Source organism: Bufo gargarizans, chromosome 3 (assembly GCF_014858855.1).
Source record: "Bufo gargarizans isolate SCDJY-AF-19 chromosome 3, ASM1485885v1, whole genome shotgun sequence".
Taxonomy (NCBI): domain Eukaryota; kingdom Metazoa; phylum Chordata; class Amphibia; order Anura; family Bufonidae; genus Bufo; species Bufo gargarizans.
Genome location: NC_058082.1, coordinates 37,018,225 through 37,090,313, shown reverse-complemented (window position 1 = coordinate 37,090,313; position 72,089 = coordinate 37,018,225). Strand labels below are relative to the sequence as shown.

The 72,089-nt window shown below is 45.2% G+C and overlaps 2 protein-coding genes across 2 annotated transcripts; one reads left to right on the top strand and one right to left on the bottom strand.

Annotated features, from left to right (window-relative positions):
- Positions 1 to 19,520: 19,520 nt before the first annotated feature.
- TMEM126A (transmembrane protein 126A) lies at positions 19,521 to 33,522 on the top strand. Its single transcript, XM_044287744.1, has 5 exons — positions 19,521 to 20,028; positions 22,019 to 22,118; positions 27,460 to 27,653; positions 29,442 to 29,556; positions 31,763 to 33,522. The coding sequence occupies exons 2-5, from the start codon at positions 22,039 to 22,041 to the stop codon at positions 31,956 to 31,958; spliced, it is 585 nt and encodes a 194-aa protein (XP_044143679.1). The 5' UTR covers positions 19,521 to 20,028; positions 22,019 to 22,038; the 3' UTR covers positions 31,959 to 33,522.
- Positions 33,523 to 43,879: 10,357 nt separating this feature from the next.
- CREBZF (CREB/ATF bZIP transcription factor) lies at positions 43,880 to 50,171 on the bottom strand. The gene is made up of 3 exons (XM_044285950.1): positions 49,241 to 50,171; positions 48,737 to 48,810; positions 43,880 to 45,549 (listed from the first exon to the last, which is right to left on the bottom strand). The coding sequence occupies exons 1-2, from the start codon at positions 50,095 to 50,097 to the stop codon at positions 48,795 to 48,797; spliced, it is 873 nt and encodes a 290-aa protein (XP_044141885.1). The 5' UTR covers positions 50,098 to 50,171; the 3' UTR covers positions 43,880 to 45,549; positions 48,737 to 48,794.
- Between the last annotated feature and the right edge of the window lie 21,918 nt (positions 50,172 to 72,089).

The following is a 72,089-nucleotide window of genomic DNA, read 5'->3' as shown; positions in this document are numbered from 1 at the left end:
AAGTTTACTCAAGTAAAGCTGTTGAACTTTATAAAGGTCAGGACTCGATTTATTCAACATCTCCACCATTACTCATCCCTTTTATTGCTTCGGAGCCAAGCCCTGGGGAGCATTGGTATACAGGTAGGAGCACCGTGACACATAGAGACTATTAAGGCCGCACCACATCACTCGGCATTCCGATAAACCTGGGACACAATCGACCAGGGGGGCGGCATGTTGCATTACGTCCACTTACCTAGAACCTACGTCTCATTACAGACAATGCACGCTTCATTTATCAAAACGGATTGTTCACTTACCTATTAAAGCTTGGAAGAGGTTACTTCTGAACATGCGGACGACCTTCTCGATGGCCTGCCTCAGCTGCCTCTCTTCTGGTTTCTGCAGCTTGTTGCAGTACTCTTCCAGAAGTGACAGCGCTCGCTCAGTATCTGCAAGGGAAATCCGGAAAACTCAATGACCAAGGTTCTGGAGATCCTGAGGCTACGCTACAGAGCCAACAAATCATATACACTGAGTTCTGTCTAGTGCCGGACCTGAAGGGGCGGGCCATGACACAGGGATTCTCTCTTTAGCGTTCTTTGTATCCCTGTGTCATGCTCCGCCCCGTCAGGCCCTGCACTAGGGATGGCACATTATCAGCTGTGTAAACTTGTTCAAACATGCATGTTATTTTAAGAGTACAGTACCTGTTGCCATACTTGCCAACATTTAAAAAGTAAAAACCTGAACATTTAAGCCCCGCCCCTTAGACAACCCAAAATGGCCCAGACCACTCCTTTTGGGGACTGGTTCAGTTCACGGACTGCAACTATGTGTAATAAAATGTCCTTTTGCTATACTTTCTACCCCTTTATAATACAATTATTTAGCAGCTTCCTCTAGAAGCTGACAGCTGATTGGCTTTTCCCATGTGACTTTTTAATCACTTCTGTGCAATAGTCAATATGATTGGTCAAAGACTTGTTATATGCTGTTTATGCTGACACCCTTTAAACTCATTCAGAAACAGACACACCCCTTAGACTCATTCAGAGGTAGACACACCCCATTAGTCTCATTCAGAAGAAGACACACCCCTTAGACTCATTCAGAGGTAGACACACCCCTTAGACTCATTCAGAGGTAGACACACCCCATTAGTCTCATTCAGAAGCAGACACGCCCCTTAGACTAATTCAGAGGTAGACACACCCCTTAGACTCATTCAGAGGTAGACACACCCCATTAGTCTCATTCAGAAGCAGACACGCCCCTTAGACTAATTCAGAGGTAGACACACCCCTTAGACTCATTCAGAGGTAGACACACCCCTTAGACTCATTCAGAAGCAGACACGCCCCTTAGACTCAGAGGTAGACACACCCCTTAAACCCATTCCTAAATAGACACACCCTTTAGACTCATTCAGAGGTAGACACACCCCATTAGTCTCATTCAGAAGCAGACACGCTCCTTAGACTAATTCAGAGGTAGACACACCCCTTAGACTCATTCAGAGGTAGACACACCCCTTAGACTCAATTAGAGGTAGACACACCCCTTAGACTCATTCAGAGGTAGACACACCCCTTAGACTCATTCAGAGGTAGACACACCCCTTAGACTCAGAGGTAGACACACCCCTTAAACCCATTCCTAAATAGACACACCCTTTAGACTCATTCAGATATACACACAATCCTTAGCCCTTTCAGTCCCGGGCAATATTCCATTTTTGTATATCTTTTTTTCCCCCAGCCTTCCAAGAGCCAAAACCTTTTTATTTTTCCATTCACATAACCATATAAGGGCTTGTTTTTTGAAGGATAAGCTGTACTTTCTAATGTCACTATTTAATATTGGATACGATGTAGTGGGAAGCTGGAAGGAAGCAGTAAATGCGATGCTCCCCGTGCGGGCTCTGTACTCACCACTTCCTGGTCTTGCTCGGCCGCACACTGTGCTGTGACCTACGCGCAGTGTGAGGACTTCGGTGCACTCTGTGAGCTGTTCGGCGTCGGGTCACAGTGCAACGTGGCAGGAAGACCAGGAAGAGTTCTGGATCTTAGGAACAATGGCGGCGTTAGGAACAGGAGAGGTGAGTTAATTTTTTTTTGTCTACTCTAAGGTCTAGATAATGTGGGGGTCTGATCTGAGGTCTGATTAACGTGGGGGTCTGATCTGAGGTCTGATTAACATGGGGGTCTGATCTGAGGTCTAAGTAACGTGGGGGTCTGATCTGAGGTCTAAGTAACGTGGGGGTCCGATCTGAGGTCTAATTAATGTGGGGTCTGATCTGAGGTCTGAACAACGTGGTGGTATGATCTGAGGTCTGATTAACATGGGGGCCTGATCTGAAATCTAATTAACATGGGGGTCTGATCTGAGGTCTGATTAACGTGGGAGTCTGATCTGGGGTCTGATCTGAGGTCTGATTGGGGGTCATATTCACATTGGGGCTCTAAGCTGAAGTCTGATAAACATTGGGGGTCTGATTAGTGGTCTGATCTGAGGTCTAATGAAAACTTTAGGTCTAAAACCTATCTTATGGGCAGCAGGGGTTTAAAGGGCGAAAAATATGTCAATCAGCTAAACATCCCAGTCCAGCTAACAGGGAAGGGGCTGATTTTGCCGGGAGAAGACATGGGCAGCCAGGCACATCTTTTGCAATGGAAACCACTGTGACAGGTCTAGTTTGCCAGAGCAGAGCGGGTTACAGAATGGTTCCTCAGTCCGGCTCATAGACTATGGGATTGCAAATGTCCATATACCCTCCTAGTGGTTACAGACAGGGATTGTCTTCATGAGGAAACACCTTTAAACAAACGGCATAGAATTTACCAATATTAGAATTAGTGAATAATCACAAAGAGTGCGAAAGGAGATCCAGACAGATAGAGAATCAGATAGGTACGGGAGGAAGCAATCATTGTAAGAAAACACTAAAATATCCGAGGCAGCAGCGTGATCGTTGTCAGAGGCTGCAGCGCGATCGTTGTCAGAGGCAGCAGCGCGATCGTTGTCAGAGGCAGCAGCGCGATCGTTGTCAGAGGCAGCAGCGCGATCGTTGTCAGAGGCAGCAGCGCGATCGTTGTCAGAGGCAGCAGCGCGATCGTTGTCAGAGGCAGCAGCGCGATCGTTGTCAGAGGCAGCAGCGCGATCGTTGTCAGAGGCAGCAGCGCGATCGTTGTCAGAGGCAGCAGCGCGATCGTTGTCAGAGGCAGCAGCGCGATCGTTGTCAGAGGCTGCAGCGCGATCGTTGTCAGAGGCAGCAGCGCGATCGTTGTCAGAGGCAGCAGCGCGATCGTTGTCAGAGGCAGCAGCGCGATCGTTGTCAGAGGCAGCAGCGCGATCGTTGTCAGAGGCAGCAGCGCGATCGTTGTCAGAGGCAGCAGCGTGATCGTTGTCAGAGGCTGCAGCGCGATCGTTGTCAGAGGCTGCAGCGTGATCGTTGTCAGAGGCTGCAGCGTGATCGTTGTCAGAGGCAGCAGCGTGATCGTTGTCAGAGGCTGCAGCGTGATCGTTGTCAGAGGCTGCAGCGTGATCGTTGTCAGAGGCTGCAGCGTGATCGTTGTCAGAGGCTGCAGCGTGATCGTTGTCAGAGGCTGCAGCGTGATCGTTGTCAGAGGCTGCAGCGTGATCGTTGTCAGAGGCAGCAGCGTGATCGTTGTCAGAGGCAGCAGCGTGATCGTTGTCAGAGGCAGCAGCGTGATCGTTGTCAGAGGCTGCAGCGTGATCGTTGTCAGAGGCAGCAGCGTGATCGTTGTCAGAGGCAGCAGCGTGATCGTTGTCAGAGGCAGCAGCGTAATGGTGGTCAGAGGCAGCAGTGTAATCGTTGTCAGAGGCAGCAGCGTGATCGTTGTCAGAGGCAGCAGTGTGATAGTTGCCAGAGGCAGCAGGGTGATCGTTGTCAGAGGCAGCAGTGTGATCGTTGTCAGAGGCAGCAGCGTGATGGTGGTCAGAGGCAGCAGTGTGATGGTTGTCAGAGGCAGCAGCGTGATGGTTGTCAGAGGCAGCAGCGTGATCGTTGTCAGAGGCTGCAGCGTGATGGTTGTCAGAGGCAGCAGCGTGATCGTTGTCAGAGGCTGCAGCGTGATCGTTGTCAGAGGCAGCAGCGTGATCGTTGTCAGAGGCAGCAGCGTGATCGTTGTCAGAGGCAGCAGCGTGATCGTTGTCAGAGGCAGCAGCGTGATCGTTGTCAGAGGCTGCAGCGTGATCGTTGTCAGAGGCAGCAGCGTGATCGTTGTCAGAGGCAGCAGCGTGATCGTTGTCAGAGGCAGCAGCGTAATGGTGGTCAGAGGCAGCAGTGTAATCGTTGTCAGAGGCAGCAGCGTGATCGTTGTCAGAGGCAGCAGTGTGATAGTTGCCAGAGGCAGCAGGGTGATCGTTGTCAGAGGCAGCAGTGTGATCGTTGTCAGAGGCAGCAGCGTGATGGTGGTCAGAGGCAGCAGCGTGATGGTTGTCAGAGGCAGCAGCGTGATGGTTGTCAGAGGCAGCAGCGTGATCGTTGTCAGAGGCTGCAGCGTGATGGTTGTCAGAGGCAGCAGCGTGATCGTTGTCAGAGGCTGCAGCGTGATGGTTGTCAGAGGCAGCAGCGTGATCGTTGTCAGAGGCAGCAGCGTGATCGTTGTCAGAGGCTGCAGCGTGATCGTTGTCAGAGGCAGCAGCGTGATGGTTGTCAGAGGCAGCAGCGTGATGGTTGTCAGAGGCAGCAGCGTGATGGTTGTCAGAGGCAGCAGTGTGATCGTTGTCAGAGGCTGCAGACACACTGATCTCAGGGCTCCGCTAATCCTGTGCTGTCCTCTTCATGGCTGTCACTACTTTTTCTATTCGTTTCATTTAGATTCATGTTCCAGATAACGTTACCTAATGAACAAGATTACTGACCGGACACAGGGCAGGAATTTACTGCCTAAATGTGGATTCCATTAGCCAGATTATCTACCATGATGGCAATAAAAGTCTACTCCCTCAGTTAACAGATAAGTGTCTACAGATAAGAACAGAGGAGGGAATGCAGAAAATTCTACAGTGCAGATATGAGATAGATAGAATATGATTGATAGATAGATAAATAAATAGATAGATAAATAGATATATAGATAGATATGAAATAGATAGATAGATGCAGGGGCTTCCAACATAAAGCACTTCCCAAAAGAAAAAGAAAATTACGGTTGTCCACAGAGATTGAATTTGTTTTATAAGGAGTCAAATGGGTAATAACAAAAAACATTACCCTAACTAAACTGATTTCCCCTAAGGGTATTATCCTGACAGTCACCTTTAACCCTATACAGGGATCTGGACTTAGCTGCAGGGGAACCACCAGGCTGCAGTCTCCTAGAGCAGTTTCTATGCAAAACTGTCTAAGGTCATGTCAGGCAGAGAACGGTCAAACTGTTTCATTCTCTGCAGTTTTGCCTGTGCATAACCTTCAGCATGACAGACAGATGCGCATTAAGGAATACAATGTATGGCTTGGTGAATAGTGTCTGAACCAAGGGTTTGGCTTTGTGTCTCATGTTAGCTCTCGTTGGAATGGAAAAGAACTGTACAAGAAAAATGGTTTGCATCTTTCTCTCAAGGGAATGAATCTCCTCAGTGAACAGTACAAAGTATTTACTAAGGAGCATTTAAACTAGGAAAGAGGGCCAAATGAGTGATAATCCAGCAGTCCGACTGCCCCCCGGAACAATGACAGAAGATGCCAGTAGCACATAGGTTAAGAAGTTACAAGCTCAGAGTCTTGTCTACAAATGCTCGCAGTTTAGGGAATAAGATCAATGAACTTGAGTCTATAATGGCATCTGAGAATATAGATTTAGTGGCTGTTACTGAGATATGGTTCAATGGGAGTAATGACTGGGATATAACAATACCAGGGTTCTCTCTATAAAGAAAAGACAGAGAAGGCAAAAAAAAGGGGGAGGGGTGGCCCTGTAAGTGAAAGATAGCATAAAATCTAATTTAATACAAGTTAGCGAGACCAATTTAGAGTCAGTTTGGGTTACATTGCAGCTTGATAATCATAAGGTAACTCGTGTAGGTGTGATATATAGACCACCTAGCCAAGTCAAAGAATTAGATGATCTACTACTTGAGGAAATAGCTAAAATGACATTGAAAGGGGAGGTTATCATTATAGGAGACTTTAATCTTCCTGATGTAAACTGGAAAACCAAAATAGCTAGTTCTGCCAGGAGTACAGATATTCTAAATTTCCCTAATGGGATTATCTCTACAGCAAGTAGTTGAGGAGCCAACCCGTAAGGCGGCCATTTTAGATTTTGTATTCACAAATGGGAATTTGGTATCTGATATTACTGTAGGGGAAAGCTTGGGATCTAGTGATCACCAGTCAGTGTGGTTTACTATAAGTACAGTGACTGAGTCACACCACACAAAAACAAAAGTTTTAGATTTTAGAAAAACTGACTTTTCTAAAATTAGATTACAGGTATACGAGTCCCTATCAGACTGGAACAGTTTCAATGGAGTCCAGAAGAAATGGGACTACTTAAAAATGGCACTATTGAAGGCAACAGATAATTGCATTAGGCTTGTCAGTAAAAGCAAAAAAAGGAAGAGACTACTGTGGTACTCAGCAGAAGTGGCCAAAATCATTAAAAACAAAAAGATAGCATTTAGGAATTATAAAAAACAAAACAAAACGAGGATGACAGGGAAATTTATAAGATTAGGCAGAGAGAGGCCAAACAAGTTATAAGAGCTTCTAAAGCACAGGCAGAAGAGAAATTAGCTCAGTCAGGGAAAAAAGGCGATAAGGCATTCTTCAGATACATAAATGAAAAAAGGAAACTAAAACAAGGAATTACCAAATTAAAAACAAAAGAAGGAAGGTATATGGAAGAAGATAAAGAACTAGCTGACTGCCTCAATGAATACTTCTGTTCAGTTTTTACAAAGGAAAATAAAGGAGAAGGACCTCAGTTAGGAAGGAAGACTAATGAATCTTTTGATGCATGTGTCTTTACAGAGGAAGAGGTTCTAAGTCAGCTGTCTAAAATTAATACAAATAAGTCACAGGGGCCTGATGGGATACACCCAAAGCCATTAAAAGAGCTCAGCGGTGAACTAGCAAAACCATTAACAGATTTATTTAACCTGTCACTGGTAACAGGAGTCGTCCCAGAAGATTGAAAATTAGCAAATGTGCCCATTCACAAGAAAGGTAGTAGGGAGGAATCGGGTAACTATAGGCCAGTAAGCCTGACATCAATAGTAGGGATCGACCGATTATCGGTTTTACCGATATTATCGGCCGATATTGAGGATTTTGACTGTTATCGGTATCGGCATTTATTTTGCCGATATTCCGATAACCTATTGGGAACACAGATCGCGCTGCTGACAGCGCTCTCAGTGTTCCCTCTGCAGCACAGGGGAGAAGGAAGCAGTGTCTCCCTCCCCCTGTGCTGCTGCTGCTGCCACCAATGGGAGGACAGGGGACAAGAGGAGGGGAGGAGCTATGGCCACTGCGCCACCAATGAAGATAAGTCTCTCATTCATTCATATACAGGAGGCGGGAGCTGGCTGCAGAATGACATAGCCGGCTCCCGACCTCTATGAGCAATAGCTGCGATCTGCGGTAGTTAACCCCTCAGGTGCCGCGGATCGCAGCTAACGCTCATGGAGGTCGGGAGCCGACTATGTCATTCTGCAGCCAGCTCCCGCCTCCTGTATATGAATAAATGAGAGATTAGTGCGCCCCCCCAAGCCCCCCAGTATTAATCATTGGTGGCGCAGTGCGCCCCCCCCCCCCAAGCCCCCCAGTATTAACAACATTGGTGGTGCAGTGCGCCCCCCCCCAGTATTAATCATTGATGGCAGTGGCCACAGGGTCCCCTCTCCCCTCCTCCTCCGATCGGAGCCCCAGCAGTGTAAGCCTGGAGCTCCGATCGGTTACCATGGCAGCCAGGACGCTATTGAAGCTCTGGCTGTCATGATAAGCTCCATGCTGCTGTGTGCACAAAGCACAGGGCAGCAGGCACAGTGTGAGATCCTATTCACCCTGATAGAGCTCTATCAGGGTGAATAGGACAAGGGTTCTAGTCCCTAAGGGGGCTAAAAGTTAGTAAAAAAAAAATATATATACGTAAAAAAACTAAAAAAAACACCAAAATATTATTAAGTATAAATGAAAAAGAAAGATTTTTTTTTAAAAACCTACACGTTAACAATAAACATTCATTTTCAGCAGGAATTTTTTATTTTTTTCAAAAATGAAAATTCACATAATATCGGTATAAATTATCGGCTATCGGCCTAAAAGTTCACAAATTATCGGTATCGGTCCTAAAAAATCTATATCGGTCGATCCCTATCCAATAGTGGGGAAATTAATGGAAACTATACTTAAGGAGAGGATTGTGGAACTTCTAAAATCCCATGGATTGAAAGATGAAAAACAGCATGGGTTTACTTCAGGGAGATCATGTCAAATTAATCTTATAGATTTTTTTGATTGGGCGACTAAAATAATAGATGGCGGAGGTGCAGTAGACATCGCTTATCTAGACTTTAGTAAGGCTTTTGATACTGTCCCACATAGAAGGCTTATGAATAAATTGCAGTCTTTGTTCTTGGACTCCCATATTGTTGAATGGATTAGGCAGTGGCTGAGGGACAGGCAACAGAGGGTTGTAGTCAATGGAGTATATTCAGACCAGGGTGGATAGAAATCAAATGCTTTTTGGAGGAAAATATATTACCATCCAAAGGTTATTCCATCATGAAATAAAGATTAGTTTTTTAATTATGTAGAATAAGGGCTCATGCACACGAGAGTATTTTGCGTCCAGTATACTGGCCATTTTTTGAGTTGAGTATGCGGTACATATACTGAACCATTCAATTCAATGGTTCAGCAAAAAAAACTGAAATGTCTTATTGTGCATTCCGTTTCAGTATTTCCGTACCGTGAAGAGATAGAACATGTCCTATTCTTATCTGCAAATCACGGTGCTTGGCTTCATTCAAGTCAATGGGTCCGCAAAAAAAACGGAACACATACGGAAATGCATCCGTATCCGTTCTTGCTGAACCATCTATTGAAAATATTATGCCCAGCTCAATTTTTTCTATGTAATTACTGTATACTGTATATGGCATACGGAAATACAGTACGGAAAAACGGAAAGGAAACGGAAACACAACAGAAACAAAAAAACGGAACAACGGATCCGTAAAAAAAAGGACCGCAAAACACTGAAAAAGCCATACTGTCGTGTGCATGAGCCCTAAGGCTGTATATGTTTAATTTTTTGGGTAAATAAATTCCATTAATCCATTCACAATGCTCTTCCAGAGGTTTTTGTAAGATTATTGAGCAGTTTCTCTGCCTACAAGATATTATCACAGATGCTTGGTTTACTTTTGCAGTTCTCAAAACTGAATTTGACTCAGCAGAGATCACAGGCCTCTTCTTCACAGCAAAAATGTTATAACATGAACAGAGTTGAGAAAAATACCTTAATCCTAACTTCTACAAACCTATGAATGCAGAATCAACCTAATCAAACTAATATGAAAAGTTGTTATTCTAAAAATCTTCATCTACTTGCATATTATAAGTTATACCAGCAAGAATTAGTCTTTATGTAAAAAACTATTTAAATCAAGCCTTACTGACTAGTGATTTAAATCGTGATATGGTCTTGTTACCAGTGGGGTACCTCAGGGATCTGTTCTGGGACCCATATTGTTTAATATCTTTATCAGCGAAATTGCAGAAGGCCTCGATGGTAAGGTGTGTCTTTTTGCTGATGACACAAAGATTTGTAACAGGGTTGATGTTCCTGGAGGAATACACCAAATGGAAAAGGATTTAAGAAAACAAGAGGAATGTCACGAGGGTGTCAAGAGCCACGTCTGACTCCGTTATACCCGGGGTCAGGAAGTCGCAGCGGGTGGCTGCGCGCTCTATGTCTAAAGATCACGTTGTTTCTTAGTGATTGTTTTCTGTGTTTGCCTTGCAATCCTTTTTGTCTCACTCAGGGATGCGTAGCTTCTCCTCCTCAGCTGTTTCTTGTCTGCCACTCCCAACCTCCTTATATTCTCCTCTCACACTTCTCTAGTTGCCAGTTATAGAGCTTCCTGCCTGGACATCTATACTGACCCACTGGAGCTGTGAATCCTGGTTGTTGTTCCAGAGTGCTTCCCTCCGGATCCCTGTTGGGCTTTTTGTTGTCTCCTGTTGTCGCCCACCTGGAATTATATGTTTAGTCTGTATTGTCTGTCCTCCCCTTGGTGTTTTCCTTTAGAGCTAGTGGTGCGGACTAGTGTTCCCACCGCCCTGTTCACTATCTAGGGCTCATCTTAGGGAAAGCCAGGGTTTTAGGCACGTGATCGGCGTACGGGTGAGGAACCCGTCTAGGGACGTCAGGGCAGCCAGGTGCCAGCCGCGAGGTGAGTCAGGGGTCACCACCTTCCCTCTCACTTGGGCAGGGCCTTCCTCTTTCCCTCCCTCTGTGTCACGTATGTGATAGTCACGCCGATCGTGATAAGGAATGGTCAAAAATCTGGCAACTAAAATTTTATGTTGATAAGTGCAAGATAATGCACCTGGGATGTAAAAACCCAAGAGCAGAATATAAAATCAGTGATACAGTCCTAACCTCAGTATCTGAGGAAAGGGGTTTAGGGGTCATTTTTTCAGAAGACTTAAAGGTAGGCAGACCACGTCATAGAGCAGCAGGAAATGCTAGTAGAATGCTGGGGTGTATAGGGAGAGGCATTGCTAGTAGAAAGAGGGAGGCGCTCATGCCGCTCTACAGAGCACTAGTGAGACCTCATTTGGAGTATTGTGCCCAGTACTGGAGACCATATCTCCAGAAGGATATTGATACTTTGGAGAGAGTTCAGAGAAGAGCTACTAAACTGGTACATGGATTGCAGGATAAAACTTACCAGGAAAGATTAAAGGACCTTAACATGTATAGCTTGGAAGAAAGACGAGACAGAGGGGATATGATAGAAACTGCTAAATACATAAAGGGAATCAACAAGGCAAAAACCGTGTGTCCGGTTTTTGCTGTCCGTGTGTCATCCGTGTTTCACTGACCCTGCACAGCTGAAAAATATTTTTGAAAGCATCTCTTCCTAATGACCCGTGAAACACGAATGGCATCTGTGTTGTATCCGTGGTTTTCACGGACCCATAGATTATAATATATAATAGGCGTGATGGATCCGTAAACACAGACAAAATATAGCATGCATCCGTGCTAAAAACACAGAGCCACGGACCGTGGTAAAACACTGATGTCTGAATACACACATTAAAATGAATCGGTACGTGTGCTGTCCGCTGAGAACACGTACAACACACGTACGTGGAACACTGACATCTAGGGATGAGCGAACTTTGTGTTTTAAGTTTGGCGTACAAGGTTCAAGTTAACTAAGAGGTTTGTTATGGATTCCGCTACCGTGGACCATATAACTCATGGTCCGTGGTAGCAGAATCCATTAGGGAATTCTTAGATAACCAGAACCTTGTATGCCGAACTTGAAACACAAAGTTCGCTCAACCCTACTGACGTGTGTATGAGGCTTTATTAGAAGCCAAGTACAGAGTACGGCGCTGGCCAGGTTTTTAAAGATGGCGCCCACTCTGGAGCGGGCGCCATAGGTTCCTGCTGTTTCATACATCAGATACCCACGGCTCATGTCAGCGGCCAGCAATAATGCCGGTCGCGGACATTTAACACTTTGGATGCCGTGGTCAATCCTGACGACAGCATCCGAGCACACGCTTCCAGGTATGCTCCCGCAACCTCCAGCGGCGATCGGAGGAGCCGAAGCGTGTTTACAGCAGCCCCTGCCATTGAGAATGACAGGAGGCTGCTGCATAGTGTTAGGAAATCAGTACATTTCTCATAGACTCCAGTGCTAGTGCATTGGAGTCTATGAGGATATCAATCTAATGAATGCTTGCTATAGTTCCCTATGGGAACCATAAAAAAAAGTGTAAAAAAAATAATGTTTTTCAAAATATAAAAAATCACCCCCTTTCCCCAAAATGAAAAAAAATTCACATCATGGGTATCGCCATGTATGAAAATGTCCATATTATAAAATATTTTCCCCATACAGCAAATGGTGAAACGGTATAATGTCACAATGCCCAATTCGCCATTTTTGGTTGTTTCATTTCCAACAACAAATGTACACAGCCCAGAATGATATCAATGAAAAGTACAGATCACCCCGCAAAATATGAGCCCTCACACAGCTCCATACACATAACTACAAAAAAGTTATAGGGGTCAGAATATGGGAACGAAAAAATAAAACAGATTTTTTTTATTATTTTATCAGTATCAAAACGCAATGAAAAACTATACAAAACTGTGGCGGAATTGCTTTTTTTTTTTTTTATTTCACCCCATTTGGAATTTTTTCTCCTGCTTCCCACTACATCATATGAAATATTAAATGGTGGCATTGGAAAGTGCAACTTGTCCTGCCAAAAAAGGCCCTCATACGGCTAAATGAAAGAAAAAAGAAAAAAGTTATGGCTCTGGGAAGGCAAGGAGCGCAAAACGAAAACGCAAAAATGAAACAACCTCTGGGGTAGAAATGATTAAACCCCATTTTTTAACTTAGAGGGATACTATACTATATACACACCTGGGAAATACACTGAGACACAAAGACATAGAAGAGATATTACTCAATATCCTATGGAACAGGATCTTTCTCCCAATTTTCTTTATCATATGTAAGAGGAACGAGGCTCTCAGTTCTCATCGGCATCTAATGTATTTTTGAGGCAGCAGATTTCATATATAACATATTTAAAAGAAAACTAAATTTCTCAAAATCTAAAAAAATAAATATACTTATCGCAACCTATTTCTTTTAACCCAGATCTTAATTGAAAAAAATGTAACAACATGCTCTTTGGAAGATCATATTCCAGGGATATTAAATCAAAACATTTAACCTCTTCTTGGTTATAGAAGTGACTGAGCCGTGTAAACGCAAATCTTTTGTAGCTGGATAAAGCGCCAACTTCTCTCAGGCTCTTAAAACTCTCAATATTCCGCGATACATAACTAAACTTCATACATCATGTTTCCTGTAATAGTAACTTTTTTCCTTAAAGTAGAACTCCCACAAAAAAATGTATTTTCTGAGTTAGAACCTCCCTTCTGATCCTCAGCTGTGTCATGTGACCATCACTCTGACTTTCCAAATAAAGCACACCAGTCGTGTGAATTCCAGCAGGCTGTTCCAGCAGACCATTCCAAGAATTGGACAGATACAAACCACAGCGTGCAGCTATACCCTATGTATAGGATAGGGGATATTAGATCGGTGGGCTCCTACCACTGGGACCCCCACTGATTATGAGGACAGGGGCCCCGTACCCCTGCAACCCCCCTGAAAAGAACAGATTGGACAGTCACACATGCACGTGGACGCTCCATTCATTTCTATGGGAGTCCCGGAGATAGCCGAGTACAGCACTCCACTATCTACAGAATTCCTATAGAAATGAATGTAACCGGCCGCTGCATTCTTCTTAGGAGGGCTGGAGGGGGTACAGGGCAGGGGTGCACCACCAATGAGGCCAGGTGAGGCGATCTCCTCAGGCAGCACCAGGTAGGGGCAAGAGGGGGAAGAGGCTGAAGGGAAGGGGTTAGGTTAAGAAATTGGCATTGGGGAGGGAAGGGCGCCATTTCAGTTTTTTGCCTCAGGCAGCAGAAAGGCTGGTACAGGGGCCCCAGTTGTGATTGGTGGGGGCGCCAGCGGTAGGACCATCACCGATCTAATAGTTATTCCCTATCCTATGGATAGGTGATAACGTGTAACAACCGGAATACCCCTTTAAGGGGCATTCTGGGCACAACTGATCCATTGTTAAACCAAGTGCAAGGCCTGAGGAGGTGGCACAGGGAGGGTAAGAACACCAAAGAAAGCAACCTTGTGCCACGCTTCACCGCCCCAGCGCCTGCACCAACTATAACAGTGTCCTGATGGCTCCTCCAACACTGACAGACTAGGAAGAACAGAAACTATGAGTGACGCACCACACTACCATTAAAACGCCGTATGGTATGTTAACCCTAGAAGGAAAAGAGGAGGAAATACTGTAAGATGTGATGTAGATTATGCAGAATGTTTCACTTGCATATTCCAGAAATCCATGTTTTTTTTTTACAGCATGATGATTCATATGCATTAGATTTGAGACAGGTTTTGACGTGGATTCTGTGTCCAAATTCATGTTCAATCGAATGACAATCCACTTCCTGCGGATGTGCATGGGATTTCTGCAACCCAGTTCAAGTCACAGAAAATGTCTGCAGGAATAAATAGCACGCTGCTTAGGCTGGGTGCACATAAATCAGCTGTGTCCGGCCAGTTTGATCTATGTGTAGCGCACTATAGTGCACAGGTCCAACGTCTATAGACTGTGGCATGCAGCATTTTTCTATCACGACTGATGCGCTGGATGTATATGAAAGATCTCATAGTAAACGACGGCATCAGTTCTAGCTTCAGTTTCCCTCCGGTGTTTTCTGCACCATGCCAGAGGAAAACGGAAAAGGATTTCCTCAGATTCTGCAGAGAAAAGGCAGCGGATTAGCCCCGATAAATGAAGCTAATCCTTGTGCAGATCTACGGCACATCACACTGCAGATCCACAGCAGAAATCTGAGCGGAAGTCACCGGTCTTGTAGAATATATGTCAGGTTTGCAATATGGTGTTAGCGAATTGTGCTTTGGATCAGCGATCCGAAGTCGATTCAGTTAAACACTTTGATTTTAATACTGTTTTCTTACAGAATTAAAATGTATTGGCTCCGTGGAGCCAAAATTCGTTTCACCCGAATTCGCACAAGATTTAGGTAAATGGATTCTGCATCTTTAAAAACATTTAAAAATAGGAATCCGAAGGTGGGTTTGGTACAGGCTGGTACCTCGGTAGCAAACCCGACTTTGAATTCCTAATTTTAAATGTTTTTAAAGACGCAGAAATAAATACCGAATTCATTCACCTTGTATTACACGGTCGTCCATCCACTAGAATAGGCACCATTTAATGCTATATTTGTGAAGCCACGAGCACCTGATTACTAGGGGGTTCCAGTTCGGGACCTACGGCAATGAGGTCATCCCCTATATCCTCTATAGTATCCATACTAAATGAAGCATATCATTTTCTATTAAAATAACATAAATAAAAAATCGGGTTCTTGCCTGATACAGGGAAATAAGATTTTGAGATGGCACTGCAGACAGGGATTCATGTGAGGAAGTGTACCATGTGCCATGTATAGCGCTGTAGAATATGACAATATATAATAGATAAAGTATAGCGCTGTAGAATATGACAATATATAATAGATAAAGTAAAATCAATAAAAAATACACTTTATATAACAGGCCTCATTGAGCAAAACAAGAGAGCAGGCCTCGTTGCCCATAGCAACCAATCAGGGCTTAGCTTTCATTTCTGAAACTGCTCTGGGAAAATGAAAGCTGTGCTCCCATTGGTTGCTATGGGCAGCAAGGCCTGTTTTTTTTTCTGTTAAATTATGATGTGTTCACATGGCTTCTCCTTTTATATGATAGATCCTAAAGGCAACCAAAAGACATATAAGGGAGTCCATCAGAGTTACACTGAATAGTGCATCTTCACCAATAAAAAGTGATAAAAACCTCAACAGAGGCGTGTAGCTCACATGTGAACACAGCCTTAGGGCTTATGCACACGACAGTGTGCCGGCTGGGCCCGTGCTGTGGACCGCAAATTGACTTGAATGGGGCCCGCAATCCGCATCCGACTGTCCGCACTACAAAAAAGTAGTGCATTTTTTTTTCGATCTGTGCCTCTATTTCGCGCCGCATCTCCCAGATTGCGGACCCATTCAAGTGAATAGGTCCGCATCCGTGATGCGGGGTGAACACTGCCAGTGCCTGTGTATTGTGGACCCGCTGTTTGCAGGCTGCAATATGTCCACGGCCAGGCAATGGTCATGTGCATGAGCCCTTAACCTATGATGCTGTGCGCTCCCGTGCGCACGATGTATGCCGCTCCGGGACATATGGCCCGCTCACGGACCGTATGGCTCGGAGGGTATACGGTCGTGTGCATGAGCCCTAACACAGCATCTTATATGTGGACAGGAAGCCAGTTTCTCTATGTATTCCTGTGGGAGTCTCAATGTCAGTCTGATAGGAATGAATAGAGAAGTAACTGACTTTCTGCCCTGTGTCAGTTGGAGATCAGAGTGTTGGTCACATGACACAGCTGAGGATCAGAAGGGAGGAGATAACTCACAAATACAGTCACTGGTAGGAAGTTTACCTAACAGGTCAGAGACTTAAAGGGAGTCTTTCACCAAATATGACCATTACAGACCACTCAGATCAGGTTCTCCATCAGTGATGGCCAGTTCGCCGTGTTCGCCTGCGAACATATGCGGGCTGCCATCTTTTTTCACAAGTCTGGCGAGGCACAGGTAAGCCGGTCTGAAAACAAATGCGGTCACTGGGAGCAGGCAGTTCCGAGAACAGCCGCCGGGGGCCTTCATCGGGCTGTTCTCGGAACTGCCTGCTCCGGCTGACCGCACTTGTTTTCAGACCGGCTCGCGCACAGGCACAGGTAAGGGCTTACCTGTGCCTCGCTTGACTTGTGAAAAAAGATGGCAGCCCGCATATGTTCGCAGGCGAACAATGCGAACTGGCCATCACTGTTCTCCATTACTTTCCCCAGATTACTATGGTACCTTTCATATTGCCGTCCATCGACGATTTGCTCCAAAAAACTGTTTTATACCATATGGTAATTGGGTTATGAAGGTGCCCGGGGTGGCATTCATGCGGCCGGTGCCCAGGCCCCTCTGCGCTTTTCTTACCAAACTCCTCTTCTTTCACCCCTCTGGCCCGCCCTTGTTTAATCTGATTACCTCCTCCTCTCTGTCTGAAATCCTGTGTCTCTGCCAGCTGGATCGGGTTGCGCAGGCTGGCGCATGCCCATTGAAAGTCCCTGTTCTTCTGCCCATAATGGGCAATGCAGTGCGCACGCGCCGGGAATGTGTTGAGTGGCGAGGACACAGGATTTCAGACGGAGAGGAGGAGGTAATCAGATTAAACAAGGCGGGCCAGAGGGGTGAAAGAGTAGGAGTTTGGTAAGAAAAGCGCCGAGGGGCCTGGGCACCGGCCGCATAAACGCCGCCCCTGGCACCTTCAGAACCTAATTATCATATGGTATAAAAGTGTTTTTTAGAGCAAATCGGCGATGGACTGCAATATGAAAGGTACCATAGTAATCTGAGGAAAGTAATGGAGAACCTGATCTGAGTGGTCTGTAATGGTCATATTTGGTGAAATACTCCCTTTAAAGTTTTTGAGGGAGTGCTACTTTAAGGGCTGGATAAAGGGGGGGTCTAAGGTCTGTGGTTTTTAGGGGGCCTTGTCTGGTGTCTCCAAGTTTAGGGGCTCTGGGGAATCTGTATTTTTTATGGGATTTGAAGAGAGCCTGTATTTGTGGTCTGCATATGGGGGCCTGCTTTGGTGTCTATGTTTATATAACGGGCTACAGTTATATTGAGGGACTAAGGTGTGGTCTGATTTATGGTATGCATGTATTTATATATAGCGTCTGATCTGCGAACTGTATTAATTTATGGGGGTCTGGACGGTGGTCTATGTCAACTTAGGGGTCTGTATAAATGGCTGGTCTGGTATCTGTAGGTAGGTCTGGTTATGGGGTCTGTATAAAGGAAAGTCTAAGATCTGAGGTCTATTTTTGGGGGCCTCTAGTTATTTAGAAAGTTTTGTCTGGGGTCTCTATACGTTTATGGAATCTGTGGAAACTGTATTTATATAGGGGTCTGCATTTATTTATGAATTCTGTATTTTTTACGGGGTCTGATGAGTGGTCTGTATTTAAAGAGGGTCTGGTCTGTATTTATAGAGGGGTCTGGTCTGTATTTATAGAGGGGTCTGGTCTGTTTTTATAGAGGGGTCTGGTCTGTGGTCTGTATTTATAGAGGGGTCTGGTCTGTGGTCTGTATTTATAGAGGGGTCTGGTCTGTGGTCTGTATTTATAGAGGGGTCTGGTCTGTATTTATATAGGGGTCTGGTCTGTATTTATAGAGGGGTCTGGTCTGTATGTATAAAGGGGTCTGTATTTATAGAGGGGTCTGGTCTGTGGTGTGTATTTATAGAGGGGTCTGGTCTGTGGTCTGTATTTATCTAGGAAGAAATGTATTAGTTTATGGTGATCTGGTCTGTGGTTTGGATTCACTTTAGGATGTGCTGGATGGATCCGTATGTACTATCTGGGATTCGAATGCCATCGATGAGCGCGACATACGGGCAAAACATTTGCTTTGCTGTGTGTGTTCTTCTTCAGGATCTCCAAAGCTGGTTATTATGGACTCAATGGCAGACGCACACAACTGTACGGCACATCAGCCTGAATGTACCTCATACATATCTTCAATGTTACACTTCAGATGTGTACGCCGAACATATAACATACGTGCACTGTAGACATATATATGTATCCATAACATCACAGGACAGTATAACAATGGCAGTGGAGAGAGAAGGAGAATGGACATTTACTTACAACAAAAACATTATATATATATAAAAAATATGAATCAATAATTTATTATGAATCATTAGTTCACTAAACACTCCAGATAAAAAAAACAAAAAAATACAAACATATTTAAAGTGTCATGAAAAAACTCAATTTTCAAATATCCTTAAAATACACTATATATATATATATATATATTAAAATGACATGAAAATTAAAAAAAATTATTAATATATTTTATACTAAAATTCTAATAATTTTCATAATAATACAAATTTGTAGGTAATAATACAAACCGTGCACAACATAAATAATATTTCAAAGCGGACATTACAGAATTTGTAATTTAATTAAATACAATAATTATATATTTAATCATAGCTAAAAAATTTGTATATTGTTTACTAATTTATTAAAAAAATATTTTAGCATTAAGATAATTTTATTATAATATACAGTAATAAAAAATAAAATTTGTAAAAAAATAAATAATAAAAATTATGTAATTTGGATATTCCAGAATTTGTAATAAAATATACATACTAATAATAATAATCATTATCATCATTAGAAGAAAGTAAATGCCCACCTTTCTTCTTCACTGGCATTCTCCCTGGCTGTTATAAAGTGAAGTTGAATTGAAAATTATTGCAATTGTAAAATACATAAATTGGTTCCGGTGGTTCCTTCTTTAGGCAAAATACAACAAAAAAAACACCAAAAAAAATTTAAAAAAAGTCCCAGCCAGGAATACTTAATGAAATTTTGCTCAAAAATAAAAATGTGAATACATTTGAATAAAAAAAGTAAATAAAATGGAAAAAATAGAATAAAACATTAAATATCCGTCAGCTGACGAGCAGAGGAGTCTTTTTAAATTTTCATGGCTCAGAAAAAAATAATGCATTGAAAAAAATTGATAATGCCATATGGGAAGCTCCAAAAGTTTTTATTTTTCCTGTTTCAAAAAGAGCGCATGCTGTGAGAGGAGGGCAGTGAGGGTGCCCTGCCAGGAATGCCAGTTCCCAGGGGTGAAGGGTACAGCAGGCAGCCCCTTCTCCGTGCACTGAAGATGTGTATCCCAGAGGTGCCAGTCACCAGCTCATCCTCCCGCACTGTGTGCCAGCTGCTGAAGGGTGGGGGGAGTTGTCACAGGGGTCTGGGGCAGCCAGGCAGGGATTTCACAGGGCAGGGGAGCCCATCCCGGCTGCCAGGCCAGTAGGCAGGATCACACATGGCTGCAGGGGGCGCTGCCGGTCCCCCTCCTGTCATCGCACACACCTCGGGTCATGTCAGGTGCACTCACACAGTGCACAGGCTGCAGCTCAGGCTGGTCCAGGCGTCTGCGCGGTCACGTGACTCCCCCGCTTTACCCCACGTGACGGGCAAGATGGCTGCGCCCGCGAAGGCACGGGTCTGAAGGTGAAGCGCCCGCGATCGCTGGGGAGGTGAGGACCTGAGAGGTGGTGGTCTTGCTTTACGGCAGCATGGTGGTCCTTAGATGATACATATGGTCACTCTTCACACATTGTCTAACTGGGCCATTGGGACTCTTCTTCTATGATATCTGTGTAAAGAGATGACAGCATGTCACCTCATATATATGTGATGTTGGGGGGTAAATGATATTTTTGCAGTAGCAGTGATTGATTCTCAGCCCTGGTGCTGAGAACCTGCCACACTCCAGACAGCGACCATCAGCATCTAGCGGACATGTCATATACCCAGATACATGTCATATACCTGCGCCCTCTCCATACTGTACCGCTCCCCTCCCATCTGGGCACCCATGGGCACTGTACCCGACCGGTTGCCGTCTCCTCTTAGCTCTCCTGTTGGTTTTTATTTGGGGGCTGGGTGGTCGTGGATCCCTGCAGAAGCACCAACGAGGACTCGGAGCTGGACTCGAGAACGCCATCGTTAAATTGGTGAAACATTTTTTTTTTTTCAGGGGTTCCCTAGTGCTAAAAAGGTCGGGAACTACTGCTCTAGAGCCTCGTGGGACGGATACACTGCAGATTGTCCACCGGTGTAGAATCCACAGCGTTTACAGGAGCAGCAAAGTGGATGAGATCTGTGGGAAAATCCACGTGGAAACCACATTATATCAAGTCCCTCCCCAGACTTCACCTTTGCAAGATGTAGGATGAATTCCGCATAAAGGGGGTCATTTTGTAAGACCAGCGTTTTAGACACCAGTCTTAATGAAGCCCTTGCGCTGGTGGTGCATCGCCGAAGTTATGAAGAAGCTCCGGCCTCTTCATAACTCGAGCAGGATCCACCACCGCTTCTAAATGTACGATGGCTTCCTCGCTGTCTTACATTTAGACCTTTTTCTACGCCTAAAAGAGGTGTAGAAAATGGTAAATGAGACGGGCCTGCCGTACCCTTCCCCGCCCATGCCACGTCCACTTTTTTTTTAGACCTTGCGTGAGCGGGGATAAATCGCAGATTGCGGCGCAACCAACCATTGCACCACAATCTGTGCCTAAAATACACCTAATTTAGGCCGAATGCACATGGCCGTGTTCCCCGGCCGAGAGTGGTCCGTGGTATGCCGGGCTGGATTCCTGTTCAGAGCAAGAGCCGTGCGCTCCTGCTCTGAACAGGAATCCAGCCCGGCATACCACGGACCGCTCTCGGCCGCTGAACACGGCCATGTGCATTCGGCCTTAGGCATATTTCGGCTTCATAAATGACCCCCAAAATTCTGCATGTCACTTCTGCAGCAAATGTGCAACCAATATTTTTCGGTTGCAGTCTGGCGGACGTGACCTTATGACTGGCGTTATCAGAATATGCTGTTTATATCGGGCCGCCCTGCAGTTTGGCCTGAGATCTGCCGTGGATGGAGGTCTTAGGTTTCTGGGAAGGTGGGGGACGCTCACAACAAAAATCTCTATTTCTTACTGGTCCAGTATTGGGATTGGGAACTCTGTCTCTGGGAAAATATGTCTATGGCTACATTTGGGATATGTTCGCACGGCTAAAATGCACAGCAGAAAAATCAGCAGCTGAAAACAGGTGGCAGATTTGTAATTTGATGCTAAATGTATTTCGGGGGCCACATCCGGTCTGCGTTCTCTGCGGATCATGCACAGATCCGTTCATTTCTATGGTCCTCAGAAAATGCAGACAGCAGACGGATGTCCTCCATGTCGCTGTTCTGCAAATCATAGAACGTGTCCTATTCTTGTGCGTTTTGTGGGCAAGAATGGCCATTGTGGCACGCACACGGACGATAGCCACATTTTGGGGATTCATGTTTTGCAGACCGTAAAACGGATACGGTCGTGTGCATGATGCCTAAGACTTTTTCTTCCAGCTGTTGCAAAACTACAACTCCCATCGTGTGCTGTCAGGGCATCCCAGGATTGTAGTTTCACAGCAGCCAGAAATCCACCGCTTAGAGACAGTATTTCATGATGTATGTTTCAGGCTACAACACCACAGCTGTAATGGAACCCGAAGAGCGTCCGGAAAGTCAGTTTGCGAAGCTCTTACGAGAGAGATTCAATCAACTTCCTGCTATAGACCAGTGAGTAACACGTCATGGAGCTTACTACTTTAAAATGCCTCCCCATACGCCCAGGCCCCTCACACAGGTTGTACTTACCTCGCTCCCTGGCACCCGCACCGCTTCTGATGGCTGCCACTGCATCTTCCCGTCATGCGGATGAAAACATCTGGCTTCGGGGGGGTGGGGGGGGGGTTGTTTCTTACATTCGTATGTCAGTTCCAGTAAAGACAGAACATGTCCTATTCTGGTCTTTAAAATGAGGACCTCATATCCATAGAACTCAATGGGACTGCAAAAAATGCAGAACGCAAAATGGATACGGCCGTGTGCATAAGGGTTTAGATACTCAGCTCAGCAGGCAGGATCATACAAGACAGGATTAGATACACCGCACAGCAGGCAGCATCATACAAGACAGGATTAGATACACAGCTCAGCAGGCAGCCTCATACAAGATAGGATTAGATATACACTTCAGTAGGCTGTATCGCACACAACAGGATGTGTATCAGGCTCACATACAGGATAGGATTAGATACAGATGTGTTTGGATACGTTTGCTGATTCCAGCTGTTTATCACACTCTGGAGATGGTGAGGGAAGAGTCTGTGGAAGGTCAGTGATGGGATTAGATACACAGCTCAGCAGGCTGTATCGCACAGGATAGGATTAGATACACATGTCAGGGCAGAGGCTGTGGACGGTCAGTGATGGGATTAGATACACAGCTCAGCAGGCTGTATCGCACAGGATAGGATTAGATACACATGTGAGGGCAGAGGCTGTGGACGGTCAGTGATGGGATTTAGACACTGAGTGAGAAGTAGATTCCCGTCTGGGTGTAGAAAGATGGACACAGGAGTTGTAGTGGGTGGAGCTGCTGCAGGCAGAGCAGTGGGGGGCGTGGCCAGCCTGTGACTCGTCACTGTGCAGTGCAGCCAGGCTTGTGTATCAATAAAGTTATGTATTCGACAAAACAAGAAGGGGAGAAAGTAAACAGATCTGCCAGGATAATGTGATGTCTTCCAGAGGGGAAGGAAAGCTCAGACATGAAAAACAGGTATTTGGGGCATGTGTATGGGTGGTGAGGGGTGTTAGGAGCACATAAAAATAATTTTTATTTTGGGACCAGACAACCTCTTTAACCTTCTCAGGACCGCCGCACGCAGGATTGGGTCCTGGCGGCGGCCCTGTTGTTCCTCCTGGACGCGCCGGCGCGTCATCTCGCGAGAGTCGAGATTTCCTGTGAACGCGCGTTCACAGGATCGGACGGTAAACCAGTGGATCTACAGCCTGCCAGCGGCGATCATTCGCTGGCAGGCTGTAGATGCATTTTGGTTTTTTTAACCCTTGAAAGGTATATCAGACGCTGTTTTGTTAACAGCGTCTGATATACCTGGTCCTCTGGTGGTCCCTTTTGCTTGGATCGACCACCAGAGGACACAGGCAGCTCTGTAAGTAGCACCAAGCACCACACTACACCCCCCCCCCCCTGTCACTTATTAACCCCTTATCACCCCCCTGTCATTGATCACCCCCCTGTAAGGCTCCATTCAGACGTCCGTATGTGTTTTGCGGATCCGCAAAACACGGACACCGCGGATCTGCAAAACACGGACACCGGCAATGTGCTTTCTGCATTGCCAGAACTATATAGAACGTTGCCAGAACTATATAGAAAATGCCTTTTCTTGTCCGCAATTGCGGACAAGAATAGGACATGTTCTATAGGCTCTACAAAAAACGCAGTGTTCGCCCAATCAGGCCTGATCTTGTGCGCACACTTGCGTTCAGTCCGCCCCACCGCAGTGACAGAATTATATTTTTTCTGATCACTGCAAAAACACCGTAAAATCGCTGCGGCGCTATAAAGATCACTTTTGAGGGGCATGGCGGGTTCATAGAAGATTTTTTATTTTTTTTGGCACAAGTTAGCGGAAATTTTTATTTTATTTTTTCTTACAATATTCCACTAATTTGTGACAAAAAATAAAATCTCACATGAACTCACCATACCTCTCACAGAATCCAAATGCGTAAACATTTTTAGACATTTATATTCCAGACTTCTTCTCACGCTTTAGGGCCCCTAAAATGCCAGGGCAGTATAAATACCCCATAGGTGACCCCATTTTGGAAAGAAGACACCCCAAGGTATTCCGTGAGGGGCATGGAGAGTTCCTAGAATTTTTTATTTATTTTTTGGCACAAGTTAGCGGAAAATGTTTTGTTTTTTTCTCTTACAAAATCATTTGCCGCTAACTTGTGCCAAATAAAAATATATTCTAGGAACTCGTCATGCCCCTCACGGAATACCTTGGGGTGTTTTCTTTCCAAAATGGGGTCACATGTGGGGTATTTATACTGCCCTGGTATTTTAGGGGCCCTAAAGCGTGAGAAGAAGTCTGGAATCCAAATGCCTAAAAATGCCCTCCTAAAAGGTACTCATTGGAATTTGGGCCCCTTTGCGCACCTAGGCTGCAAAAAAGTGTCACACATGTGGTATCGCCGTACTCAGGAGAAGTAGGGCAATGTGTTTTGGGGTGTATTTTTACATATACCCATACTGTGTGTGAGAAATATCTCTGTAAATGACAACTTTTAAAAAATTTTATACAAAGTTGTCAATTTACAGAGATATTTCTCTCACCCAGCATGGGTATATGTAAAAATACACCCCAAAACACATTGCCCTACTTCTCCTGAGTACGGCGATACCACATGTGTGACACTTTTTTGCAGCCTAGGTGCGTAAAGGGGCCGAAAGTCCAACGAGTACCTTTAGGCTTTACAGGGTTGCTCACAATTTAGCCCCGCCCAAAATGCCAGAACAGTAAACACACCCCACAAATGACCCCATTTCGGAAAGTAGACACCCCAAGGTATTCGCTGAGGGGCATATTGAGTCCATGAAAGATTTAACTTTTTGTCCAAGTTAGCGGAAAGGGAGACTTTGTGAGAAAAAACTAAAAAAATAATTTCCGCTAACTTGTGCCAAAAAAAAAAAAACTTCTATGAACTCGCCATGCCCCTCACGGAATACCTTGGGGTGTCTTCTTTCCAAAATGGGGTCACATGGGGTATTTATACTGCCCTGGCATTTTAGGGGCCCTAAAGGGTGAGAATCCAAATGCCTAAAAATGCCCTCCTAAAAGATACTCATTGGAATTTGGGCCCCTTTGCGCACCTAGGCTGCAAAAAAGTGTCACACATGTGGTATCGCCGTACTCAGGAGAAGTAGGGCAATGTGTTTTGGGGTGTATTTTTACATATACCCATGCTGGGTGAGATAAATATCTCTGTAAAATGACAACTTTGTATAAAAAAAATGGAAAAGTTGTCTTTTACAGAGATATTTATCTCACCCAGCATGGGTATATGTAAAAATACACCCCAAAACATATTGCCCTACTTCTTCTGAGTACGGCGATACCACATGTGTGACACTTTTTTGCAGCCTAGGTGCGCAAAGGGGCCCAAATTGTAAAGAGCACCTTTAGGATTTCACAGGGCATTTTTACGCATTTGGATTCCAAACTACTTCTCACGCTTTAGGTCGCCTAAAATGTCAGGGCAGTATAAATACTCCACAAGTGACCCCATTTTGGAAAGAAGACACCCCAAGGTATTCCGTGAGGGGTATGGTGAGTTCATGTAAAATTGTATTTTTTGTCAAGTTAGTGGAATATGAGACTTTGTAAGGAGAAAAAAAGAAATAAAAAAATCATTTTCCGCTAACTTGTGACAAAAAATAAAAACTTCCATGAACTCACTATGCCCATCAGCGAATACCTTAGGGTGTCTACTTTCCGAAATGGGGTCATTTGTGGGGTGTTTCTACTGTCTGGGCATTGTAGAACCTCAGGAATCATGACAGGTGCTCAGAAAGTCAAAGTGGGTAAATTCACATTTTTTCACTATAGTTTGTAAACGCTATAACTTTTACCCAAACCAATAAATATACACTTATTGCATTTTTTTTTAAATCAAAGACATGTAGAACAATAAATTTAGAGAAAAATTTATATAGAAATGTAGTTTTCATTTAAAAATTTTACAGCAGAAAGTGAAAAATGTCGTTTTTTTGCAAAAATTTCTGTCAATTTCGATTAATATCCAAAAAAGTAAAAATGTCAGCAGCAATGAAATACCACCAAATGAAAGCTCTATTAGTGAGAAGAAAAGGAGGCAAAATTCATTTGGGTGGTAAGTTGTATGACCGAGCAATAAACCGTGAAAGTAGTGTAGTGCAGAAGTGTAAAAAGTGGTCTGGTCATAAGGGGGTTTAAGCTAGGGGGGCTGAGGTGGTTAAGTGACCAGGGTCGGAGCCTGTCCCCTCTGAGATCACTACAGCTGTCACTCAAAGTGGAGGGGAGGGGCTGTGAAGCAGCTCAATACATTGAGCACTCTGCATGAAGCTCCGCCTCCAGGGCACTTGCCACAGAATAAAAGTTCAGAGTCACATTACCCTTAATAATAAAAAGTCCACAAAGAGTATGTTTGTCCTTATCTCCCCAGCTCCTGGGTAGAGCTGTCAGCAGTTTAATATGGTAAGAACCGCTGACTACCTTTGATGGCCTATCCCAATAATCTGTCATCGATGTCAGATTGCTGTTGATCAGCTGTGTGAAAGGGCTGCAGTGCTGGGATACGCACTGCAGCATCTTCATAGTATACCCAGTAGAGCGCTGTATAGTGGCTGTGCTTGGTATTGCAGCTCAGTTCCATTGAACGAGACTGAGCTTTGGAAAGCCATGTTGCAAGCTCCTTCAAACTGGAAGTGGTGCCGGTAGTCAAACCCCCCCTACTGATTTACATATTGATGACCTATCCTGAGGATAGATCGATATGTCCTGCACAACCCCTTTAACTCTGTCTACGCAGAGAATCGTAGGCCTAATTTTATTGACAAGACAACACATGAATTCACTAGGGGGGGGGGGCATCAGGATTGTTTGGTCAGCAATGTCATTGGTTCCATGAAGAAAGGGATAACAAATGAGCTCTTAACGAGTTCGGCCTCTAATGCCACCAGATATAAGGCAGCTATCCTAGAAGTCAATGTCTCACCTTTTAAACAGGCCTTGGGGCATGACTTGGAAACTAAATAAGCCAGCGTCTCATCTGCAGACAGCTGTTTCGGGGTGATTGCCCCTCATCAGAGCAGAGGGTGAAGGGATGATTATTGGTTTTTGGCCCAAGGGTGGTAGTATTTCTGAAACTGTGCAGTGTGAACTGTTCTTTGCTGCTGCGGTGGAAAAAAAAAAAAAGGTTCCATGAGAGTTGCTCAGTGAATATGTATATAAGGGCCCTGCTCTCAGTCTGGTATTCTGACGTTTTATCCCTTTCTGTCCTATAGAAAATTTTTCCATTATGGAAGTCTGATAGTTGGTCTAAGTGCCTCGGCTTCTGGACTTCTGTCCAACAAGATATTCAGAGAAACCTTGAAGGTCAGACGGGGCTTCCTGTTGTCCTCTCTCGTCGTGACCAGCCTCCCACTGTTCCAGACCACCATCTTGTATCACACTGCTATACCCAATTCCATTATGGCTGGTAAGAATATATACATTGCATATGAGTGTATATTGTGGACTACAGTTGTTAAAGAGGTTGTGCCAAGTTTTTAACCAGCTGATTGCTGGGGGTCCGACCTCTGAGACCCCCACCGATCATGAGGGTCCTGTTCCCGCCCCCCCCCCCCATCCTGATGGGACGGCAGGTCACTTCATTCATTCTCTATGGGAGCGCCAGAGATAGCAGAGTACAGCACCCAGCTATCTCAGCTGCTCCCAAAAAGAATCAATCGAGCGGAACCTGACACTCCATCAGAATGGGGAACAGGACCCCCATTCTCGTGATCAGTGAGGGTCTCAGCCGTCGGACCATAAGTTAGTTATCCCCTTTCCTGTTGGCACAACCCCTTTAACTCATGCTAAATATTCCATTCTTTGTTCTTTTTTTGTTGAGATCCATTTAGTAACTTTCCAAATATCATGTTTTACTTCCACACACACATATATAACTTTTACACAGTTGAGTCCCATTATTCTGACTACTTCCCATGTCGGCAGTGCGTAGCTCTTGAAGGAACGTGTGCTGAGCGGGCTCGGTGGGTATATAAGGTGGGTGATAGGCTGTCCACACACACATCCCTTGTTGGTGTCATGGGTCAAAGGGGCGATTTATAAGAGTTGTGAAAAGGGATGTAGGTATTTCTGATACTGCGCAGTATCAACTGTTCTCTGCTACTGTGGTGACCGTGTATGGTGAGCGGACAAATGGCGCCCTTGTGAATAAGAAACGTGGAAGCTGTGGAGCACCCTGGTTGTATCGACAAAAAAGGCTTCAGATTTCACTGTAGTATCGGAATCGGACCTCCGCTGATTGGCAAAGGGTTGTCTTCTCCGATGAGTCGCGTTATCTGCTTCATAGCTTTGAGGGTCAGGAGAGAAACATCAGAGAACAACCATTGCAACCATTGCTGGAAGAATCCAAGCTGGTGGTGGCAGCGTTATGGTCTGGGGGATGCTCTGGACCACTCATACATGTGGAAGGCGCTTTCTACTGATTTGGGTATGAATCAATCCTTGCAGATCACGTACACCCATACATGCTGATTGTCTTCCCTGGGGCAGGTGGGATCTTCCAGCAAGACAATGCAACATATCACACGGCTAGAAATTCTAACATTTGATGGAAGAGCATGACCAAGACTTCCAAGTACCACCCTGGCCCCATAATTCTCCAGACTTGAACCCAATTGATCATCTGTGGGACCACCTCGATGGTCGTGGATCATCCTCCGAGCCCCCGTGGGATGCACTGCAGCCAGCATGGCTCCACATACCCGTGAAAACCTACCAGGACCTTATTGAGTCCCCGCCGCCCGTCTAGCTGCTGTCCATGGTGCACACGTCTGGACATTAGCTGGTGGTCATAACAATAATAGGACTTGACATTGTAAAATGCAGTTGGTTACCCTTGGAAACAGACTTCTCTTGTCAGACATGTAACCAGAAATAGCACCACACTTCGCATTCACACAACCGTGCCGCGTTTTGCAATCCGCAGAACACTGATACTGGCCGCGTGCGTTCCACATTTTGCGGGACGCACATGGCCAGCGCTATATAGAAAAATACCTACTCTTGTCTGCTATTTTTAAAATGAATGGGTTCACACTCAGTCCCACTGAAGTCAATAGTGGCGCTGTTTATGAAAATGTTATACGACCCCTTTAAGACCAAGCTCTACACAAATGATGAATTGTTCCAGTCACACCAGGATTTGTTGGGGGCCCCATCTAATGGATTGTAATGGTTGCTTTTATTTCCCCCGCAGGTAAGATGAATTGTTCCCTATGTAACACGCTGCGTGGCACCACGGTGGGAGCTGTTGTTGGGGGTCTGGGTTCAGCGTCCTTAGCTGCGTTATTCAGCACAATGTACTTTCTGAAGTAAGTATATCCATATCCACTTATTGTAGTAAGACGCTGCATTATATTCTCAGAGGAGTTCATGTAGCTGTATGTCATCTATGCCCTTAATAAGCTTACAGTCCTTCTAAATAGCCCCCATACTGTAAAGGGCATCTGTCAGCAGTTCTGTACCTATGACACTGGCTGACCTGTTACATGTGTGCTTGGCAGCTGAAGACATCTGTGTTGGTCCCATGTTCATATGTGTCCGCATTGCTGAGAAACATGATGTTTTAATATATGCAAATGAGCCTCTAGGAGCAACGGGGGTGTTACCATTACACCTAAAGGCTCTGCTCCCTCTGCACTTTGATTAACAGGTCCAGACATGAAAACATCATCACGCCTGGCCCTATCATTCATAATGCAGAGGGTGCAGGATTTGCAGAGAGAGCTGAGCCTCTAGGTGTAATGGCAACACCCACATTGCTCCTAGGTTCATTTGTATATATTACAACAACAAAAAAATCTCAGCGATGCGGGCAAATATGAATCCAGGGTTATCCAGGAATTGATAATGATGACCTATCCTGTACATCATACAGCGGCGGTGCTCGGTATTGCAGCTCAGCTCCATTGACTTGAATGGGGCCTGAGCTGCAGCCTTGGGCATGTGACTGATGTACGGTGACATCCCATGGCCAAGGAAAAGCCTGTAGCGCTCACGGAGTGCCTACTTCTTCTAACAGCTGATTGGCGGGGGTCCTGGGTGTTAACCCCCTGCCGATCTGATCGGTCATCAATATAAATTCCCAGATAACCCCTTTAAGCAGACCAGTCCTGTATGGAAACTTACTGGAGGCACTCCATGGTATGGAGACTTATTGGCAATGTTCCATGGGAAACAAATATGCAAAAGGTATCTGACCAGTGCCACCGCTTGGATCCAAGGCATCGCACCCAGCCTGCCAGAATCCTACTCTAGACTGATGAGCGGCAAGCACCCTGAAACAGCCGTCTACAGATGGATATCAGTTACATTCCCTTGTCAAATTCCAAGTTGTTGGAAAGTCAGATTTTGACTCATTGGGAGCCACTTCCAGGCAATGGGACTGAGCTACTGGGCATGTGTGACCACCATTACTGGACATATCATGTAGAACAGCAGGGACAGTAACAGAAATACCAAGATGTTCCAGAATTTAGGTTCCTAATTGTTTGTTATGGCTGATATAAAATACAGTAAAGCACCTCCAGCTCTTTTCTTCCTCGCTGCTGCTCCTGTATACAGCGGCTGTGGTGTGTTTCGACGCCACAGCCCTTACATCTGACGTCGCTGTGTTTGCTCCCACCTGGAATTGCACTCTCCTGTGCTTCCTTCTGCTGCGCAAGCACCATTACAAGCGTCTGGCACCTGGATGAACGAGGGCTTGCACAGTGTGCTCCAGACGCTTCACTTGTCAGCTGCGCACAAGAACATAGGACGGGACACTGAAGGCAGAGAATGATTGCACAGTAGAAGAGGCCAGAAGGGCTCAACGCTGGATGGTCAGGTGAGGGAGGCAACACAGCCACGTCAGATGTAAGGGCCACGGTGGCAAACCACACTACAGGAAGCGAGGGAGAACAGAATGTGGATGGAAGTGACCCACACAGTAAGTTACAGAAAAACTTTGTAAAGTGGCCAACCCCTTTAATATTTAATCTTTTTTGCCCCTCGTGTTGTTTTGAAGGATACCATTGTATCCAGATTGTAAAACAAAGGGGCAGAAGTGCTCATCTGAGTGTCGTCCCCTATAATCTGTTAGACTACGGACTTCCAATGAATCTGTGCAATGCTGAAGGGGATGCTCATAAGGGTTAACTCACACGTCGCCGAAATTTGTGCGACTTAAAATCAGATTCATTCATTTGAAAAGGTCCGCAAACATGGACTTGTGCAGCTGAATGGAACCAATTTTCAGTTGTGGAAAATTTCTGCGAAATCCGCAGTGCGAGTGCATCCTAATAGCGCTCTTCTTCCCTTTTTTTTTAAGCCTGGACCTCCACCCATCAAAACTTCTGCCATGTCAGAAGTTGGTTAAAATGGCAGGAACCGTTACATGCTGCACTGCCTGTGGAAATACTGGCTTTGTATAGAACGGGCCCTGACCCAATATTCTGTGGAGGTACAGAATAGAACCCCCCCCCCCCAAATCAGTGGGCGTCTACCAGGGGACATCAGCGTCTCTTTTCTTTGTTACAGGTACAACAAGAAGCCGCTGCCCAATGACCCGTTCCGCTTCTGCATTAACCTCTACAGAGCTGCAGTGATGAGGATGAAGTATTTCTTCCTTTTTCAAGCTGTTCTGTGCATGGCGGTCAGCGCTAGGTATTACACCGTGTACGAGAAGATGCTGCTGATGCCTCCTCTGCAGCACGAGGAGGGGCCGAAGGAATAAACACGCTTTTTTTTATTATCCAGAGTATCTTCATTACAATGCTTGTCACACATACAGCAATTATTTTTATCTCCTTTCCCTGTTTCTCACATTAGTGTGCCAAGTTTGATGTTTTAAAGGGGTGTTCCAGAACTTGGTTTATCAGTTCCAGATTGGTGGAGGTGTGAAGCCCATTAACCCTACGACCGGCGCTGAAAGCAGAAGGTTCCGCTGTATAGTGGCCATACCAGGGTAGGAGTGAAAGGGAGCTGCGCAGTGGTCACAGCTAACATCGAAAAGTCGATTCGCATAAAACTTTGTTCCAATACTGTACGGATCAGGAGCTCCGTACACTATTTGAAGTAAAAACCGCGCTCATCGGAGCCGATACATTCTAACTCTCGTGAGACTAATAAATTTTTACTCTGTTTCGGTTCCAAGTGGCACCTTGGTCGATTCGCTCATCCCTAGTCACAGCCTTCCTTCCCCAAATCTGATACTGATATCAATCCTGAGGATAGGTCATCAGTATCCACGTCCCAGAAAAACCCTTTAAGGGCGTATATTAACAATACACATTTCAAGAAGACCTTTCACCAATTTGTACTTTATAAAAGCAATACCTCACACTGTAGCCCGTGTTCACTAGGTGTCATATCGTACATTTTTCGTGATCTGTTCCCCATTTGGTTTTGGCATCTGATATGCTAATAGAATCGGTACAAGGAGGTGGAGACATCAGCTTCTCCCTGGCCGTGGTACAGTCCAATCGCAGCAGATCGCGTCACAGCCGGGGAGAAGTTGAGCCGTTTTTTTCCCAAACGGGTAGCACAGCGGCGGAACATATGAAAATAAATTGTGATATGACACCTACTGAACATGGGCAAGGTATTGCTTTTATAAAGTAAAACTGGTGAAAGTTCCTCGAAGACTTAAAGCGCCCGTGACCAGGATCTACCTTATTAAACCAGGCACTTCAGCACATGGCATTTATCATGTAGACAGAGTTAATACAAGGCACTTACTAAGGTATTGCGACTGTCCATAATGATTCCTTTTGCTGGCTGGATTCATTTTTCCATCACTTTATACCCTGTGCATATCCAGGGTTAAGACCACACTATAGGGAAAAAGCACCAGGCCCTCTGGTGGCAGGGACTGCACACTGCACATAGGTACACATGCGCAGCAGCTTCCAGCCTAGAGTTGCGCCGGGTATCGACACAATACTAGGCTGCGCAGCCTAGTATCAATTAGAGAACATGGCACGCACTGCTCTCAGCGCATGCCATGTTCTCTTCACTAGCACAGTGGTTAGTATTAGTATAAGTGGTGGCCACAGGTGAAATTCCGATCAGAGCCCCAGCGGTGTAATCGTGGGGCTCTGATTGCCCTGGCTGCCATGGTAAGCAGATCGTGAAGTCCTAGTCACCCTAATAGAGCTCTATTAGGCTAAATAAGACACAGGTTTTATTCCCTAAGGGGGCTAATGGTTATTAAATAAAAACACACCAAAATAAGTTTAAATCGCCCTCTTTCCCAATTTTACATATAAGATTTACAAACAATAAAAAAAAATAAACATATCACCACACCCAAAAAAGTGCAAACTATTAAAATATTTCCTATGTGGTAAACGCCGTAACAGGGGGAAAAAAAAATAGGATAGGACTGTTCTATTATAAGCCGGAAGGTCCATAAAATTAAAAATTTGCATAGTATCGCAATACTTTTTTATGGTATTGTGATAACCCTACTCCATCCACCTCATATCTGCACTGCAGCCGTAAACCCCTGGATAGGAGCCGTGTACAACGTGATGGAGAAATGAACGACGCCAGCAAAGGAGGCGATAAGGACAATCACTACATATTAGTAAGAGCCTTGTATTAACTTTCTCTACATGATAAATGCAATTTGCTGCATTGAGACAACCCCTGTAAGTCTGCAGACATATTAACCCCTTAGTGACCACCCATACGTGTTTTTACGGCGGTCACTTCAGCCCAAGTTAGCAATAAAATCAATTGCTGTAGCTCCGTGCCCGCAGCAGTGACCAGAGACCGTGACAAGTGGTCTCTGATCACGTGATACACTTTATCATTGCAATCACAGAAAATGCCGGCCTTCAGCACAGTAACAATCAGGGACCAATAATAATGTGCTCTGTAGGAAAAATATCTCTTTAAATTAATACTTTTGTGTAAAAAAAAAAAATATTTTTTTTTTTTCACCTCCTTAGCATTAATTTCTTTAAAAAAACTAGTGGGGTACCGTCACGCACTGCTGCCTTCTCCGGACTTAAGGTGGTGCAATCCTTTAAGTATCTTGGGGTAACAGTGTCCATGAACCCTGCAGATTATATTACTAGTAACCTCCTACCCTTGTTGGAGAAATTTAAAAATAAGATCACAGTGTGGCATAAATTGCCTTTGTCAGTGATAGGAAGGGGAAATTTGTTGAAAATGATCCTTATGCCGCAATTGCTCTATGTCCTGCACAACTCCCCCGTTTGGATTCCCGTGCATTACTTTCACAAAATCTTACGATTGTTTCGTTTTTTTCTGTGGAAAAGTAATAGGGGAAGGATAAAGTATGAAACGCTACAGAGGAACAAAGATGCAGGGGGACTTGCTCTGCCCAACCCATTACTTTATTTTCTATCGGCCCAGTTGCAGCATTTTAAAGGGTGGGGAGTGGTGGGTGGCTCAGGCACGAAGAGTGGACGATTGATGGAGTGGGCGTCGAATAGGTCTCCCCCGTTGACGGCCATTGAAGGTAGGGTAAAGGAGGATGCAGGGCGTATCCCAATACTAGTGCTCATGAGGAAAGTTTGGTGTAAAACCAGACATATCTTGGGATTAGAGGGATATGTCAATATCTCGCCTATTTGGAGGAACCCAGCACTGTCAGAGTTGGAAGGTCTAACTGGATTTTCTGGGTGGAATAACAAGGGAGTATGGAATTTGGGCCATATCTTTTCAGGTGGGGTATTAAAACAATATCAACAGCTATGCTCGGAGTTTGGGCTTCCTTCCTCGCAGTTCTATAGATATCTTCAGCTCAGGCATGCATTGGATGCTCAGGCTAAAGTGGCTCCAATAGTATTTACATCCATTCATGCACTGAACACAGTGGTGGCTGCTGGATCGGTGAAAGGGGCAATCTCCGTGATGTATCAGGCCTTACTAGAGGATTTTCTTAAAGGATACCCGCTAAAATGCAGACAGCAATGGGAAAGAGATTTGGGTGGGCTTACAGATGTACAATGGTCAGAGGTAGTAGCGCTTACTCCCACTCTATCTCTCAGTGAGGCGGCACGTCTCTCCCAGCTGTATCTAGTGCAGAGAGTATATAGGACTCCGGTATTCCTACATAAAGTGGGTTGCAGGGATAGTCCTAATTGTCCGAAATGTGGTAGCGCTGAAGCTGATCTCATGCATATGTTGTGGTCATGCCCTTCATTGACCTCTTACTGGAGAGCAATATTACATCTTGTTAATAAGGTACATAGTACTAAATTTAAAATGGATCCGAAAATTTGTATTCTGGGAATGCTGCCAGAGGAAAATTTGCAGTCTACAGTAGCTACGGGAATAGAAAGGATGCTGTATCAGGCGAGGAAGACTATCGCAGCAAAATGGATACAGGGGATACCCCCAGAGGTATCGGAATATGTTGCTAGAATGAATGTGGTAGTGCGCCTTGAGAGGGGTGTGTACCAGAAAAGAAAATGCTTGACTGACTAAATTTGAGGCTATTTGGGGTAGCTGGATAGATAGGTCGGGATGCTGTAGTCCTTGGCTAGCATTAACAAGGAGTGTTCTGAGTGCCCGGTAAGGCTGATCTGGGGAAGTGACTGTGTACAACCTGGTGATATGTGAAGTGTGTGATGTACGTTTGTTGGTGTCTGATGTGTGACCGTGGACTGAGTGCTATAACTGTATGGGAGTATAGTTACTTGGGGCTCACTGCCTGTAATATATATTAAAATCAATGGAACAGGTGCCGATATGATGAGGAGAAAAAGAATTAGGAGGTAGTTATGCTCTTATTGCAATGATGTCCTGCTCTTGGAAGGTTTGGGAGGGGAGGGGGGGGGGTGTTTACAGGGATGTTTGTTGAGGGAGAAAAAATTGATGAATAAAAGGTCTAGATCTATTGTGTAAATTCTTACGATGTCTTACGGTCATAGGATGTATATTATGTACATTGTGCATATGTGATATTTTGTACATTTATCCTTTGTACCTGATGTTTTTTTGATGATTGGATATTTGATATGACTGTCATTTGATGATGAAAAAGAAAAAAAAATGATAATAAAAAAATTATCTAATTTAAAAAAAAAAAAAACTAGTGGGTCAAAAAACTCATTACACCCATAGATAAATACGTTAAGGGGCCTAGTTTTTAAAATGGGTTCACTTTTGGGGGGTTCTATTTTTCTGACACTTATAAGCCTCTGCAAACTTGGCTTGTTGCAGGAAAAAATATGTACTTCAAAAAGTTTTAAATGTACAGTACAGAGCAAAAGTTTGGACACCTTATCATTCAAAGAGTTTTCTTTATTTTCATGACTATGAAAATTGTAGATTCACACTGAAGGCATCAAAACTATGAATTAACACATGTGGAATTCTATACATAACAAAAAAGTGTGAAACAACTGAAAATATGTCATATTCTAGGTTCTTCAAAGTAGCCACCTTTTGCTTTGATTACTGCTGTGCACACTCTTGGCATTCTCTTGATGAGCTTCAAGAGGTAGTCACCTGAAATGGTCTTCCAACAGTCTTGAAGGAGTTCCCAGAGATGCTTAGCACTTGTTGGCCCTTTTGCCTTCACTCTGCGGTCCAGCTCACCCCAAACCATCTCGATTGGGTTCAGGTCCGGTGACTGTGGAGGCCAGGTCATCTGGTGCAGCACCCCATCACTCTCCTTCATGGTCAAATAGCCCTTACACAGCCTGAAGGTGTGTTTGGGGTCATTGTCCTGTTGAAAAATAAATGATGGTCCAACTAAACGCAAACCGGATGGAATAGCATGCCGCTGCAAGATGCTGTGGTAGCCATGCTGGTTCCGTATGCCTTCAATTTTGAATAAATCCCCAACAGTGTCACCAGCAAAGCACCCCCACACCATCACACCTCCTCCTCCATGCTTCACGGTGGGAACCAGGCATGTAGAGTCCATCCGTTCACCTTTTCTGCGTCGCACAAAGACACGGTGGTTGGAACCAAAGATCTCAAATTTGGACTCCTCAGACCAAAGCACAGATTTCCACTGGTCTAATGTCCATTCCTTGTGTTCTTTAGCCCAAACAAGTCTCTTCTGCTTGTTGCCTGTCCTTAGCAGTAGTTTCCTAGCAGATATTCTACCATGAAGGCCTGATTCACACAGTCTCCTCTTAACAGTTCTTCTAGAGATGTGTCTGCTGCTAGAACTCTGTGTGGCATTGACCTGGTCTCTAATCTGAGCTGCTGTTAACCTGCGATTTCTGAGGCTGGTGACTCGGATGAACTTATCCTCCGCAGCAGAGGTGACTCTTGGTCTTCCTTTCCTGGGGCGGTCCGCATGTGAGCCAGTTTCTTTGTAGCGCTTGATGGTTTTTGTGACTGCACTTGGGAAAACTTTGAAAGTGTCCCTAATTTTTCAGACTGACTGACCTTCATTTCTTAAAGCAGTGATGCTCAACCTGCGGCCCTCCAGCTGTTGTAAAACTACAACTCCCATGATGCCTAGCTGTAGGCTGTCAGGGAATGATGGGAGTTGTAGTTTTGCAACCGCTGGAGGGCCGCAGGTTGAGCATGCCTGTCTTAAAGTAATGATGGCCACTCGTTTTTCTTTACTTAGCTGCTTTTTTCTTGCCATAATACAAATTCTAACAGTCTATTCAGTAGGACTATCAGCTGTGTATCCACCTGACTTCTCCACAACGCAACTGATGGTCCCAACCCCATTTATAAGGCAAGAAATCCCACTTATTAAACCTGACAGGGCACACCTGTGAAGTGAAGACCATTTCAGGTGACTACCTCTTGAAGCTCATCAAGAGAATGCCAAGAGTGTGCAAAGCAGTAATCAAAGCAAAAGGTGGCTACTTTGAAGAACCTAGAATATGACATATTTTCAGTTTTTTCACACTTTTTTGTTATGTATATAATTCCATATGTGTTAATTCATAGTTTTGATGCCTTCAGTGTGAATCTACAATTTTCATAGTCATGAAAATAAAGAAAATTATTTGAATGAGAAGTTGTGTCCAAACTTTTGGTCTGTACTGTATGTTAAAATGTTGTCTCCTAAATAAAATAAAAAGTTAAAAAAAACTTTTTGTAAGTGCAGCCAAAATAAAGATGTGGAAATATATTTCTGATAAAAATATTGAATAGTATTTATGTATGTAAAATATTGCATTTGAAAATAGGAAAATGTGTACATTTTTTAAAATTTTCACTTTAATAAAGATGTGCATATTTTAAAATCGGTAGAATTTTACCACCCAAGTACAATATGTGACGAGAAAACAAATGTCAGAATTACTTTGATGTGCAAAACCGTTACAAAGTTATTCTAAGCTAAAATGACACGTCAGACTTCCAAAATTTGGCTTGGTCACTAAGGGGTTAAACTCCACCTCAGAAGTGAACATACATGTCACATGCCTGTACTGGATCACAAGCTTAGGCCTGAGAGGTTTCCTTTAAAGTTTGGGCGGAAAGCACTAAAAATAGAAGTGCAGCCGATTTATTTTTGATAGTCTGCTATAAAAAAAAAAACGTGTCACCAGAACGGACATATTGAACTGCTTACATGTCCACTCTGGTCACGCTGCCAACATTCAGAAACTGGTTCACTTGAAGTGTACAATTAGTGTCTGTGCATGAAACGTCAAGTTTGAATATGTACCAGAGTCATGAACACACAGCTGGTGCATCACTGCATGATGAGAGCCAGGCTGCCCACTTTGCTGTTATAGACCGCCCTTGGTTCCTGGACATCAGCGCTAAATCTCACAGCGGGATCCTTAGGGGTAACACCTCAGCTGACGTGCAGCAGGTACTTGAAGCCAAGGTGTACACACCTCTACTCATTGCACGTGTAAGGATCCCAGCAGGGAGACGAGGTAACTTTTCATGAAGTGGTTATCCCACAAAAGTTATATCCAGTTATATCCATCCCATAAACATTTTTGCATTTACACCTACAAATAAAATACAGATCTCCCAGGAATAATGGAAGAACTGCACCACCTGCTGTATGTGGAGTAGAAATAAATGGGTCCGTATGCAGTCAACAAAAAATACAGATAGGACACGGCATGAATCCTTACTGTGTCCCCTTAGTAGACATGCAGAGGTGGACACACGTTCAGTCTTTGCTCTTTCGGATATGCAGTCATTCCTAGTGAGATGAGCAGCTACTTCTGAGCAAATGCAATTACAGTATTGCTGTCTCCATTTTATTACTTGCTCTGAGAAGGAGAGAAGAAATTTCAGCTTCAGAAGCAGCTGTCTCACTACACCAGGGATCCCGGCACATAGGTGATCAGAAGCCCCAGCTCACTACACCAGGGATCCCTCCACATAGGTAATCAGAAGCCCCAGCTCACTACACCAGGGATCCCGGCACATAGGTGATCAGAAGCCCCAGCTCACTACACCAGGGATCCCGGCACATAGGTGATCAGAAGCCCCAGCTCACTACACCAGGGATCCCGGCACATAGGTGATCAGAAGCCCCAGCTCACTACACCAGGGATCCCGGCACATAGGTGATCAGAAGCCCCAGCTCACTACACCAGGGATCCCTCCGCATAGGTGATCAGAAGCAGACAGCTCACTACACCAGGGATCCCGGCACATAGGTGATCAGAAGCAGACAGCTCACTACACCAGGGATCCCTCCACATAGGTGATCAGAAGCCCCAGCTCACTACACCAGGGATCCCTCCACATAGGTAATCAGAAGCCCCAGCTCACTACACCAGGGATCCCTCCACATAGGTGATCAGAAGCCCCAGCTCACTACACCAGGGATCCCTCCACATAGGTGATCAGAAGCCCCAGCTCACTACACCAGGGATCCCTCCACATAGGTAATCAGAAGCCCCAGCTCACTACACCAGGGATCCCTCCACATAGGTGATCAGAAGCCCCAGCTCACTACACCAGGGATCCCTCCGCATAGGTGATCAGAAGCAGACAGCTCACTACACCAGGGATCCCTCCGCATAGGTGATCAGAAGCAGACAGCTCACTACACCAGGGATCCCTCCGCATAGGTGATCAGACGCAGACAGCTCACTACACCAGGGATCCCGGCACATAGGTGATCAGAAGCAGACAGCTCACTACACCAGGGATCCCTCCACATAGGTGATCAGAAGCCCCAGCTCACTACACCAGGGATCCCTCCACATAGGTGATCAGAAGCCCCAGCTCACTACACCAGGGATCCCTCCACATAGGTGATCAGAAGCCCCAGCTCACTACACCAGGGATCCCTCCGCATAGGTGATCAGAAGCAGCTGTCTCACTACACCAGGGATCCCGGCATAGGTGATCAGACGCAGACAGCTCACTACACCAGGGATCCCTCCACATAGGTGATCAGAAGCAGACAGCTCACTACAGAGACAGCAGAGGGCACTCTCCTAACACTATTCCAGGAATATATGTGAATAGAACTACAGTGGTCCCTCAAGATACAATATTCCTGAACATTATATGTAAGTAATTGCTTTATCTGTATCAGTTATCTGCTTATTTTTCTTAACCCCTTAAAGGGAGTCTGTCACCAGATTTTGACCTCAGACCACTTACATAGCGCTCTAGCATAGCAGTCTATGATTCTAATGGTACCTTTGATGTTTTCTTGTGAAGTTCCCCAAGGCAAAAACTGACTTTTATTCATATGTAAATTAGGGCTCGCAAATGCCCAGGCTGTTCTGCCTCTTTTCGTCATATCCCCGCCCCACTCTTCCTTTGCGTCCTTCTCTGCAGCAAGATCCCACGCCTGCGCTATCCATAGCTTTGCCGGGGCATATGCACTGCGATGCCCATTGTGGGCACAGCATCGCAGTAGCTACTGCGCATGCCCCGGCCAAGCAATGGAGAGCGCAGGCACAGGATCTCGCTGCAGAGAACTTGACAAGGAGGATGCAGAGGAAGAGGCTGGTGACAGACTCCCTTTAAGGACACGGCCATATTTCACCTTAAGGACTCGGCCATTTTTTGCAAATCTGACCAGTGTCACTTTATGTGGTGATAACTTTAAAACGCTTCGACTTATCCAGGCCATTCTGAGATTGTTTTTTCATCACATATTGTACTTCATGATACTGGTAAAATGGAGTAAAAAATTTTTTTTATTTATTAAAAACAGACTAAAATTTGCCAAAAATTAGCAAATTTTCAAGTTTCAATTTCTCTACTTCTATAATACATAGTAATACCTTCAAAAAGTGTTATTTCGTTACATTCCCCATATGTCTACTTAATGTTTGGATCATTTTGGGAATGACATTTTATTTTTTGGGGGATGTTAGAAGGCTTAGAAGTTTCGAAGGAAATCTTGAAATTTTTCAGAAATTTACAAAAACCCACTTTTTAAAAGGACCAGTTCAGGTCTGAAGTCACTTTGTGAGGCTTACATAATAGAAACCACCCAACAATGACCACATTTTATAAACTACACCCCACAAGGTATTCAAAACTGATTTTACAAACTTTGTTAACCCTTTAGGTGTTCCACAAGAATTAAAGGAAAATAGAGATACAATTTCAAAATGTAACTTTTTGGCAGATTTTCCATTTTAATAATTTTTTTCCAGTTACAAAGCAAGGGTTAACAGCCAAACAAAACTCATTATTTATTGCCCGGATTCTGTAGTTTACAGAAACACCCCATATGTGGTCAAAAACCTGCTGTACGGGCACACAGCAGGGTGCAGAAGGAAAGGAATGCCATACGGTTTTTGGAAGGCAGGTTTTGCTGGACTGTTTTTTTTGACAACCATGTCCCATTTGAAGCCCCCCTGATGCACCCCTAGAGTAGAAACTCCACAAAAGTGACCCCATTTTAGAAACTACGGGATAGGGTAGCAGCTTTTTTGGTACTAGTTTAGGGTACATATGATTTTTGGTTGTTCTATATTACACTTTTTGTGAGGCAAGGTAACAAGAAATAGCTGTTTTGGCACAGTTTTTATTTTTTGTTATTTACAACATTCATCTGACAGGTTAGATCATGAGGTATTTTTATAGAGCAGGTTGTCACGGACGTGACAATACCAAATATGACTTTGTTTCAGTTTTACATAAAGCATATTATTTTTTTTAATGATTCTTTAGTGTCTCCACATTCTGAAAGCCATAGTTTTATTTTTTGGGCGACTGTCTTGTGTAGGGGCTCATTTTGTTTGGGATGAGATGACGGTCTGATTGGGGTGCGTATGACTAACGCTTGCTATTACACTTTTTTACAGTTTTTATTTTTTTACGGTATTCACCTGAGGGGTTAGGTCATGTGATATTTTTATAGAGCAGGTTATTACGGACGCGCGATACCTAATATGTAAACTTTTTTTTAACTACTCAAGTTTTACACAAGAACTTCTTTTTTTAAACCAAAAAAGTGATGTTTTAGTGTCTCCATATTCTGAGCCATATTTTTTTTTTGCGATTGTCTTGGGTAGGGGCTCATTTTTTGCAGCATGAGGTGACTGTTAGATTGGTACTATTTTGGTGGGCATACGCCTTTTTGATTACTTGCTGTTGTACTTTTAGTGATGTAAGGTGACAAAAAATGGTTTATTTAGCACAGTTTTTATTTTTTTTACGGTGTTCACCTGAGGGGTTAGGTCATGTGATAGGTTTATAGAGCCGGTCAATACGGACGCGGCGATACCCAATGTGTTTTTTTTTCCTATTTTCTTTTTTACTTTATTTGGGGGAAAATTAAATTTACGTTTCAGGTAAAAAAAAAAAGTAACTTTTGGGGGTCTGATCCCCTTCACAATGCATTCCAATACTTCTGTATTGGAACGCATTGGCTGTATGGGTAATACAGTGTGTATTTTACTCATACAGCTTCCGGGGCCTGTGAGATCCAGGGTGCTGGATCTCACAGGCTCTTCACCGGAAGGCAGCCCCGTTGCCCAAGGAAGGCATCGCGCTGCCTTCCATGCCACCGGGTCCCCGTGCGGCTGTAATGGGGACCCGGTGGCATGGAAGGCAGCGCCAATCCCCGAAAACCGCAGGTCTGAATTGATTCACAGGACCCCCCCCCCCCCGCGCATTGTCCCAGGAAGCCTCCACCTAGCAGTGTCCAAATGTAAACAAACAGCCCTTGCCCTGAGCGATGCAGCATAAAAAGCTCCGATGCTCCACTCATTCATAGTGAACGAGTGCAGATCAGGTTGTGTCTAGATTCAGGTCTGAACCTGGAAAACCCCCTTAAAGGGATATTCTAATCGTAGACCTTTATGACATAGCCACTGTGATTGGCATTTTTTCCTTTGCTGTCAATAGGCATTTGTGTGTGCCAAGTGGTGGGGTCACAAGACTCCTTACCTCATGAGAATGTGGGAGCGTAGATTTGCACTTGGCATCGCCATAAGTACCTATGTTTGGAATACCTCTTTATATATACTAACACCTGTAGGCCATGTGTGTGCCTCTGTTATACCAAACCATAGTACACGTAAACCAGGGCAGACCATAACTGCACTTGTCGGGCATTAACAGGGTAATGCACCATCTGCTGCAGACGAGAGTTATGTACTCTGCAATCTACCGACTTCACCTCCATGTAATAGACGATGAGGGGGGAAGCTGTTTGAAACAAAGAGGAAATGTTAATTTATCAGGCTTCCTATGCAGATCATACGTCACACAGCCCTCCCACCTATTTACTAGAATGAACATACCACGCAATGTGCAGCAACTGCTTTATTCCATCTTTCTCTTACACTAACCAACATAAGTCACATCCATGGTACATAGTAATACAATGACAATTGAAACATACGTGTAAGCTCCTGCGTTTCTTCCAGTGCTGCCTTGTTCCCAAAAACTGAGCAGAATTCAAGTAAAGTGTATACAACACGTGAACAAGTAATTGTACAGAGCAAAGGGGAAGTAACGGGAAACATCATCCTCTGCAGGTTTACCCTCACCCCTGATTCACGTGTGGGGCTCATATTTGGAAGCAGATGGCTAGGTACTACACCCCATCATAGGCTGCACCCTAGGACGATATAGTGGAGTTAGCTCAGTCCAGTAAAACCTGGGGTGGGGTCCTCGCTGCACAAATTGCAGCCACCTTGTAATAAATACCAAGATCTGCACCTCCCATACATCCACTGGATACGTTCTCATGCCCAAAGCTGTTAAATATCAAAAAAGGGTCATCTTCCCACTAGCCAGATCTCAATGTTGAGGGTCTTTTTTTAAAACATGTCTTAAAGGGGTTAGCACTAGTGTTGAGTGAACTTGTGTTTTAAGTTCGGCGTCTAAAGTTCGGGTTATCGAAGAATCGAGTTATGGCTTCCGCTACCACGGACCATAACGGAATTTAGAATCCATAACGCGATTCTTCGATAACCCGAACTTAAAACACAAGTTCGCTCAACACTAGTTGGCCCATATCATACATTGGGGGCATCTATAGAACAGAATCTGCAAAGTAAAGAAGTGCCTGCATGGCCACCCTCCATTCACTTCTACGGGACTGCCAAAAACAGCCCTGCAACGCACTCGCCAATTTTTTATAAGTCCCACAGAAATGACTAGGAAGCGCACCGCACAAGTGCAACCACCGGTCCATTCACTTTTATGGGGGCTGACTGAAAAAGCCAAGACAGCGCCCAGCAAGTTTCGACACTCCAATAGAAATGGAGGGCGGCCGAGCATGTGCGCTCCACTCTCCTTCATTGTGCAGGTCCTGTTCTAGAGATAGGCACCTATCAGACACTGGGAGAATATCCTAGTGATATTCCCCTGGTGTAGGAGACTGACCAACCCCATTTAAACTGCTTCGTTTACGTCCCAGCACATCTGTTAAAACCGGCATGCTCAACATGCGGCCCTCCAGCTGTTGCAAAACTACAACTCCCAGCATGCCCAAACAGCCTCAAGCCATCAGCCTACAGCAGGGCATTGTGGGAGTTGTAGTTTTACAACAGCTGGAGTGCCGCAGGTTGAGCATGCCTGTATTAAAAAGACTCAAAATGGATGATCTGTCCCTCATGGGCGCCCATGTTACCAGGATACTTTACAGGATGCCTTTCTGATACAGGACTGTATATTACAGTGACATTACTTGCAGGTCAGAATCTTGAGGCTGCCACTACTATACAGTCACTATAATGGGGTACAGCAGCCAGGCATCTGCTTTTATATCCAAGTCCCCAGAACGTCTGCCACCCCCCACATTATAGACACATTGAAAACAGGGATAGAAAAACAAAATGGAAAAGAAAGCCCTGGGATTACCTCTGGTCTCCTCCTGTACCATACCAATACCATACTACCTTTTAATACAAAGCAGGACATGTGTGTTCAGCAGCAGGTCCCGAATCTTCCGCCCCATACAGCTGAATCCACTTTAGCATAAAGAAAAACAAGGATGCTAAATACACAAGCTCAATGGAAAGAAGCGAGATTTCAAAAGGTTTCAGGAAATGCTCCATTAATGGACTTTATAGTGAAGCTTAGAATGAGGGGCGATTCACGCATCCACGGTTCAGCCCCTGATGGGGAGAGTTGTAGATGTAGTGGCTTCTTATTCCACGTCACAATGTGGACGGGGCCTGGTCAGCAGTTCTGGGATCAGAGAAGATTTGGGGAATGTCCACATGTACCAGCAGTTGTGGCGGAAAAGTAAGCTGCAGAAAAGATAATGGATTTGACCCTCTCCATTGCACCGGGCGATATCCACAGCATTAAAAGACACGCTGCAGATTTCAATTCTGCGCCACAAGTCAGTTGGCCGCCATTTTTGTACGCATCGCATGGACGAGATTTCTTGAAATCCCATCCACATTGCTGGCACTGTAAAACGCTGCGGATTTGCAGCAACAGCAAATGCGCAACTAGTCAGTCACATGTGAACTCAGCCCAATGGCTCAATGCTGATCCCTTTTGAAATCTCACTTTACAAACAAGTTCAACTTTGCACAAAATTAACCCTTGCTAACCTTCCTCTAAGGCCTCAGTGACACCGGGACTCTGCCCTCTGTCCAACTTATATTCTAAGGCAGGGATCAGCAACCTCCGGCACGCCAGCTGCTGTGAAACTACAACTCCCAGCATGCACAATTACTCTGCTATTCTTGTAACTCCTATAGAAGTTAAAGGGGGATTCTGGGAGTTGTAGTAGTTTCAGAACAGCTGAAGTGCCGGAGGTTGCTGATCCCTGTTCTAAGGGGAAACGAGCACAGGATTGTTTCCTGTAATGGTAGCCATCACTGCCACATTGAACCTTAAAGGGGTTCTCTGGACTTTTAATACTGATTACCTATCATCAGGATAGGTCATCAATATCGTATCGGCTTGGGTCCGACACCTGGCACCCCCACTAATCAGGAAGCAGCTTGTGCAGTCTCTCTTCCCGTTTCCTGTGTACGGCAAAGCAGCAGTGAGCAGGAAGGGAGACGGCACGTGCACTCTGCGATCATACAGCTGAACGGTGGGGTTGCCGGACCCGGTAGGTCATCAATATAGGAGCCCAGAGAATTCCTTTAACATAAAGCTGGCCTGTCCCCTTCAAACAGCGGATGAGAAGTTATTGTGGGGCCCCACAGATCTCCTTCCCCCTGCTGTGATCAGTTGTCGGGCTCCTTACAAAAGTTTCTGCAATTTAAAAATCCATTCTGTACATCTAAATGTTTCTACAGCGAGTGCATGGATTCCTGAAAAGCCCCATTCAGGTGACAGAGAATGGTAGAAATGTCTGCTAGAAGTCTACTGCATGGGCACGTACCCCAACAGTCCTAGGGACTTGTGCTGGTGACTCTGGAGTACTTAAAGGGGCTGTGCCAAGAGCTAAAAGTTAAAGGGGGCTGCCCAGAATTAGAAAAACATGGCTGCTTTAGACTAAACAGCAGCACACGTGTCCACAGGTTGTGTGTGATATTATTACAGCTCAGTCTCATTCACTTCATTGGAGCTGAACTACAATACCAGACGTAGGGACAGTTGTGCTGTTTCTGGAAGAAAGCAGCCATGTTTTCGTAGTCCTGGACAGCCCTTCTAACCCCCTATCCACAAGACAGGAGATAAACTGACTGGCGGAGGTCTGACCAGAACGGAGATCGCACACGCTATGGCTACTTTCACATCTGCGTCTTTGCGTCTGTTACGAGAATACAAATGTCTGCGGCCAAACCTGGACGGATCCAGTTCTATTAGCTCTAAAATAGCCACAATGGCTCCGGCACTAAAACCATTGTAAGTCAATAGGTGCCGGACCAGTTTTCTTGTGTGTCCGAGAAAAAAAGATCCGGCACCACTGACTTACATTGTGTTCCATGCCGGAACAGTCTCGCTCTCCATACCATGATGCACCGAAAAACGCTGCTTGCATCATCGTTTTTTTCAGTCCTGTATTGTAACGCAACCAAACTAAACTAAACAGGATGCATTTTGGCGCACTCCGCTCAGTTTTGTCCCCATTGACAAACAGGGACAGAACTGAAGATCCTATGACGGATCTCAATACTAGAAAGTAAAAGCGCCGATGTGAAAGTAGCCCATCCCGGACCGTGCTAAAGAAAAAAAAAAAAGTAGCAGCACTTTCGAATCTATAGCAAAATGTCTCTATGGTGGTGGTGCCCGCAGTGTTGGATACCAGTCTGTAGTATCCCCAATTCATCCAGAATAAACCAAAAATAAAAACAGCAGCATTCGCCGGTCTTCAATTCATGCTGGTTTATTCACCAAAAGCTTTGACCTCCCGGTTTTTCTCTGGTCGAAACATCGCAATGACTGGAAGACCGGCGAGTGCTGCGGCTTTATTTTTGATCCATCTCATAGATAATGGAACAGTACGGAGCATGCTTGACCCGCTGCCCCATAAAGACTGAGGGAACACCACCCCAGTTCTTCAAATTAGAGATGGGTCCAGCGGTCAGACCACCACTGATCAGCTATTCCCTGTCCTGTAGATAGGGGAATGGCTTTAAACCTTGGACACCCCTTTAGGTCCCAGAGCTCAGATCCTGAGGACTATGGTTGATGCACTTCTTAAAGCCACAGCCGAGGGATCTAACATATTCGGCTGATGCACAAGCTCAGGCCTCGTGCACACGACGTTATCCGTTTTGCAGTCCACAAGTTGCAGTTCTGCAAAAACATGGGTGCACTAGAGGCGAGCATCGGACATTACATCTGAAGTCACTTTGTTCAAAACTTCGTATTAATACAGCACGGAGATCGGTACAAGCTAGAACCGAAGCAGAGTTCGGTTTCAAGTTTTAAAGTGGTTTTCTCACTGTAAAAATCAGCTACCGAAGTTATACACTATAAAGTCTTGCGCGACTTCGCTAATAACTAACTTCGGCTCATCGGAGCCCGTACATTTTAACACTGTACGGAGACGGATCTCCGTGAAGGATCGATCTGAGGTTTTGAACAGATGATGTTGATGATCTACAAGTATCTGGAAAGGGCGGCTTGCAATGATCTCCACCATGACAAGTGCTGGGCAGGCGTCCAGGTAGATAGACGACCCTACAGGTATCTGCACCTCACATAGCACTAGGCGTCTGCGTTAGCGACTTAGATCCTTACCAGGTTGCGAGACGTAAGGGACTGCTCTTTAACTCCTGCAATGGAGCAAGCCGACAGTTCACCTAAAAGAGAAACTGTCAAGAGAGGTTTACTAGTATGATGCAATGACAGCAGGTTCAGAACACATGCCCCCACATATAACACCATATACAGGTCCAACCCCCACCCCACCATCAAGTGCAACAACCCATTGTCAGATAAACAGTATGTAAAACATTGCCCGACCTGGGCTCTGCAATTATCCAATCCCATGATTAAGGGGGTCCTCCGGTATCTCAGGGTGTTGGGATTGGCACCCTTTACATCTCTGCTCCCCTATAGGTGGCTGGGGCATGCTAAGTACTGGAGAACCCCCTTCTAAGGCCCTGGGTTAGGTACAGCCGCTTCCTCTGTCCATAACACGTGGGCTGCGGACCCCCATATCCCCCCCATCGTCTGTCCTCAGGACGTGTCCCATGGCCCCAGCTGGCCGGCACATAAGTCAGAAAGGCTACTTGACCCTACATTTTGGCAGAAGAGGCTGCGCTCCTGGCACAGGCCGGGCAGAACTCCACCGACACCTTCTCCTTGTCCACATGCAGGCACACTCCGCCAGAGGGCGCTGCCGCAGAGTCTTCTCCCGCCGGGTCATCTGCACTGACAAGTCCGGGCAGAGCATAGTCGTGGTCATCAGGCTTCTTAGGATGGTCGCGGAAAAGTGACGTCGACAGCCTGACTCCGCCCAGCCCCGTCAGCCGGCTCAGGAGCTGCGACAGGGCGCTATCATTGGCCAGCACGGCTCTGAGGTAGCGCGCCTCCGACTCCAGCTCACGCACGCGCATCCCCAGGGCCCTGCGCTCCTGCTCCAGCCGGGCGTTCTCGTCGGAGAGCCGGGCCACCTTACACTCCAGGCCGCTGACGTATTCTTTCTTGCGCATGCGGTTTAGGCGGGCCGCCACCGCGTTCTTATTCCCGGCGCCGTGCCCCCTTGTGGCCATCTGGTGCAGCGCGTCGGTCGCCAGGGAGGGCGAGGCTTCTTCCAGGCAGTTAGGCCTCAGCTCCGACAGTGCGCCGTGCTGAGCGCCGATGTGCTCGTCAGCCGCGACTAGTTGCTGCAAGAGGTCGGCGAGCGCAGGGTCCTCGGGGCGCTCGTCCTCCTTCCACCACGTCGCGGCCTCCGGCACGGACAGCAGCTCGTCTAGCTCCGACAGTAAAGCTTCGTCACAGGGGACACTCCACTCACCGGGCGTCTCCCGGGAGGACTCTTTCGGGGCCGCGGCACGACCCCGCCTCTCTCTCCTCCTCGTACGGGCCGCAGCTGCGGGGCGCTCTCTCAGACTGCGTCTCATGGTGGCTTCCACAGCCGCTCTCCGCCGCGTCATGCCACGGGAGGGAAAGTCCGCACAGCAACGATGTAATGGCGTCTAAACGAGCAAAGCGGAAGCCGGAAGTAGATTGTCAGGTGATGCCGTACGTCACGCATTCTGTATGAGGCGTGGCCTTGTGTCATAACATAAATCCCGCCCTTTTTTTGGCGGGAGGGAAGTGCGCGCGGCAGAGCCATGTGACCAGGAGCAGCCAATCAGAAACAGCGGTTCTGTGGTAGACTAGAAGAGCAACTCCATGCTGTGAGGGGATTTTAGCTCATGGAAAATGTTTGCAGTAAAGTGAACTGAACACAGTGTACAGGTCGTGCAGTAAATACTGGATCTCACAGACAGCAGGCTGTAAATGTACACTTACAGCCAATGCATTACAATACAGAAATATTGTCATGCATTGTAAAGGGCATCAGACCCCCAAAGACTGAAGTCCCAGAGTGGGATAACAAATAAAGTGAAAAAAATAAAGTTTAGCAATTTTTTTTCCGTAAAAAACAAACAAAAACCTTTTGCCAAAATCAGGCATGCTCAACCTTAGCAGGGCATGGTGGGAGTTGTAGTTTGGAACAGCTGTAGGACCGTAGGTTGAGCATGCCTGGACAAATAAAGGGAAAAACAATTGTAAAAAATAGGGGGAAAAAAGAAAAGTACACATATTTGGTATCGCCACGTCCGTATGGACCGGCTTTATAAAACTATCACATGACCTAACCCTTCAGGTGAACACCGTCAAAACAATAAAATAAAAACTGTGCTAAATAAACCATTTTTTGGTCACCTTAAATCACTAAAAGTGCAACACCGAGCGATCAAAAAGGCGTATACATCCCAAAATAGTACCAATCTACCCGTCACCTCATCGCGCAAATGAGCCCTAAAAAATAAATATGGCTCAGAATATGGAGACACTAAAACATATTTTTTTTGTGTTTCAAAAATGCTGTTATTGTGTAAAACTTAAGTAAATAAAAAAAGTATACGTATTAGGTATTGCCACGTATAACAACTTGCTCTATAAAAATACCACATGACCTAACCCCTCAGGTGATCACCGTAAAAAAAATAACTTAAAAAAAGCTATTTTTTGTCACCTTACATCACAAAAAGTGTAATAGCAAGTGATCAAAAAGTCATACGCACCCCAAAATAGTGCCAATCAAACCAACATCTCATCCCGCAAAAATCATACCCTACCTAAGGGCTCTCTTACACGAGCGTGTCCGGATGCGTTGCGGCAAACCCGCGCGAGTAGGTACGCAATTGCAGTCATTTTTTATTGCGCGGGTGCAATGTGTTTTGCACGCACGTGATAAAAAACTGACTGTGGTACCCAGACTCTAACTTCTTCACAGAAGTTCAGGTTTGGGTTAAGTGTTGTGTAGATTGTATTATTTTCCCTTATAACATGGTTATAAGGGAAAATAATAGCATTCTGAATACAGAATGCATAGTACAATAGGGCTGAAAGGGTTAAAAAATAATAATTATTATTTAACTCACCTTAATCTACTTGTTCGCGCAGCCGGCATCTCTTTTGTCTTGTTCTGTGAGGAATAGGACCTTTAATGACGTCACTACATTCATCACATGGTCCGTCACATGGTAAAAGATCATGTGACGGACCATGTGATGAGCGTAGTGACGTCATCAAAGGTCCTATTTCTCATAGAACAAGACAGAAGAGATGCCGGCTGCGCGAACAAGTGGATTAAGGTGAGTTAAAAATTATTTTTATTTTTTTAACCCCTTCAGCCCTTTTGTTCTATGCATTCTGTATTCAGAATGCTATCATTTTCCCTTATAACCATGTTATAAGGGAAAATAATACAATCTACACAACAGGGAAAATAATAAAGATCGGGTCCCATCCCGATCGTCTCCTATCAACAGTGCGTGAAAATCACACCGCATCCGCACTTGCTTGTGGATGCTTGCGATTTTCACACAGCCCCATTCACTTCTATGGGTCCTGCGTTGCGTGAAAAATGCAAGAAATAGAGCTTGCTGCGATTTTCACGCAACGCACAAGTGATGCGTGAAAATCACCTCATAGAAATGAATGGGTCCGGATTGCACCAATGCGTTCAACTCACGCATTGCACCCGCGCAGAAAACTCGCCCGTGTGAAAGGGGCCTAAGACAATCGCCCAAAAACTGAAAAAACTATGGCTCGCTGACTATGGAGACACTAAAATGATTTTTTTTGTTTAAAAAATTATATCATTGTGTAAAACTTACATAAATAAAAAAAGTTGACTTATTAGGTATCGCTGTGTCCGTAATAACCTGCTCTATAAAAATATCACATGTCCTAACCCCTCAGGTAAATACCGTAAAAAAATAAAAACGGTGTCAAAAAAGGAATTTTTTGGTCACCTTACATCACAAAAAGTGTAATAGCAAGTGATCAAAAAGTCATATGCACCCTATAATAGTACCAATCAAACCATCATCTCATCCCGAAAAAAATTAGCCCCTACACAAGACAGTTGCCCAAAAAATAAATAAAACTACAGCTTTCAAAATGTGGAGACACTAAAAAAATCTATTTTTTTTTTCAAAAATGCTTTGTTATGTAAAACTGAAACAAACAACAAAAAAAGTTGTGATATTTGGTATTGTCGCGTCCGTAACAACCTGCTCTATATAAATACCACATAATCTAACCTGTCAGATGAACTTTGTTAATAACAAAAAATAAAAACGGTGCCAAAACAGCTATTTCTTGTTACCTTGCCTTACAAAAAGTGTAATATAGAGCAACCAAAAATCATATGTAAGCTAAAATAGTACCAACAAACTGCCACCTTATCATGTAGTTTCCAAAATGGGGTCACTTTTTTTCTGGAGTTTCTTCTCTAGAGGTGCATCAGGGGGTCTTTAAATGGGATATGGTGTCAAAAAACCAGTCTAGCAAAATCTGCCTTCCAAAAACTGAATGGTGTTCCTTTCCTTCTGCGCAATGCCGCGTGCCCGTACAGCAGTTTACGACCATATGTGGGGTGTTTCTGTAAACAACAGAATCAGGGCCATAAATATTGAGTTTTGTTTGGCTGTTAACCCTTGCTTTGTAACTGGAAAAAATTGATTAAAATCTGCACAAAAAGTAAAATTCTGAAATTTCATCTCCATTTTCCATTAATTCTTGTGGAACACCTAAAGGGTTAACATAGTTAGTAAAATCAGTTTTGTTTACCTTGCGGGGTGTAATTTCTAAAATGGGGTCAATTTTTTGGGGAGTTTCTACTCTAGGGGTGCATCAGGGGGGCTTTTAGAAGTGACATGGCAGCTTAAAATTATCCCAGTGAAATCATGTGGGGTGTTTCTTTAAACTACATAATCAGGACCATAAATATTGAGTTTTGTTTGGCTGTTAACCCTTGCTTTAAAGTCAAAATATTTTATTGAAGTATATGAATAAAACAAGTATATATATATGCATATACATATATGGTGCAGCTAGAACTGTTCAACACACGCAGGTGAGCGCAGTCGTAGATGGACAAATAAATCCCATATAAAGGGTATGGAAGCATAGGTCTGCACAGGTAATAAACATAATATCACAAATGATACAGAAATAATATATAAAGTCAAACAATAGAACATAAAATCCACAATTCCTCAGAGTGTACCAAGAAAAAACAGGGGGGGGAGGAGGGGTGAAGAGACACATGTGAGTGAGGATTATCATCCAAAATTTAGCAAGGGAGATCAGGAGGGGAGCATGTATCTAGAAGACTTCCACACATTCCACGTTTTTTCATATTTCTTTGTATTACAGGTTGTGTTATTGGATGCAGAGGCCATGATTTGTTCATAGAGACAAGTTTTGTTGACCCTCTGAGTGACTTCAAGAATAGTGGGCGGGTATGGAGATTTCCATTTTGAGGTAATAGCCAACTTGGCTGAGAGGAGGATATGACAAACCACACCCCGGAATGAACTAGGTATATCCATTATATCTATCAACAATAATGCTAAAGAGGGGGATGGAGAGCGCAGGGTTGACTCAGTGTTCGAGAGCTGGGAGATTAGGGAAAAAACTTCAACCCAAAAAGGCTTAACTATTGGACAGTCCCATAGAATATGAAATAACGTGCCTTTATTACCACAGTTCCTCCAGCATAAAGGAGAGACTGATGGATAAATAGTATGTAGCCTTTCCGGGGTGAAATACCACCTTAAAGGGTTTCTACCACTTAGGTGTCACATATTTGGCTGTCAGACACTAGCGATCCGCTAGTGTCTGCTCTGGCCAACCATCCTAATATAATTGCTTTTGGGGCGGTGGTTTGGCTAAAAAAAACTACTTTTATTAATATGCTAATGAGCCTCTAGGTGCTATGGGGGCGTCATTAGCACCTAGAGGCTCCGTCTACCTTCAGAAACTGCCGCCGCCGAGCGCGTCCCTCCAGCCCGCCCATCTCCTCCTGAATGCGATCCTCGTATGTATTCTGCGCATGCGCAGTGAATGTCTGACCGCTTCCTTGCTCAGACATCTCCACTGCGCCTGCGCGATGACGCCATAGTGCTCCGAGGAACAGGCGCAGTGGAGATGTCTGAGCAGGGAAGCTGTCAGACATTTACTGCGCATGCGCAGAATACATACGAGGATCGCATTCAGGAGGAGATGGGCGGGCTGGAGGGACGCGCTGGGGGCGGCAGTTTCTAAAGGTAGACGGAGCCTCTAGGTGCTAATGACGCCCCCATAGCACCTAGAGGCTCATTAGCATATTAATAAAAGTAGTTTTTTTTTGCCAAACCACCGCCCCAAAAGCAATTATATTAGGATGGTTGGCCAGAGCAGACACTAGCGGATCGCTAGTGTCTGACAGCTAAATATGTGACGCCTAAGTGGTAGAAACCCTTTAAGGTGGTCTTTACAAATGACTCATATTGTGTTACACACGTTATGTTTTTTGAGATGTATTTGAAAGCTGATTTCCATTGTAACGGAGGAAATTCAGACTTTAAATCCTTTTCCCAGGATATCAACGGTGCGGATTTATTGAAGTTGTCCTTATTACTGAGCTGGGAGTATAAAGGGCGAAGGGTTTTTGGGGTTCGAATAGGTATTGACCATATCTCTAGTATCCATCTGTTGATGGATGGTAAAGTGGGGTTTTCAGTTAGGAAGTGCCTGATCCTAAGATATTTGTAAAATTCAGTATTGGGAACCTTAACTATGCTATGAAGACATTCAAAGGATTTCAGACTATCAGTCTGATAAAGTTGGGGGATTTCTGTCAGGCCATATCTTTTCCATGCTCCTACCCCTAAATCAGGGATAAGATGGTCAAGAACCGCTAATGGGGTTGGATCCACACTGGAGAGGGGATCCTTGCCAGTGAGGGTATGGTAAATTATCCAACAGTTTAGGGCACTGGAGGCAAGGAAGGACAGTTTTGGTTTAATAAACTTTCCCGATAGCGAGGCTATAAGTAAGGCCTTGAGGTTACCTCCTAACACCTCTGTGGAGTCAATGTGGGTCCATTGTTTTGAGAAATCCATCTTCCACCAACTCTCTAGGGGGCCTATTTGTGACGCTAAATAATAGTCATAAATGTTTGGTAGACTAATGCCTCCCATTTGTTTCCTGATGTGTAGGATTTTGGATGCAATTCTAGGCTTTTTCCCATGCCACAGAAAGGCGTTTAATACCTTATTACATTGCGAGAAGTATGATATAGGGAGTTTGATGGGTAGGACCCTAAATAAATAAAGGAGTTTGGGTAGTGCAAACATTTGGAAAGTGGCCAGTCTACCAATCTAAGACACCTCAAACTTATCATACTGATCAAGGTCTTTTTTAATACTAGATAGCAAGGAGGGGTAGTTAGCTAGAAAAAGTCTATGAGTTGAGGAGGTAAGGTTGATACCTAGATATTGAATTTGGTTAGGTTGCCAATCTAAGGTGAATTTTTCTTGAAGAAGTTGGACTGTTTGGGGGGACAGGTTGATGGGTAGGGCTTGGGATTTGGATGAGTTAAGCTTATAGTAAGATAGTTGGCCGAAATAAGTGCTATGTCTAAGGCTGAGGACAGGGAGGATGTTGGTTCAGTAAGCGTGAGTATTACATCATCAGCGTACAAGCTCAGTTTATGATTGCGATCAGCTATCTGTACGCCTGATACTCTACTCTCTATTCTTAGGGCTTGGGCAAGGGGTTCGATGGATAAAATAAACATTAGGGGAGAGAAGGGGCATCCCTGTCTGGTTCCATTGGAAATGGAAAATGGCTTAGACAGGGACCCATTTACCCAGACTCTAGCAGATGGGTCCTTATATAGGGCCTGGATAGAGGCAAGGATAGGACCCACAATCCCCATTTTGGACAAAACCCCGAAAGAAAAGGACCAGCAAATGCGGTCGAACGCTTTTTCCGCATCGAGTGTGACAAAAAGCGCCGGGGTCTTGTTTTTTTGAATATGGGAGAGGAGATTCAGTACCCTCCTAGAGTTTTCTTGTATTTGGCGGCCTTTGACAAAACCAACCTGGTCAGGGTTCACTAATAGAGGAATGAGGGGGGCTAATCTGGATGACAGGATTCTGGCGAATATTTTAATATCCGTCTTAAGGAGGGATATGGGGCGGAAATTTTTAGGATCATCAGTTGGTTTGTTAGGTTTGGGTATAGTCACTATTAAAGCTTCGAGCATCTCCTTGGGGAAGGATCCCAGTTCTCTGGCAGATTGAAAGGAGAGCAACATGTGACTGGAGAGCTGATCAAAAAAGGCTTTATAGTAGGAGTTAGATAGGCCGTCTGGGCCTGGGGCTTTATGTGGGGGGAGTTTTTTAATAATGGCTTTAAGTTCGTCAGTGGTCATGGGGGCGTTGAGAGTCTGTAATTGAGCAGTAGTCAGTTGTGTAAGGCCCAACTTATCCAAAAAGGCGTCAATGAGATCCGCTTTTGGTGGTGAGACTCGTTCCTGGGGGGCTAGATTATAAAGGGAAGCATAAAAGTCACCAAAAGCATCCGCTATTCTCATTGGAGATAATATTATCTTCCCAGAGGAAGGGTCTAAGAGATAGGGAATCTTAGCTTTAGCAGCTCTTTGTTTTAGGCGGTTAGCCAGCAAGCGGCCCGCTTTATTATTCTGAGAATAAAATTTGGCCTGTGTTCTTTTTAAGCTAAATTCATAATTATGAAGGAGACAGGCAGAGAGTTGGGACCTCAATGATTTGAGACTGTCCGAGTGTATAGAGGAAACTAGAGACTTGTTAAGAGTCTCTACTCTCTTTATCTCATTTAGTAGCCTGTTTATTTTTTCTTTACGTTCCCTCTGGAGTCTACTACCAATTTTAATAAAAACACCTCTGATGAACGCCTTGTGGGCGCACCATAGAGTGGAGGGATTACTAACTGAACCATCATTTATGTGGAAGAATTCTGTTAATTCAGATTTGAGCTCTTGAGACAGTTCAGGATGGTCTATAACATACGTGTTATTTCTCCATGGAGAGTAAGGTTTGGAAAGATGGGATTCCTTTAGGAATAGGGAGATCGGGGCGTGATCTGACCATGTGATCGTATGTATGGATGACGAGATCGTGTTTGCAATCACTGACCCGCTAGTTAAGAACATGTCAATTCTGGAGTAGGATTGGCAAGCCGATGAGAAGAAAGAGTAGTCTCTTTCAGAGCCATGTTGTATCCTCCAGATGTCATACAGGTCCTCCTGCAGGAAAAGAGAGTTACTAGCTCCGGGGGCCTCTCTGGAGGGAGTTGTGGTGTCTACTCTTGGGTCCAGTATGGAGTTAAAATCACCGCACCAGATCACATGGCCAGATCTCAGCCCACGTACTTTTGCAGCTAGACGACGAAAAAAGGAACATTGATGTCTGTTGGGGGCATAAATAAAAACCAACGTGTAGTCAACATTATTAATAGAGCAGACTAAAATTATATATCTGCCATTAGGATCTAGAACTGAAGACTTCAAAGAAAAGGCCACTGAATGGCTTATGGCCACTAGAACTCCCCTTTGTTTCTTACAAAAGTGTGACTGGTAAATGTGAGGGAACCTAGGGTGGTGCATCCTGTGACCATCCGATTGGAGCAAATAGGTTTCTGTGGCGCAGAAGATATCACATTTCAGCTCGCGGATTTCCTTCCACATCATGGATCTTTTAAAAGGGCTATTCAAGCCTTTGACATTTAAAGCGGCAACTTTTAGTACAATGCTGCAGGAGGGAATGGCAGGTCTGTAAGGCGAATCCTATATATGGTGAACATGAAAATATGAAACTGATCTAGGTCTCTTCTGAAAATGATCCTTTCCCCTTGTAGAGGAATTGTAAAATAACAACAAAAATTAGGCATAGGGAATAAACAGAAAAGAAGGATAAAACTATAACTGTGAAACGACACCTGATAGCCATCAGGCACCATTGTGTGGGCTTGTGAGGCGGTTCCTGCCTAACTGACCGCCCGAGCCCTAAACATAATCAGGTAACCATTCATCAAGTTAACCCATTACTAGTCAGCGATGCGGTCTACGCCTGGTTAACCCTTGCTTTGTTAGTGGCAAAAAGTTGATTAAAATGGAAAAAGTGAAATTCTGAAATTTCATCTCCGTTTTCCATTAATTCTTGCGGAACACCTAAAGGGTTAACAACGTTTGTAAAACCAGTTTTGAATACCTTGTGGGGTGTAGTTTCTAAAATGGGGTCATTTTTGGGTGGTTTCTATTATGTAAGTCTCACAAAGTGACTTCAGACCTGAACTGGTCCTTAAAAAGTGGGTTTTGGAAATTTTCTGAAAAATTTAAAGATTTTCTTCTAAACTACTAAGCCTTCGAACGTCCCCCCCCAAAAAAAAAAATGAAAAATGGCTTTCACAAAATGATCCAAACATGTAGTAGACCTATGGAAAATGTAAAGTAATAACTATTTTTGGAGGTATTACTATCTATTATAGAAGTAGAAAAATAGAAATTTGCAAATTTTTCCAAAATTTGGGTAAATTTGGTATTTTTGTATAAATAAATAAAAAATTTGATTCAATTTTACCAGTGTCATGCAGTACAATATGTGACGAGAAAACAATCTCAGAATGGCCTGGATAAGTAGAAGCGTTTTAAAGTTATAACCACATAAAGTGACACAAGTCAGATTTGAAAAAAATTGCCTGGTCTTTAAGAGGTTAATCCGAAGTCGATTCGCTCATGCCTATCTACAATGTTCAGGGCGGTGTAGGAAGCAGCGATATTTATACTGTGCTCAGAAGCCCAAGGCAGATGGGCGGTGAGTGCTCAATCTAAAAGACGCAGTTACCCTCAATATATACTACAAGAAAATTTAGACTAGCACATTCATATTCGCAGGTGCACATCCAGAAAGCTAACGTGCAGGAAGCAAACAAAAACAAGTATGGCAGCTCAACATTTCACATACAAACAATAAAACTGGGAAATAGGGTTATACCAAATTAAAGTGGTATTATACCTACTATAAATGAAAAAATTGTATGTGAAATGTGCTGCCATACTTATTTTTGTTTCCTTCCTGCATGCTATCTTTATGGATGTGCACCTGCGACCATGAATGTTCTAGTCAAAATTTTCTTGTAGCATGTACAAACAGACAAGTCAATAATTACAACAAGAGGAATGAGGACCCTGCTCGCAAGAGCTTACAATCTATGAGGAGAAAGAAGTGACACAAAAGGTAGAAGTGCTTGTTTTGCACAATGGTCCGGTCATTTTGGGAGAATAGGGGAGCAGATATAAAGCTGCATGAGCCGGTCAGCAGCCAATAGATGATGTGCTTCTGGGTGCGGTGGAGAGTTTGGTGGAGGATCAGGTTCAGGGAAAGATAAGCGGGCTATGTGGAGAGGAGTTAGATCAGATGATGTGATAGGCCACCCTAAAAAGATGTGTTTTTAGGGAGCGCCTAAAACTGTGTATGTTGTGATTTAGCCTGATTTTTTGGGGTAGGGCATTCCAGAGAACCGGTGCAGTTCGGGATAAATCTTGGAGCCGTTAGTGAGAGGTTCAGATTATGTTGGATGTCAGTCGTAAGTCATTGGCTGAACGGAGAACACAGGTAGGGTGGTAGACAGAGATGATGGAGGAGATGTAAGGGGGAGCAGCAGTGTGAAGAGCTTTGTGGGTGAGGATGAGCATTTTAAATTGGATTCTATAGTGTACGGGTAGTCAGTGCAATGACTGGCACAGGGCGGAGGTATCGGAGTGGCGGTTGGACAGATAGGTGACCCTGGCTGCTGCATTAAGAATAGATTGGAGAGAGGAAAGTCTGGTGAGGGGGAGGCCAATTAATAGTGAGTTGCATTAATCCAGACGGGAATGGATCAGGGCAACAATGAGAGTTTTTGTGGTTTCCATAGTGACAAAGGGCGGATACTAGAAATGTTTTTGAGGTGCAGGCGACATGTGCGAGAGAGAGATTGAATATAGGGGGGTGAAAGAAGGATCAGTGTCACACACTGAGAGGGAGATATCAGGTTTGGGTAGGTTAGTAGATGAAGAGAACCCAAGAAGTTCAGTTTTTGAAAGATTTTGTTTCAGACAGAGAGAGGACATAATGTTAGAGACGGCAGAGAGACAGTCACTGGTGTTCTGTAGTACAGCAGGGGTGATGTCAGGATGACATGTATAGTTGTGTGTCATCAGCATAGAGATGGTACTGGAAACCAAATCTGCCGATGGTCTGTCCAATTGGGACTGTGTACAGAGCGAAGAGGAGAGGGCCTAGGACTGAAACCTGAGGAACTCCAACAGAGAGAGGGAGAGGTGAAGAAGTGGAGCCAGCGAATGATACACTGAAAGAGTGACCAGAGAGATACAAAAAAAAAAACAGGAGAGGGCAGTGTCTTTTAGGCCGATTGATTGGAGCATAGTGAGTAGGAGATAGTGGTCTCCAGTATCAAAATCTGCAGAGACGTCAAGGAGAATGAACAGAGAGTAGTCACCGTTGCATTTTGCTGTCAGGAGGTCATTTGTCACTTTGGGGAGGGCAGTTTCTGTCGAATGTAGGGTGCGGAAACCAGATTGTAGTGGATGAGGCGAGTGTAGACGAGACACTCCAGAAGTTTAGAGATGAAGGGAAGATTGGAGACTGGTCTGTAGTTAGTTGTGCAGGATGGGTCGAGAGATTTTTTATTGATGGAGTAATGATAGAGTTTTTGAAAGAGGAGGGGAAGATACCAGAAGAGAGAGAGAGGTTGAAGATTTTTGTTAGGTGAGTGGTGACAGCTGGAGAGAGAGACTGGAGTAGGTGTGAGGGAATGGGGTCAGAGGCGCATGTGGTAGGACAAGAAGAAGAGAGGACCCTGGAGACTTCTTTCATGACTGGGTCAAACGTTGACAGTGAGCCAGAGGGGATGCGGGGGGGGGGGAAGGGGATCAATAGCACTTAGTGTCTGGGAGCTGATTTCATGCCGGATATGTTCTATTTTCTCTGTGACCTAGGCGGCTAGGTCTTCAGCAGAGAGGTCTGTGATGGGTGCCTGAACTTTAAGACTGAGGAGGGAGTGGAAAGTGTCAAAGAGTTTTTTTGGGTTGTTTGACAGTGAGGAGATTAGGTTGGTGAAGTAAGTCTGTATAGCAAGGTGGAGGACAGAGTTAGGGGTCTTTCACACGAGTGGATGCCATGCGTGTCATCCGCAGCGTGAAAGACAGCCAAGCCCCGTTCCGTACAGCAGAGACACAGAGCATTAACATGATTGATAAAGCTCCGTGCCTCTCTGTGATCTTTTTACTACAAAACCACAGTGAGAAAGTTGTCACCGTGATTTTGTAGTAAAAAGATCACAGAGAGGCACGGAGCGTTATCAATCATGTTAATGCTCCGTGTGTCTGCTGTCCAGAGCGTGGCTTGGCTGTCTTTCACGCTGCGGATGACAGACACGGTATGTAGCATGAATTTGTAAATGGAGGAAATTCTCTGGTTTGGGAGTTTTCCTCCATTGGCGTTCAGCACTCCTGGAGCAACGCTGGAGGAAGCGAGTTTGCGGTGTAAGCCAGGGTTGCTTTGGTCTGTGTTTGGAAGTTCTGAGGGTGGGGGGAGCTACTTTGTCCAGGGTGCTTCTGAGGGTGTCATTGTAGTGATTTACAGCCAGATCAGGGCAGAAGAGGGAAGAGATTGGGGACAAGTGTATGAGGGTCAATCACAAAGAGCGCCATACTTCTGTCTGTATAAATGTCAGACACTGCCCACTTCCTATGGTATAACCTATACATGGCCAAACAGTAACAGAGTTCTATACTTTGCCTACTCAGGGTATATTCACATGTAGCGGTTGGAAAACATGCAAAACTCTCCAGAAAACCACGATGTTGAGGCGGTTTTTAAAGGTGAAAGACATTTATTTAGCGTGCTTCCCCCAAAAGAACTGCAACTGCATGGAAAACTGTGGCAGAAAGCGCATGTAGTTTTTGCTGTATGGTTCTCATCCGTGCTGCACAACTGCAGAGTCAGAATTTACCCCTGTGGAGACTACACGGAGCCACCCGTCATCACATGGTGCCGCGCTGTATCCGCATTGGAGCCAAAAAGTGGAGTACACAAACACTGCTTTTAAGGGTGCGTCCACGCAAGAAGTGAAAACCCATTATGGATTTCAACACAAATTGTGCAGCAAAATCCTGCCGCAGGTTCCACTGCGGATCGGGTGCGGACCCATTCATCTCATTTGGGCCACAAAAGATGCGGACAGCACACCGCGTGCCGTCCACATCTGTAAGTCCGTACCGCGGCCCCGCACAAAAATAGAACATGTCCTTTTCTTGTCTGTTTCGAGGACAAGTATAGGACAATTGTGAAGGAGGAAAAAAAAATGGTTGCAAGCTCTCGGCCGGTATCCGTGTTTTGCTCAATTTGCGAACTGCAAAAATGGATATGGTTGTATGCAGGAGCCCAACATTGAATGGGAACTGGCAAAAAATTTGCCTGCATGTTTTCTGTACTGTTCTTGGTGCAGATCCGCGCCAGAAACCTCAAGCTGAAAATGTAGTTTTGTAATAAACTCCCAGGCATCAAAAACATGCAGAAAAAATATTTTCAAAATCTGTTGTGTGAACACACCCTGTGGGTAGGGTGGCCACTCAGACCACTCTCAAAAGACCGACTTTATAACCCCGGCTCCGCTAAGTCACGCCCTGTCCCGGTTAGGCCACGCCCCCTCCCAGTCCGCAGCCGCCAGGGTTTAAAAAAAATTAAGGCAGAATCAACTTCAGGTCAGCTGCGGGGGTGGGTGGGAGAGTGACTTTATCCCTGCTGCTGTCTGAGCCTGAGCTGTTCAAGAGGACATCCCTGCGTCCGTCCAGGCCCTGCGCCGAACAGAGGACAGGGAGTCTGAAAGCCGGACTGTCCGCCCTAAAACCAGACCTCTGGCCACCCTACCTGTGGGTAACAGCACAGGTTGCGTATTATGCACCGTTTTTCCTTTTGATTTTTCGTGCAGAAAAAATGTAACAGTTTCAGAAAAGTGAATGAGATTTACCAAATCTCATGCACACATTGTGTTTTTTTTTTAACTTGGACATTGGTCTGCTGCTCAGATTCTGAAACCCGCCGCATGTCGATTGTGTAATTCCATACTTTCTGTACAGTGGTTTTCCTCCAAAGACTTCAATAGGATTGTTAAAGGGGTTGTCGCATCTCAGACAATGGGGCCATATCGCTAGGATATGCCCCCAATGTCTCATAGGTGCAGGTCCCAGCGGTTGGGCCCGCACCTACAGTACAGACCAAAAGTTTGGACACACCTTCTCATTCACAGAGATTTCTTTATTTTCATGACTATGAAAATTGTAGATTCACACTGAAGGCATCAAAACTATGAATTAACACATGTGGAATTATATACATAACAAAAAAGTGTGAAATAACTGAAAATATGTCATATTCTAGGTTCTTCAAAGTAGCCACCTTTTGCGTTGATTACTGCTTTGCACACTCTTGGCATTCTCTTGATGAGCTTCAAGAGGTGGTGAATGGGGCCGGAGCGGAGATCCGGCGGCACAGTGGACTTGCAGTAGCACGGATCCGGCAGGCTGTTCCCCCGCCAGAACAGACTGCTGGAAAAGGCTACCGCAAGTGTGAAAGTAGTCAGTTTTATGGTAACCGGAATGCCCCTTTAAGGATATATATGGATAAGGATATGCCCCTCCTGGGCATCGGCCCACTGGGAAGTCTCCCTGTAGGGTCTATGGCCAATCCGCCCCTGGGTAAAACATGTAGTGGCTGTCTAGTTCTTCCTCACAGTACAGTGCGGTACTACATGTCCGATATTGCCCTCCGTCTGTGCCAGGGTGAGCTGCTCTTTTGGATGTCAGATGAGAGTGGCTCCATTTTGTTTTTCTGATACTATGGTGGTAGATTGATCAAGACTGGCGTTCCCATATGCCGTTCTTGATCCCCTGTGCTCCGGAGTGAGAGGCACCCATGTGCCAGTAAGCGATGTGGTAGGCAGGGTAAGCGGACGCAGTGCAGTTCTTTACCAGACTTCAGTGTTTATTCACAGAACAGAAAACAACTTCACCTTGGTTTAAGTCCCGCTGTTCAGTTCACACCATGCTGCGAGTACCGCGTACAGAGATCAAGTCCTGGTGTTCAGTCCAGACCGTGCTGCAGGTACCACGTATAGCGGTCAAATCCTGGTGTGTGTTCACACCTTGCCACAGATCTGCTCAAAGGGTTCAAGTCCTGAACATCGTCGACCTGTCCTCCCAGAAAAGTCTCAAACATGCATCCAGGCACAAACACCTTAACACAGACCAGTCTACAGCGCTCCTGCCGGCACGTTAGATCCGGTCCAGTGCTTGACCTCACCTGACTGTCAACCAGTCTCAGCGGCACAGGCTGGGAGGAAAATATCTCCCATCTAGCAAGCAACCCCTCACTGTGTCACAGGCCATTAAAGAGGACCTTTCACTAGTATACAAACTAAAAACTAACTCCATCAGTGGGCAGAGCGGCGCCCAGGGGTCCCCCTGCACTTACTAGTATGCCTGGGCGCCGCTCCGTTCGCCCTGTATAGGCTCCGGTGTCTCAGCTCCGTCTGTTGTACTGGACTGATTTTTTGTAGGAGGCGTGTCCCTTGCTGCAGCACTGGCCAATCGCAGCGCACAGCTCATAGACTGGCTATGAGCTGTGCGCTGCGATTGGCCAGCACTGCAGCAAGGGACACGCCTCCTACAAAAAAATCAGTCCAGTACAACAGACGGAGCTGAGACACCGGAGCCTATACCGGGCGAACGGAGCGGCGCCCAGGACTTACTAGTAAGTGCAGGGGGACCCCTGGGCGCCGCTCTGCCCACTGATGGAGTTAGTTTTTAGTTTGTATACTAGTGAAAGGTCCTCTTTAATGTCTAAACTGCTGGCAACAAAAGTGAGTACACCCCTAACTGAAAATGGCCAAATTGTGCCCAAAGTGTCGATATTTTGTGTGGCCATTGCCCCAGGCGCCAAATTGCAGAGGGCACCAGGCAGCAGAAATTTCAATGAGTGCCACAGGAGCATATGGCTCCAGTCCCCTCCGTTATGCCTTATAGGCTTCAGGCCGCTAGGCCTGAAATCTATAAGGCAGTAGAGCGACGCAGGACTTGGTCACGAATCGATTACCTCACTGTGACCTCCTGCGTCGGATGTCGCAAGATGACGCGGCGCAGGAAGGCACAGTGAGGCGTTTGTGACCGCCTGCGCCGGGATGCCATAAGCTGTGATGGAGAGAGGTAAGTATTAATCTTTTTTTTTATTTTTTATGTACCCTACCCTAATTGCAGAGGCACTGGGGGCACTATGGGGGTGGGGGAGGAGAAGAAAGAGGAGGACCACTGAGGACATCATACTAATAAGAGTGGAGAGGGGGACATTACCTTAATAAAGAGGGGGCCAATACATTATTATTAATATAATGTCCTCCTCTTTGTTATTAATGTAATGGCCCCTCTTTAATAACAAAGAGGGGCCATTACATTAATAATACAGAGGGGGCCATTATAATATACAGGGGGAATAATATTATGAGGAATGGGGGACTATCTGTCTGGCTCTAGCACAGTATTGGGGGCAGCAGGATGCGTTATTGAGACACCAGGAAGGAGAGGTTTATAGTAAAGTGAGGAACCTAAACTTTTTTTCTGTGAAACTCTGCGGAGACAAGAAGCGGCTGAAAGAAGGTATCATGGCGGTCTTATCTCTGAATGAAGACGCTGAGGAAAGTCTACATCACAGGAGATATCACTGGATGTAACAGGTATGGTGCTGTATTCTACTGTATATAATAATGTCAATGCACATATCTGTTTCAGGGTAGGGTTGGGGGGTGGATATATAATTTGGCCCACCCTGCCACATCCTGACCCCAGACTTCTGGTCACACTGTGCGTGTTCTGAATTCTGGGGCCTCACACACATCTACTACATTATCTGTACACGGAGAGTTATCACTGTTATCTGTGGTGTTACATAGGACTGCTAGTGATCTACTACAGTATCTGTTAAAAGGGGCGTAATTTTTGGCTTGCCCCGGGTGCTGGCAACCCTCGCTACGCCACTGGATGCATGGAGTCTAGTGTGTTTTATTCCGTTCACTCCATCACTGAATCATCTCCTCCGTCCATGAACCTCAGAATTCAGTTCCTGTCATCCTCTGGCGAGTTTAGGTGTCTAGTTTACCGACAGTATTGATGTGTGCTTTATTTATGTTGCTTTGGTGACTGGTTATTGGGCAGTGCAGCTCTACTGTAAGTCCTACGGACACCTGAGTGCCATCAGTCACTGTTAGGAGGTGGGAAAGGCAAATACTGTAGGTAAAGTCCAGTTCTGCAGTCTTGTGCATAACCAACATTATCACACTTTTCTCTACTGTGCAGTCTAATTGGTCCAAAATGAACAGAACCTCATAAATACTGAACTATCAGATCCAAAAGGTGTATAATATTTATTTAAATCCCAGATAAACCCTTTAACCTAAAAATGATGTGGATCAATAAGCCTTGTGAAACTCCATCATAAAGATATAGGGTCCCAACTTCGGATGAAAAGGGTGAGGTTTCTTCCACATCAAGCTGCTTCCCACTTAGAGCCTCACCTCTGACCCCTTTTCTGGATGTTAAAGGGTTACCGGTTGACCTGTTACATGTGCGCTTAGCAGCTGAAGGCATCTGTGTTGGTCCTATGTTAATACGTGCCCGCATTGCTGAGAAAATGATGATTACTTATCAGTAATTTGATTTTCCGAAGTCCATGACCGCACAAGGAGAGAGGGTTCACCTCCCAGGACAGGAAACCCATATATTTTATATATTAAAGTTGCAAAAATCCGAGGCACTCCTGTGAAACCAGTGGTTTTGCGGCCCTAGGCAAGATAAAAATTGCCGCCCCCCCCTTATCAGATGATCTGCCCAGATCATGACATCACATATGTTCCACCCCTTTCTCAGCATTTAAATTAAAAGAGAGTTATATGTTGCAATAAAGCCCCCTATTAAGAATGGTGGAGAATAACTACCATAATTTAAGCCATAGCTAAAGAAACAAACCTGGGGTGAAAAACAATAAGGGCCCCCCCCCCTTCCCCCATGACTGACACTTGATGACTTTTACAGAAGAAACTGTATATTGTGGGGCACAGTGTAGGCTATATGTGTATAACAAACATATTTCATATGAAAACTTACAATTACTTGGCTTGGCCCTTGGGGATCTCGGACGCCACTTCCACACTTGGCCGGGGGCTCGGCGGAGCTGATGTTGTGTTTTATCGTAATGAGAAAGATTTCATAATAAGGATTTGGAGAAGGGGCAGAGGGATAGCAGAGCAGGGAGAGGCTGGTGCTGCTACTAGGGGGTCATACCATGGGGGAGTAATAAAGCCCACCATAATGCCCCCCCCCCTCAGTAGAAATAATTCTCCTTATAATGTGACAGTGCAAAAAAATACCCCCTTGTAATGCCCCCAGTTAAGCTAATGTCCCCATAGTGCCCCATAATGTGCCAGTATAAAATACCCCTATATAGTGCCCCAGTAATGCCCCATAGTGCTCCCTCTCCCCCCCATAATGTACCAGTATAAAATGCCCCATATATAGTGCCCCAGTAGATGCCCTAGTGTCCCCCATAATTTGTAAGTATAAAATACCCCTTCTCAGTGCCCCCGTAGATGAGCCCATAGTACTCCTCTCACACCTTCCCCATAGTACCCAGTATAAAATGCCCCTATACAGAGCCCCCATATAAAATAGCCGTTCTTTGTGGCCTCAGTAGATGCCCCTATAGTGCCCACCAATAATGTGCCAGTAAGAAGTGCCCCCATAGATGTCCCCCAATAATGTGCCAGTAAAATGTGCCCTCATAGATGCCCTGCAATCATGTGCCAGTAATAAGAGCCCCCCCACCATCATGTGCCAGTAACAAGAGCCCCCCCTATATCATGTGCCAGTAGCCAGAGCCCCCCTATATTATGTGCCAGTAGCCAGAGCCCCCCCATATCATGTGCCAGTAGCCAGAGCCCCCCCATATCATGTGCCAGTAGCCAAAGCCCCCCCTATATCATGTGCCAGTAGCCAGAGCCCCCCTATGTCATGTGCCAGTAGCCAGAGCCCCCCTATGTCATGTGCCAGTAGCCAGAGCCCCCCTATGTCATGTGCCAGTAGCCTGAGCCCCCCCCCATCAACATGTGCCAGTAGCCATAGGCCCCCCCTATCATGTGCCAATAGCCATAGGGCCCCCTCTATCATGTGCCAGAAGCCATAGGGCCCCCTATCTTGTCCCAGTAGCCATAGGATCCCCCCATCCCTATTATGTCCCAGTAGCCATAGGCCCCCGATCATGTGCCAGTAGCCAGAGCCCCCCATCATGTGCCAGCCCAGTAGCCACCAGTATTGACAACAACAACAAAAAAACAACATTTATACTTACCTCCATGTCAGCGATGCGATGCAGGCCTCTTCCGGCCTGTGTCCCGCGCTGTACGGCTCAGGCGGCGCGATGACGTCATCGCGCCGCCTGCGCCGGCTTCTGATAGGCTGCCGGCCTAGTGCCTGCAGCCTATCAGAGGAAGGGACACACCTCTCCCTCTCCTGCCCTGCTGCACAGCCATCTGTATCGCTGTCCTGAGGACGGCGATACAGATGACTGCAGATGAGCGCTTCCACAATGGAAGTGCTCATCCCACGTGTGACACGTGTCCTGCCTAAAGTTAGTTGCAGGCTGGCGCGGGGGGGACCCTAAAGACTCTATGGAAGTGCCAGCCCTGCTTACTAGAGCGCCGGTGCAGCGCGAGGGGCGCCCCGGCCACTTAACCGTTTTGTTTTTTAAACCGCACGGTTCAGGCACCCCCTGCTAAATTGCGCCCTAGGCGGCTGCCTAGGTCACCTTACAGGTGGCGCCGGCCCTGAACCTGTGAGGGACCACAGCCTGAAGGACCTTACGTCCGAAGGAAAGACAGATAGATGTAATCTATAATGTCTATAGAACGTCAAAGCAGAAGTCCAAGTGGCTACCCTGCATATGTCCTGGCTGTAAGCTTCTGCTGTTTTTACCCATGAGGTGGAAATTACCCTGGTTGAATGGGCCGCCCATTACTAATGCAGCGTGCCGGACCGCAGGGGAAAACACGCGAGGATCACAGTGGGCCGATGGCAGCAATAGTTCATGTGCTCACGGTTAGCAGAGCCTCCCTGGGTCGGCAGTGCAGTGGATGGGAAGAACGCACGGGGCACTCTACATTACAGAGAACACCAGCCAGATGTTGGTTGAGGTGCCCTTGATGGTGTTGATATTTAGGGTGCTTGTGGCTGGGCCCCTGTGTTCGTGACGCTAGCACAGTTAGGTTCAAATGTTGAGAGTAGTAGTTATAAGAATGAGGAGTCAGTAATTGTAAACCAGTTGAACATTTACTGAAGATCAATAGTCTCTGGACCGTTGGTACAGTTCATCAATGGACAGCTTTTGTATGCATAAAAAGTACAATTGTATTCTATTGTCTGGTAGTAGTAAATGTCTATGAGGAATTGTCCTTCTAGGAGTAGACTCTTGACAGGCAAGGATCCCGATAGAAATCCTATATTTCCTTCCCAGCACACTGGCACTGAAGATGCTAATAATTATTTATCTAGGAGTATTCCTTTAAGGGCATCCTCCTCACGGCAGGCAAACACATCTGCTTCATTATTTGCCAGGAAACTCTTCTAGAAAACGGGTTTTATGGTTTCTCACTACCACCTGGAAGGTTAAGTCCGTGATAAACGACAACTTAGTTATAAGTTATCTGGTTGTGTCCAGGCACTCTGTAAGCTTCTCCTGGTCACTGGTGCTAATGAGGTCTATAAGCCTTAGTTAGCTGTTACCCTCAATAGTCTCCTTGCATCTCTGTGTATAGACTCCCTGTCTAGTGCTGGTCTTCTGTAGATATCTTCTCCAGGCTTGGTCAGGGCCCAGAGGAAAATAAAGCAGCTACATGGTGAATTTGGCCTGTCTCCTTCCTCCATGGCCTTGCTTCTTACTCAGACTACATTCTAATCTCAACTCTTTACTCTCCGCTCTAAGCTAGACACACCCCACTATATATACAACTATGTGGTGCCAGCACCACCTAGGGGCGAATGGATGTAATGACATTGCCAGTCAGAAAATAAAGAATACCATACATTACAATTCAAGTACAGCTATTCAGATATTTGAAGTTTCCCTTTTTCACACATGTGGGACACTGCATGTCCTGAAGGAATGGGTTTCTGCATGGAAAGTTGAATTAGTCTTACCGGTAATTCCTTTTTCGCGAATCCTCCATGACGGCACCTTACTTGGAGATTATCCTCCTCCTCCAGCCAGGCAGGGACAGGAAGGTTCAAAAGGGCCCGCCTCCTCACTTATCTTCAGTGTCTTCTGGACTTGACAGGCCCTAAACTTACACACTCATTCGTGACCTTCACCAGTTACTTATCTATTCACTGTTATACATATTAAACCTCATACATATAACTGTAGACTAATTATTTAATTTTATAACTATTTTTTATTTTTTTGGGGGGGGAATATAAGCGGTGCCGTCATGGAGGATTCGCGAAAAAGGAATTACCGGTAAGACTAATTCAACTTTTCCCCTCCCCTCCCCTCCATGACGGCACCTTACTTGGAGAACTAACAGATTAGTAAATTAGGGAGGGACAACTGCTTGTAAAACTTTCCTACAGTAGGATAGGTCTCTTTTAGAATCAATATCTATCCTATAGTGTTTTACAAAGGTATGAGGATTCGACCAGGTTGCTGCCCTACAGATCTGATCCAAGGAAGCGGATGCTTCCTCCGCCCATGAAGTCGATACTGCCCTTGTTGAATGAGCCTTGATATTTACCGGGGGTCGTTCTGCTATTGCTATGTAGGCTTCTGAGATGGCCGATTTTAACCAGCGCGTAATAGAAGGTTTGGACGCTTTTAATCCTTTCCTACCCCCTAAGAATTGGACAAATAGGTTATTAGATTTTCTCCAGTCTTTAGTTTCTGATATATACTTCAGAACACACCTTCTGACATCCAAAGTGTGAAAAACCTCTTCTTTTTTAGATCTGGGATTTTCACAGAACGAAGGGAGAACCACCTCCTCCATTCTATGGAACTCCGAGACAACCTTAGGTAGAAAGGAATTGTCGAAACTTAGAATTATTCTGTCGTCCCTGATCGTCATGAAGGGTTTTTTAACCAAGAAGGCCTGTATCTCATTAACCCTACGTGCAGAAGTAATGGCCACTAGAAATACTGTTTTAAGGGTCAGATATCTGATATTTGCTGACTCTAAGGGCTCAAAGGGGGGTTTAGTGAGACCGGAGAGGACAGAGTTTAAATCCCACGGAGCGACCAGAGGTCTACTCCGGGGTCTGAGTCTGACGGTTCCCTTCATGAAGCGAATGATCCACGGATTAAGAGCTATTTTTTCATCTAAATAGGCACTTAATGCTGAAATTTGAACTCTAAGAGTGCTAGGTTTTAACCCTTTATTAAAACCTTCTTGAAGAAAATCT

Coding starts and splice junctions, on each gene's coding strand:
- TMEM126A (XM_044287744.1), top strand. CDS start 22,039: ATGGAACCCGAAGAGCGTCCGGAAAGTCAGTTTGCGAAGCTCTTACGA. Junction 27,654..29,441: donor ACCCAATTCCATTATGGCTG/GTAAGAATATAT, acceptor TTTCCCCCGCAG/GTAAGATGAATTGTTCCCTA. Junction 29,557..31,762: donor AGCACAATGTACTTTCTGAA/GTAAGTATATCC, acceptor TCTTTGTTACAG/GTACAACAAGAAGCCGCTGC.
- CREBZF (XM_044285950.1), bottom strand. CDS start 50,097: ATGACGCGGCGGAGAGCGGCTGTGGAAGCCACCATGAGACGCAGTCTG.